At 42.0% G+C, this 72,089-nt stretch overlaps 1 protein-coding gene, 1 long non-coding RNA gene and 8 other non-coding genes across 11 annotated transcripts; 7 read left to right on the top strand and 3 right to left on the bottom strand.

The window, feature by feature from the left end:
• The first annotated feature begins 28,631 nt into the window (after positions 1 to 28,631).
• Positions 28,632 to 28,705, top strand: TRNAI-AAU. Its single transcript has one exon. It is a non-coding gene; the product is annotated as a tRNA-Ile (tRNA).
• A 62-nt stretch (positions 28,706 to 28,767) lies between these two features.
• On the bottom strand, positions 28,768 to 28,841 carry TRNAV-AAC. The gene has a single exon. It is a non-coding gene; the product is annotated as a tRNA-Val (tRNA).
• Positions 28,842 to 31,289: 2,448 nt separating this feature from the next.
• Positions 31,290 to 31,900, bottom strand: LOC125546360 (metallothionein-like protein 2C). Its single transcript, XM_048710605.1, has 2 exons — positions 31,665 to 31,900; positions 31,290 to 31,575 (listed from the first exon to the last, which is right to left on the bottom strand). Exons 1-2 carry the CDS (start codon positions 31,799 to 31,801, stop codon positions 31,476 to 31,478), a joined length of 237 nt encoding a protein of 78 aa, XP_048566562.1. The 5' UTR covers positions 31,802 to 31,900; the 3' UTR covers positions 31,290 to 31,475.
• A 5,466-nt stretch (positions 31,901 to 37,366) lies between these two features.
• Positions 37,367 to 37,440, top strand: TRNAI-AAU. Its single transcript has one exon. It is a non-coding gene; the product is annotated as a tRNA-Ile (tRNA).
• An 8,025-nt stretch (positions 37,441 to 45,465) lies between these two features.
• Positions 45,466 to 45,552, top strand: TRNAM-CAU. The gene is given in 2 exon segments: positions 45,466 to 45,503; positions 45,517 to 45,552. It is a non-coding gene; the product is annotated as a tRNA-Met (tRNA).
• Positions 45,553 to 46,791: 1,239 nt separating this feature from the next.
• Positions 46,792 to 46,865, top strand: TRNAI-AAU. The gene has a single exon. It is a non-coding gene; the product is annotated as a tRNA-Ile (tRNA).
• A 4,090-nt stretch (positions 46,866 to 50,955) lies between these two features.
• On the top strand, positions 50,956 to 52,758 carry LOC125549551. Of its 2 annotated transcripts, none has more exons than XR_007301386.1 (2): positions 50,956 to 51,161; positions 52,489 to 52,758. It is a non-coding gene; the product is annotated as an uncharacterized LOC125549551 (long non-coding RNA). The 2 variants fall into 2 exon arrangements; XR_007301385.1 differs by lacking the exon at positions 50,956 to 51,161 and adding an exon at positions 51,168 to 51,476.
• Positions 52,759 to 61,060: 8,302 nt separating this feature from the next.
• Positions 61,061 to 61,134, top strand: TRNAI-AAU. The gene has a single exon. It is a non-coding gene; the product is annotated as a tRNA-Ile (tRNA).
• Positions 61,135 to 61,204: 70 nt separating this feature from the next.
• Positions 61,205 to 61,278, bottom strand: TRNAV-AAC. Its single transcript has one exon. It is a non-coding gene; the product is annotated as a tRNA-Val (tRNA).
• A 2,323-nt stretch (positions 61,279 to 63,601) lies between these two features.
• On the top strand, positions 63,602 to 63,688 carry TRNAM-CAU. The gene is given in 2 exon segments: positions 63,602 to 63,639; positions 63,653 to 63,688. It is a non-coding gene; the product is annotated as a tRNA-Met (tRNA).
• Positions 63,689 to 72,089: the final 8,401 nt, after the last annotated feature.

Here is a 72,089-nt window from a genome sequence, read left to right as displayed (position 1 = left end):
AGAGAATTAGACGAAAGCAAAAAATATCAGCAGCAGTAGAGGCCATATAAATCCACCAAACAATGGCATCATTAACAAACAATATCCATGATGTGAAGCCACTGCTGATGTCTCAACAAGTTTACACATGAAAATAAATATTTACACTGGCAATAGTAAACAGCACTTGCCAAGTGAACCCAAAATGGCATGCAAAATAACTAAGAGCCATGGCCACTAACAGATTTATATAAGTGGAAATGGTTCTGTTAAGAGATATTGAGATAATAGTTAGGATGTATCAGTTATTGATCCTAACAACATGCATGGGATTACTTTGATTCAAGTGTGTAACTCTGAATTAGATCAACCAAATAGGTGCGGTTCAGTAGTAGTTGAGTTATGGAATGGAAATAACTGAGAAATCATAGGAGTGGCAGTAGAGAACTAAACCATTGATCGCGGAGCAGCTCCAACCGCTACCACCGTTGCTGCCCTCTCAAGCTCTATTGTGCACCATGCAACGACATGGATGTTACGGCGCAACCAGACCTGCATCACAAAAAGAGGAACAACATCAAGAAAAAGATTTAGGATCACTTGTGAGTAGCACTATTGAGGAAGGCGGCCTAGGCATGGAGCAAAGGAGTTGAAGAAAAAATGTGTTGTGTAACCATGTTGGCAAGTGCTAGCTCTGTTTGTGCCTCAAGACTGAGAGACAGTGAGCTAACACGTAGGCTTGGTACTAGTACTAGTAGGTGGAGAGCTAATAGTAGTAGTACTACTACTATAAATTGACTCACTAATAGATCTGCTTCATACACAAATTAATAATGATGTAATTTTCTTCTTAGATTCAGAGTAAACTTATTTTGGAATACATATTCACCAGGCTGCAGCACGAGACAGTAAGGACAAAAAAAGAAATGCCTAGGGAGAAAACTCTCAACAGAACATGTTGACATGTTACTACAGTAACATAAATCATAAATCATGTCTCCAAGACCTATGGGGAAAATCTCTGAATAAGATCTTGATAGAAGGCCACATACCACAGTGCAGCGGTTTGTCTCAACTTGGTACCCTGTTTTTTGTCTCTATTTGGTACCCTGTAGTGTACAAGATACAAAGGAAATTCAGTATTAAAATTCTGAGAGGAGGCACGCACACACAACACACCGGCTACTGAACCGGAGCCCTCGGTAGTAGTTGCCGCCACCTTGTCAGCACGCACAGACAACACACTATTAAGAGTTAGAGAAGGCAGTAGCCACACTAGGCCAATTATCCTGACAGTGTTGGACCCTTTTTTTATCAATATATGATAAATGAAATTGGGGAAACTGCCCAATCCCACTTTCCATTTTCCTTGTTAAAACTTTATTCTTAGTATTACTTTCTTTTTAAGAAAATGAAATCCGACCTCATCAATAGTATAAATTAGTTGATGAGAAATTGAGAAGATAAATATAGTACACAAGGATACAAAACCTGAACTTCATAATTCCGGCTCTACTAGCTCGCTCGGGTATACTGTCCTTGTCGAAAAAAAACCATGCAAATAAACAAACGAAATAGTTGTCGGCAGATAGCTTTCTTGAATAAATTGGGCCTAAAAGGACTAACACCGATCTCAGCAGAATCTAGAGGCAGCTAGCAAATATATGATGCAGAGTCAGAGACATGATTCTAGTAGGTTGTAAGAACATGAAATAAGTATAGAGCATTCGTACAATTAGCAAGTCCACCCATGAGCATATGAAATGGAATGTCCTGAGCGTACACAACATTAGTAGTGGATAGGTTTGCACTTATGGTGCGCAATGTCCCAACAGTTATATCTGTAAATATGTAACCCAGCCAAACAAGATAAGAAAGTCATACGCTTAAACTGACTGAGTTCTCATGTATCTCTAATTATTATATAGATACTACAAAGTAGACAAAGGACATTAGATAATTCTAAAATCAGGGGAAATTATCACAACAAATAGTACCATGGCCATCATAACATAACATAGTTTCTGCATCTGAAATACACATTACACTGAATCATTGGGTGAAAATTAGAGCATCCACCTGAGACACATGTAGCTCCATCTGTGCTTCATGAGTTCAGCTTAACTATAAAGAACCTATAAAGCCTCAATTATCTCCTACAGAACTTCTCATTTGAAGACATTTGTATTACCTCCTTTATTTATACAAGCTTGACACCAAATCTATAACTGCAAAGGAAAATATATTATGTTCTATGCTTGCAAGAACAGGAACTTGTTCAGATATGTATAGATGAAGACGCTAAGTCAGTCAAAGCACATCCTAACAAAAACACAAGATGGCGGGAGGAGAGGGAGATGGGGTTAGGGGTGCTCACCTGGGCAAGGGAGGCCTGCAGTGGTCCAAATGTGGCAGAGGAGATTGCCACAAGATGCACGACCGCGCCAGAGATGCGGCAGAGGAGGTCGGGGTCGCAGCCGTGCAGCCCAACACGTGCGAGCGAACCCAGCTAGGGGGTGCCATCCAGGAGCCAGAGGGGGCGCGGTCTGGGATAGAGCAGATCGTCAGAGAGACGCCGTCGACGGACGCGGCGCCATAGCCGAAACACTAGCCACGGACTCGGTGTCACGGGCGAGCGCCGAAGACCGGGAGAGGTGGATCTAGCCGGCCTGGAGGGCCACGGTCGCAGACCAGCTCGTGTGTGCGTTGTGAGATGGTGAACATCGCCGGAATCGACGGTAGTTGGCTGTGCCGTGAGGGGTCATACGGGAGAGAGAGAGAGAGATTGTTCGTGAGATCTGAGAGGGATGGATGGATTGGGGATGCGGCCGATCTGGTAGCTGCCGGATCCGCGAGGTGAGAGGGAAGGGAGGGCCGACGGCAAGCTGTGGGAGGAGGGGCAAGGAGGTGGTCGGTGGTTGCCATGTGTGGGGGCGATGGGGAATCAGGAGGGGGCTGCGGAGGAGGATGAGAGGATGAGGGTTAGGGTTAGTGTTTTATATGGGTAAAGGTTAGGAGGGCTTTAGTGGGCTTCGGCGGGCTTTCGGGGCTGTACCGTGCCATCCTTGATGGTTTTCTGAAATGTCATCGAAAATCCATTATAGATTAACAGGTTTCTTGTAGTGATATGTGGAATAGAATGGGGGTTGTGGAGAAGACAAAAAGGCAGAAGATAGTCTCACATCAACTAGGCGTATCAACGGGCTATGGAGATGCCCATTAATAGATATCAATGTGAGTGAGTAGGGATTGCCATGCAACGGATGCATGATACGTCTCCAACGTATCTATAATTTTTGATTGCTCCATGCTATCTTATCTACTGTTTTGGACATTATTGGCTTTATTATCCACTTTTATATTATTTTTGGGACTAACCTATTAACCGGAGGCCCAGCCCAGAATTGCTGTTTTTTGCCTGTTTTAGGGTTTCGAAGAAAAGGAATATCAAACGGAGTCCAAACGTGATTTTCTCATCGAATACAACTCATGACACTGGACCCTACGTCAAGCAAACTAATAGGAGGCCACGAGGTAGGGGGGCGCGCCTGCCCCCCAGGCACGCCCTCCACCCTCGTGGACCCCCTGTTACTCCACCGACGTACTTCTTCCTCCTATATATACCCACGTACCACCAAACGATCAGAAACGGAGCCAAAAACCCTAATTACACCGCCGTAACTTTCTGTATCCACGAGATCCCATCTTGGGGCCTGTTCCGGAGCTCCGCCGGAGGGGGCATCCGATCACGGAGGGATTCTACATCATCATCCAAGCCTCTCCGATGAAGTGTGAGTAGTTTACTTCAGACCTACGGGTCCATAGTTAGTAGCTAGATGGCTTCTTCTCTCTTTTTGGATCTCAATACAATGTTCTCCCCCTCTCTAGTGGAGATCTATTCGATGTAATCTTCTTTTTGCAGTGTGTTTGTTGAGACCGATGAATTGTGGGTTTATGATCTAGTTTATCTATGAATAATATTTGAATCTTCTCTGAATTCTTTTATGTATGATTGGTTATCTTTGCAAGTCTCTTCGAATTATCAGTTTGGTTTGGCCTACTAGATTGGTTTTTCTTGCCATGGGAGAAGTGCTTAGCTTTGGGTTCGATCTTATGGTGTCCTTTCCCAGTGACAGAAGGGGCGGCAAGGCACGTAATGTATTGTTGCCATCGAGGATAACAAGATGGGTTTTTTATCATATTGCATGAAGCTATCCCTCTACATCATGTCATCTTGCTTAAGGCGTTACTCTGTTTTTAACTTGATACTCTAGATGCATGCTGGATAGCGGTCGATGAGTGGAGTAATAGTAGTAGATGCAGGCAGGAGTCGGTCTACTTGCCTCGGACGTGATGCCTATATGCATGATCATACCTAGATATTCTCATAACTATGCTCAATTCTGTCAATTGCTCAACAGTAATTTGTTCACCCACCATAGAATACTTATGCTCTTGGGAGAAGCTACTAGTGAAACCTATGGCCCCCGGGTCTCTTTCTCATCATATCAATCTCCATCACTTTATTATTGCTTTTCTTTTACTTTTCCTTTTCCTTTTTTACTTTGCATCTCTATACCAAAAATACCAAAAATATTATTTATCATCTCTATCAGATCTCACTTTCGTAAGCGACCGTGATGGGATTGACAACCCCTAAGCGCATTGGTTGCGTTGAGCTATTGTTTTTGTGTAGGTACAAGGGACTCGAGCGTACCCTCCTACTGGATTGATACCTTGGTTCTCAAAAACTGAGGGAAATACTTACGCTACTTTGCTGCATCATCCTCTCCGCTTCGGGGAAATCCAACGCAGTGCTCAAGAGGTAGCAAGAAGAATTTCTGGCGCCGTTGCCGGGGAGTCTGCACAAAAGTCAACATACCAAGTACCCATCACAATCCCTATCTCCCGCATTACATTATTTGCCATTTGCCTCTCGTTTTCCTCTCCCCCAATTCACCCTTGCCATTTTATTCGCCCTCTCTCTCTCTATCCTCCCTCTCTTTCTCTATTTGCCTCTTTTTGCCCGTTAGCTTTTTGTTTGCCCGTGTGTTCGATTCCTTGTTTGTCGCGAAGGCTCAAGATAATACTAAATTGTGTGACTTCACCAATACCAACAATAATGATTTCCTTAGCACTATGATTGCTCCTCTTACCAATGCCGAATCTTGTGAAATTAATGCTGCTTTGCTGAATCTTGTCATGAAAGATCCGTTTTCTGGCCTTCCTACTGAAGATGCCGCTACCCATCTTAATAGCTTCGTTGATTTGTGTGATATGCGAAAGAAGAAAGATGTGGATAATGATATTGTTAAATTGAAGCTATTTCCTTTTTCGCTTAGAGATCGTGCTAAAGCTTGGTTTTCATCTTTGCCTAAAAATAGTATTGATTCATGGAACAAGTGCAAAGATGCTTTTATCTCTAAGTATTTTCCTCCCGCTAAGATCATCTCTCTTAGAAATGATATTATGAATTTTAAGCAACTTGATCATGAACATGTTGCACAAGCTTGGGAGAGAATGAAATTAATGATACGTAATTGCCCTACTCATGGTTTAAATTTGTGGATGATTATACAAAAAATTTATGCCAGATTGAATTTTGCTTCTAGAAATCTTTTAGATTCGGCCACGAGAGGACTTTTATGGAAATCACTTTAGGAGATGCTACTAAACTCCTAGATACTATTATGGTTAATTATTCTCAATGGTACACTGAAAGATCTACTAATAAAAAAGTGCATGTGATAGAAGAAATTAATGTTTTAACTGGAAAGATGGATGAACTTATGGAATTATTTGCTACTAAGAGTGTCTCTTCTGAACCTAATGATATGCCTTTGTCTACTTTGATTGAGAATAATAATGAATCTATGGATATGAATTTTGTGGATAGGAATAATTTTGGTAACAACGCGTATAGAGGGAATTTTAATCCCAGGCCTTATCCTAGTAATCCTTCTAATAATTATGGAAATTCCTACAACAACTCTTATGGAAATTATAATAAGATGCCCTCTGATTTTGAATCCAATATTAAAGAATTTATTACTTTGCAAAAGAATTTTAATGCTATGATTGAAGAAAATTGCTTAAAGTTGATGATTTGGCTAGGAACGTTGATAGAATTTCTCTTGAGGTTGATTCTTTGAAGCTTAGATCTATTCCCCCTAAGCATGATATCAATGAGTCTCTCAAAGCCATGATAATTTCCATTGATGAGTGCAAGGAAAGAACCGCTAGGACGCGTGCTATGAAAGATGCCTTTATTAAAGCGTCTTCTTCCAATTCCTATGAAAATCAAGATGAAGATCTAAAAGTTATTGATGTGTCTCCTATTAAATCTTTGTTTTGCAATATAAATCTTGATGAAACTGAATATGATCCACCTTTACCTAGAAGGCGTTCTAAAAATTCAGAGTATTTAGATCTTGATGATGAAACTGATAAAAGTGGGATTAAAAGAAATAAAACTCTAGATGTTGCTAAACCCACTATATTGGATTTCAGGGAATTTAATTATGAAAATTGCTCTTTAATAGATTGTATTTCCTTGTTGTAATCCATGCTAAATTCTCCTCATGCTTATAGTCAAAACAAAGCCTTTACCGAACATATCGTTGATGCCTTGATGCAATCTTATGAAGAAAAACTTGAGTTGAAAGTTTCTATCCCTAGAAAAGTTATGACGAGTGGGAACCTAGTATTTAAATTAAAATTAAAGATTATGAGTTTTATGCTTTGTGTGATTTGGGTGCTAGTGTCTCTACTATTCCCAAAACTTTGTGTGATTTGCTAGATTTCCGTGATTTTGATGATTGCTCTCTAAACTTGCATCTTGCGGACTCCACTATTAAGAAACCTATGGGAAGAATTAATGATGTTCTTATTGTTGCAAATAGTAATTATGTGCCCGTAGATTTTATCGTTCTTGATATATATTGCAATCGTTCTTGCCCTATTATTCTCGGTAGATCTATCCTTAGAACGGTTGGTGCAATTATTGATATGAAGGAAGGGAATATTAGACTTCAATTTACATTAAAAAAAGGGCATGGAACACTTCCCTAGAAAGAAAATCAAATTAACATATGAATCTATCATGAGAGCCACTTATGGATTGCCTACCAAAGATGGCAATACCTAGATCTATTATTGCTTGTTATGCCTAGCTAGGGGCGTTAAATGATAGCGCTTGTTGGGAGGCAACCCAATTTTATTTTTATTCCTTGATTTTTGCTCCTGTTTAGTAATAAATAATTTATCTAGCCTCTGTTTTGGTTGTTTTTTTTGTGTTTAATTAGTGTTTGTGCCAAGTAGAACCGTTGGGAAGACTTGGGGAAAGTCTTGTTGAACTTGCTGTAAAAAACAGAAACTTTAGCGCTCACGAGAACTGCTGTCATTTTTATTTGGAAAGTGATATTTAGTTAATTCTTTTTGAATATGATTAATAGACAAATTCCTCACGTCCAGAAATTTATTTTAGAATTTTTGGGGTTCCAGATTTTGCGCTAGCTACAGATTACTACAGACTGTTCTGTTTTTGACATATTCTGTTTTTCGTGTGTTGTTTGCTTATTTTGGTGAATCTATGGCTAGTAAAATAGTTTGTAATCCATATAGAAGTTGGAATAAAGTAGGTATAACACAAATATAAATAAAGAATGAGTTTATTACAGTATCTTGAAGTGGTCTTTTGTTTTGTTTCGCTAACGGAGCTCACAAGATTTTCTACTTTAAGTTTTGTGTTGTGAAGTTTTCAAGTTTTGGGTAAAGATTTGATGGATTATGGAACAAGGAGTGGAAAGAGCCTAATCTTGGGTATGCCCATGGCACCCCCAAGATAATCTAAGGTCACCTAAAAGCCAAAGCTTGGGGATACCCCAGAAGGCATCCCCTCTTTCGTCTACTTCTATCGGTAACTTTACTTGGAGCTATATTTTTATTCACCACATGATATGTGTTTTGCTTGGAGCGTCTTTTATGATTTGAGTCTTTGCTTTTAGTCTACCACAATCATCCTTGCTGTACACACCTTTTGAGAGAGCCATACATGATTTGGAATTTGATAGAATACTCTATGTGCTTCACTTATATCTTTTGAGCTCTATAATGTTGCTCTATGTGCTTCACTTATATCTTTTGAGCTTTATAGTTTTGCTCTAGTGCTTCACTTATATCTTTTAGATCATGGTGGTGGATTTGTTTTATAGAAACTATTGATCTCTCATGCTTCACTTAGATTATTTTGAGAGTCTTAATAGCATGGTAATTTGCTTAAAATCTTAATATGCTTGGTATGCAAGATTAATAATAAAACTTTCTTATGAGTGTGTTGAATACTAAGAAAAGTTTGATGCTTGATGATTGTTTTGAGATATGGGGGTAATAATATCAAAGTCATGCTAGTTGAGTAGTTGTGAAATTGAGAAATACTTGTGTTGAAGTTTGCAAGTCCCGTAGCATGCACGTATGGTAAACGTTATGCAACAAATTTGAAACATGAGGTGTTATTTGATTGTCTTCCTTATGAGTGGCGGTCGGGGACGAGCGATGGTCTTTTCCTACCAATCTATCCCTCTAGGAGCATGCGCGTAGTGCTGAGGTTTTTGATGACTTGTAGATTTTTGCAATAAGTATGTGAGTTCTTTATGACTAATGTTGAGTCCATGGATTATACGCACTCTCACCCTTCCATCCTTGCTAGCCTCTTCGGTACCATGCACTGCCCTTTCTCACATTGAGAGTTGGCGCAAACTTCGCCGGTGCATCCAAACCCCGTGATATGATACGCTCTTTCACACATAAACCTCCTTATATCTTCCTCAAAACAGCCACCATACCTACCTATCATGGCATTTCCATTGCCATTCCGAGATATATTGCCATGCAACTTTCCACCGTTCCATTTATTATGACACGCATCATCATTGTCATATTGATTTGCATGATCATGTAGTTGATATCGTATTTGTGGCAAAGCCACCATTCATAATTCTTTCATACATGTCACTCTTGATTCATTGCATATCCCGGTACACCGTCGGAGGCATTCATATAGAGTCATCTTTGTTCTAGTATCGAGTTGTAATCATTGAGTTGTAAACAAATAGAAGTGTGATGATCATCATTATTAGAGCATTGTCCCAAGTGAGGAATAAAAAAAAGAGAAAGGCCATAAAAAAGAGAAGGCCCAAAAAAAGAAAGGCCATAAAAGGCCCAAAAAATAAGAGAAAAAGAGAGAAGGGACAATTTTACTATCCTTTTACCACACCTGTGCTTCAAAGTAGCACCATGATCTTCACAGTAGAGAGTCTCTCATGTTATCACTTTCATATACTAGTGGGAATCTTTCATTATAGAACTTGGCTTGTATATTCCAACAATGGGCCTCATCAAGTGCCCTAGGTCTTCGTGAGCAAGCAAGTTGGATGCACACCCACTAGTTTCTTTTGTTGAGCTTTCATACATTTATAGCTCTAGTGCATCCGTTGCATGGCAATCCCTACTCCTTGCATTAACACCAATCGGTGGGCATCTCCATAGCCCATTGATTAGCCTCGTTAATGTGAGACTTTCTCCTTTTTTGTCTTCTCCACATAACCCCCTTCATTATATTCTATTCCACCCATAGTGCTATGTCCATGGCTCGCGCTCATGTATTGCGTGAAAGTTTATAGGTTTGAGATTACTAAAGTATGAAACAATTGCTTGGCTTGTCATCGGGGTTGTGCATGATGAGAGCATTCTTGTGTGACGAAAATGAAACATGACTAAACTATATGATTTTGTAGGGATGAACTTTCTTTGGCCATGTTATTTTGAGAAGACATAATTGCTTAGTTAGTATGCATGAAGTATTATCATTTTTATGTCAATATGAACTTTTGTCCTGAATCTTTCGGATCTGAATATTCATAAGACAATTAAGAAGAATTATATTAAAATTATGCAAAGTAGCACTCCGCATCAAAATTTTTCTTTTTATCATTATCTACTTGAGGACGAGCAGGAATTAAGCTTGGGGATGCTTGATACGTCTCCAACGTATCTATAACTTTTGATTGCTCCATGCTATATTATCTACTGTTTTGGACGATATTGGGCTTTATTTTCCACTTTTATATTATTTTTGGGACTAACCTATTAACCGGAGGCCCAGCCCAGAATTGTTGTTTTTTTTTGCCTATTTCAGTGTTTCGGAGAAACAGAATATCAAACGGAGTCCAAACGTAATGAAATCTTCAGAAACATGATTTTCTCATTAGATAAGATCCAGGAGACTTGGACCCCCCGTCAAGAAAGAAACGAGGTGGTCACGAGGGTGGGGGGCGCCCCTCCTAGGGCGCACCCCCTGCCTCGTGGGCCCCTCAAAGCTCCACCGGCGTACTTCTTCCTCCTATATATACCTACGTACCCCCAAACAATCGGGGATGGAGCCAAAAACCGAATTCCACCGCCGCAACTTTCTGTATCCATGAGATCCCATCTTGGGGCCTGTTCCAGAGCTCCGCCGGAAGGGGAACCGATCACGGGGGGCTTCTACATCATCATCCAACTCTCTCCGATGAAGTGTGAGTAGTTTACTTCAGACCTACGGGTCCATAGTTAGTAGCTATATGGCTTCTTCTCTCTTTTTGGATCTCAATACAATGTTCTCCCCCTCTCTTGTGGAGATCTATTCGATGTAATCTTCTTTTTGCGGTGTGTTTGTTGAGACCGATGAATTGTGGGTTTATGATCCAGTTTATCTATGAATAATATTTGAATCTTCTCTGAATTCTTTTATGTATGATTGGTTATCTTTGCAAGTCTCTTCGAATTATCAGTTTGGTTTGGCCTACTAGATTGGTTTTTCTTGCCACGTGAGAAGTGCTTAGCTTTGGGTTCGATCTTGCGTGTCCTTTCCCAGTGATAGAAGGGGCAGCAAGGCACGTATTGTATTGTTGCCATCGAGGATAACAAGATGGTTTTTTTTATCATATTGCATGAAACTATCCCTCTACATCATGTCATCTTGCTTAAGGCGTTACTCTGTTTTTAACTTGATACTCTAGATGCATGCTGGATAGCGGTCGATGAGTGGAGTAATAGTAGTAGATGCAGGCAGGAGTCAGTCTACTTGTCTCGGACGTGATGCCTATATACATGATCATACCTAGATATTCTCATAACTATGCTCAATTCTGTCAATTGCTCAACACTAATTTGTTCACCCACCGTAAAATACTTATGCTCTTGAGAGAAGCCACTAGTGAAACCTATGGCCCCCGGGTCTCTTTCTCATCATATCAATCTCCATCACTTTATTATTGCTTTGCTTTTACTTTGCCTTTTACTTTTTACTTTGCATCTCTATACCAAAAATACCAAAAATAGTATTTATCATCTCTATCAGATCTCACTTTCGTAAGTGGCCTGAAGGGATTGACAACCCCTAAGCGCGTTGGTTGCGTTGAGCTATTGTTTTTGTGTAGGTACAAGGGACTCAAGCGTAGCCTCCTACTGGATTGATACCTTGGTTCTCAAAAACTGAGGGAAATACTTACGCTACTTTGCTGCATCATCCTCTCCTCTTCGGGGAAGTCCAACGCAGTGCTCAAGAGGTAGCAGTTGCATGGAAATATATCTCGGAATGGTTATGGAAATGCCATAATAGGTAGGTATGGTGGCTATTTTGAGGAAGGTATATGGTGGGTGTATGATAGCGGCTAAAGGTGCGCAGTATTAGAGAGGCTAGCAAAGGTGGAAGTGTGAGAGTGCGTATAATCCATGGACTCAACATTAGTCATAAAGAACTCATATACTTATTGCAAAAATCTACAAGTTATCAAAGCAAAGTATTACGCGCATGCTCCTAGGGGGATAGATTGGTAGGAAAAGACCATCGCTCGTCCCCGACCGCCACTCATAAGGAAGACAATCAATAAATAAATCATGCTCCGACTTCATCACATAACGGTTCACCATACGTGCATGCTACGGGAATCACAAGCTTCAACACAAGTATTTCTCAAATTCACAACTACTCAACTAGCATGACTTTAATATCACCATCTCCATATCTCAAAACAATTATCAAGTATCAAACTTATCATAGTATTCAACACACTCTAAAAGATATAAGCGAAGTACTAGAGCAAAACTATATAATTCAAAAGATATAAGCGAAGCACATAGAGTATTCTAACAAATTCCAAATCATGTATGGCTCTATCAAAAGGTTTGTACAGCAAGGATGATTGTGGTAAACTAACAAGCAAATACTCAAATCATATAAGACGCTCCAATCAAAACACATATCATGTGGCGAATAAAAATATAGCTCCAAGTAAAGTTACCGATAGAAGTAGACGAAAGAGGGGATGCCTTCCGGGGCATCCCCAAGATTTGACTTTTAGGTGTCCTTAGATTATCTTTGGGGTGCCATGGGCATCTTCAAGATTAGGCTCTTTCCACTTCTTGTTCCATAATCCATCAAATCTTTACCCAAAACTTGAAAACTTCACAACACAAAACTTAAAGTAGAAAATCTCGTGAGCTCCGTTAGCGAAAGAGAATAAAAGATCACTTCAAGGTACTGTAATGAACTCATTATTTATTTATATGGGTGTTATACCTACTGTATTCCAACTTCTCTATGGTTTATAAACTATTTTACTAGCCATAGATTCATCAAAATAAGCAAACAACACACGAAAAACAGAATCTGTCAAAAACAGAACAGTCTGTAGTAATCTGTAGCTAGTGCAAGATCTGGAACCTCAAAAATTCTAAAATGAATTTCTGGACGTGAGGAATTTATATATTAAACATATGCAAAAATAATTAATTAAATAGCACTTTCCAAATAAAAATTACAGCAGTTCTCGTGAGCGCTAAAGTTTCTGTTTTTTACAGCAAGTTCAACAAGACTTTCCCCAAGTCTTCCCAACGGTTCTACTTGGCACAAACACTAATTAAACACAAAAAACACAACCAAAACATAGTATAGACAATTTATTTATTACTAAACAGGACCAAAAAGCAAGGAATAAAAATAAAATTGGGTTGCCTCCCAACAAGCGCTATCGTTTAACGCCCCTAGCTAGGCATAACAAGCAAAGATAGATCTAGGTATTGCCATCTTTGGTAGGCAATTCATAAGTGTCTCTCATAATAGATTCATAAGGTAATTTAATTTTATTTCTAGGAAAGTGTTCCATGCCTTTCCTTAATGGAAATTGGAATCTAATATTTCCTTCCTTCATATCAATAATTGCACCAATCGTTCTAAGGAAAGGTCTACCAAGAATAATAGGACATGAAGGATTGCAATCTATGTCAAGAACAATAAAATCTATGGGCACATAATTTCTATTTGCAACAATAAGAACATAATTAATTCTTCCCATAGGTTTCTTAATAGTGGAATCCGCAAGGTGCAAGTTTAGAGAGCAATCATCAAAATCACGGAAACCTAACAAATCACACAAAGTCTTTGGAATCATGGAAACACTAGCACCCAAATCACATAAAGCATAGCATTCATGATATTTAATTTTAATTTTAATAGTTGGTTCCCACTCATCATAAAGTTTTCTAGGGATAGAAACTTCCAATTCAAGTTTTTCTTCATAAGATTGCATCAAGGCATCAACAATATGTTTAGTAAACGCTTTATTTTGACTATAAGCGTGAGGACAATTTAGCATGGATTGCAACAAGGAAATACAATCAATCAAAGAGAAATTTTCATAATTAAATTCCTTGAAATCCATAATAGTGGGTTTAGCAACATCTAGGGTTTTAATTTCTTCAATCCACTTTTATCAAATTTAGCATCAAGATCACAAGATTCAGAATTCTTGGAACGCCTTCTAGGTAAAGGTGGGTCATATTCAGTCCCATCATTATCAAGATTCATATTGCAAAACAAAGATTTAATAGGGGACACATCAATAACTATTAGATCTTCATCATTATTTTCATAGGAATTAGAAGAACACGCTTTTATAAAGGCATCTTTCTTAGCACGCATCCTAGCGGTTCTTTCTTTGCACTCATCAATGGAAATTCTCATGGATTTGAGAGACTCATTGATATCATGCTTAGGTGGAATAGATCTAAGTTTCAAAGAATCAACATCAAGAGCAATTCTATCAACGTTCCTAGCCAAATCATCAATCTTAAGCAATTTTTCTTCAATCATATATAGCATTAAAATTCTTTTGTGAAGTAATAAATTCTTTAATATTAGAATCAAAATCAGAGGGCATCTTATTATAATTTCCATAAGAATTGTTGTAGGAATTACCATAATTATTAGAGGGATTACTAGGGTAAGGCCTAGGATTGAAATTTCCACTATACGCGTTATTACCAAAAAAATTCCTACCAACAAAATTCACATCCATAGATTCATTATTATTCTCAATCAAAGTAGACAAATGCATATCATTAGGATCAGAAGAAACACTCTAATTAGCAAACAATTTCATAAGTTCATCCATCTTTCCACTCAAAACATTAATTTCTTCTATCACATGCACCTTTTTATTAGCAGATCTTTCAGTATGCCATTGAGAATAATTAACCATAATATTATCTAGGAGTTTAGTAGCTTCTACTAAAGTGATTTCCATAAAAGTGCCCCCCGCGGCCGAATCTAAAAGATTTCTAGAAGAAAAATTCAATCCGGCATAAAATTTTTGTATAATCATCCACAAATTTAAACCATGAGTAGGGCAATTACGTATCATTAATTTCATTCTCTCCCAAGCTTGTGCAACATGTTCATGATCAAGTTGCTTAAAGTTCATAATATCGTTTCTAAGAGAGATGATCTTAGCGGGAGGAAAATACTTAGTGATAAAAGCATCTTTGCACTTGTTCCATGAATCAATACTATTTTTAGGCAAAGACGAAAACCAAGCTTTAGCACGATCTCTAAGCGAAAAAGGAAATAGCTTCAATTTAACAATATCATTATCCACATCTTTCTTCTGTTGCATGTCACACAAATCAACGAAGCTATTTAGATGGGTAGCGGCATCTTCACTAGGAAGGCCGGAAAACGGATCTTTCGTGACAAGATTCAGCAAAGCAGTATTAATATCACAAGATTCAGCATCGGTAAGAGGAGCAATCGGAGTGCTAATAAAATCATTGTTGTTGGTATTGGTGAAGTCACACAATTTAGTATTATCTTGATCCATCGTGACAAGCAAGCAAACTAACACACAAGCAAACAAAAAGCAAGCGGACAAAAAGAGGCAAATAGAGAAAGAGAGGGAGGATAGAGAGAGAGAGGGCAAATAAAATGGCAAGGGTGAATTGGGGGGAGAGGAAAACGAGAGGCAAATGGCAAATAATGTAATGCGGGAGATAAGGGTATGTGATGGGTACTTGGTATGTTGACTTTTGCGTAGACCTCCCCGGCAACAGCGCCAGAAATCCTTCTTGCTACCTCTTTTAGCACTGCGTTGGTTTTCCCCGAAGAGGAAGGGATGATGCAGCAAAGTAGCATAAGTATTTCCCTCAGTTTTTGAGAACCAAGGTATCAATCCAGTAGGAGGCTACGTGTGAGTCCCTTGCACCTGCACAAATCAAATAAATCCTCGCAACCAACGCAAATAGGGGTTGTCAATCCCTATAGGGCCACTTACGACAGTGAGATCTGATAGATGTGATAAGATAATATTTTTGGTATTTTTATGATAAAGATGCAAAGTAAAATAAAGGCAAAGTAAATAACTAAGTAAATAACTAAGTAGTAGGAGATTGATATGATAAAGATAGACCCGGGGGCCATAGGTTTCACTAGTGGCTTCTCTCGAGAGCATAAGTATTCTACGGTGGGTGAACAAATTACTGTTAAGCAATTGACAGAATTGAGCATAGTTATGAGAATATCTAGGTATGATCATGTATATAGGCATCACGTCCGAGACAAGTAGACCGACTCCTGCCTGCATCTACTACTATTACTCCACTCATCGACCGCTATCCAGCACGCATCTAGAGTATTAAGTTAAAAATAGAGTAACGCCTTAAGCAAGATGACATGATGTAGAGGGATAGACTCATGCAATATGAAGAAAACCCCATCTTGTTATCCTCGATGGCAACAATACAATACATGCCTTGCTTCCCCTACTGTCACTAGGAAAGGACACTGCAAGATTGAACCCAAAGCTAAGCACTTCTCCCATTGCAAAAAAGATCAATCTGGTAGGGCAAACCAAACTGATAATTCGAAGAGACTTGCAAAGATAACCAATCATACATAAAAGAATTCAAAGAAGATTCAAATATTATTCATAGATAGACTTGATCATAAACCCACAATTCATCGGCCTCAACAAACACCACAAAAAGAAGATTACATCGAATAGATCTCCACAAGAGAGGGGGAGAACATTGTATTGAGATCCAAAAAGAGAGAAGAAGCCATCTAGATACTAACTATGGACCCGTAGGTCTGAGGTAAACTACTCACACTTCATCGGAGAGGCTATGGTGTTGATGTAGAAGCCCTCCGTGATCGATGCCCCCTCCGGTGGAGCTCCGGAATAGGCCCCCAGATGGGATCTCCTGGATACAAAAAGTTACGGCGGTGGAATAAGGGTTTTGGCTCCGTCTCTGATCATTTGGGGGTACGTGGGTATATATAGGAGGAAGAAGTACGTCGGTGGAGCAACAAGGGCCCCACGAGGGTGGAGGGCGCGCCGGGGGGGGGGGGGGGGGGGGGGGGGGGGGGGTAGGCGCGCCCCTACCTCGTGGCCTCCTGTTACGTTTCTTGACGTAGGGTCCAAGTGTCATGAGTTGTATTCGATGAGAAAATCACGTTTGGACTCCGTTTGATATTCCTTTTCTTCGAAACCCTAAAACAGGCAAAAAACAGCAATTCTGGGCTGGGCCTCCGGTTAATAGGTTAGTCCCAAAAATAATATAAAAGTGGATAATAAAGCCAATAATGTCCAAAACAGTAGATAAGATAGCATGGAGCAATCAAAAATTATAGATACGTTGGAGACGTATCATGCATCCGTTGCATGGCAATCCCTACTCACTCACATTGATATCTATTAATGGGCATCTCCATAGCCCGTTGATACGCCTAGTTGATGTGAGACTATCTTCTGCCTTTTTGTCTTCTCCACAACCACCATTCTATTCCACATATCACTACAAGAAACCTGTTAATCTATAATGGATTTTCGATGACATTTCAGAAAACCATCAAGGATGGCACGGTACAGCCCCGAAAGCCCGCCGAAGCCCACTAAAGCCCTCCTAACCTTTACCCATATAAAACACTAACCCTAACCCTCATCCTCTCATCCTCCTCCGCAGCCCCCTCCTGATTCCCCATCGCCCCCACACATGGCAACCACCGACCACCTCCTTGCCCCTCCTCCCACAGCTTGCCGTCGGCCCTCCCTTCCCTCTCACCTCGCGGATCCGGCAGCTACCAGATCGGCCGCATCCCCAATCCATCCATCCCTCTCAGATCTCACGAACAATCTCTCTCTCTCTCTCCCGTATGACCCCTCACGGCACAGCCAACTACCGTCGATTCCGGCGATGTTCACCATCTCACAACGCACACACGAGCTGGTCTGCGACCGTGGCCCTCCAGGCCGGCTAGATCCACCTCTCCCGGTCTTCGGCGCTCGCCCGTGACACCGAGTCCGTGGCTAGTGTTTCGGCTATGGCGCCGCGTCCGTCGACGGCGTCTCTCTGACGATCTGCTCTATCCCAGACCGCGCCCCCTCTGGCTCCTGGATGGCACCCCCTAGCTGGGTTCGCTCGCACGTGTTGGGCTGCACGGCTGCGACCCCGACCTCCTCTGCCGCATCTCTGGCGCGGTCGTGCATCTTGTGGCAATCTCCTCTGCCACATTTGGACCACTGCAGGCCTCCCTTGCCCAGGTGAGCACCCCTAACCCCATCTCCCTCTCCTCCCGCCATCTTGTGTTTTTGTTAGGATGTGCTTTGACTGACTTAGCGTCTTCATCTATACATATCTGAACAAGTTCCTGTTCTTGCAAGCATAGAACATAATATATTTTCCTTTGCAGTTATAGATTTGGTGTCAAGCTTGTATAAATAAAGGAGGTAATACAAATGTCTTCAAATGAGAAGTTCTGTAGGAGATAATTGAGGCTTTATAGGTTCTTTATAGTTAAGCTGAACTCATGAAGCACAGATGGAGCTACATGTGTCTCAGGTGGATGCTCTAATTTTCACCCAATGATTCAGTGTAATGTGTATTTCAGATGCAGAAACTATGTTATGTTATGATGGCCATGGTACTATTTGTTGTGATAATTTCCCCTGATTTTAGAATTATCTAATGTCCTTTGTCTACTTTGTAGTATCTATATAATAATTAGAGATACATGAGAACTCAGTCAGTTTAAGCGTATGACTTTCTTATCTTGTTTGGCTGGGTTACATATTTACAGATATAACTGTTGGGACATTGCGCACCATAAGTGCAAACCTATCCACTACTAATGTTGTGTACGCTCAGGACATTCCATTTCATATGCTCATGGGTGGACTTGCTAATTGTACGAATGCTCTATACTTATTTCATGTTCTTACAACCTACTAGAATCATGTCTCTGACTCTGCATCATATATTTGCTAGCTGCCTCTAGATTCTGCTGAGATCGGTGTTAGTCCTTTTAGGCCCAATTTATTCAAGAAAGCTATCTGCCGACAACTATTTCGTTTGTTTATTTGCATGGTTTTTTTTCGACAAGGACAGTATACCCGAGCGAGCTAGTAGAGCCGGAATTATGAAGTTCAGGTTTTGTATCCTTGTGTACTATATTTATCTTCTCAATTTCTCATCAACTAATTTATACTATTGATGAGGTCGGATTTCATTTTCTTAAAAAGAAAGTAATACTAAGAATAAAGTTTTAACAAGGAAAATGGAAAGTGGGATTGGGCAGTTTCCCCAATTTCATTTATCATATATTGATAAAAAAAGGGTCCAACACTGTCAGGATAATTGGCCTAGTGTGGCTACTGCCTTCTCTAACTCTTAATAGTGTGTTGTCTGTGCGTGCTGACAAGGTGGCGGCAACTACTACCGAGGGCTCCGGTTCAGTAGCCGGTGTGTTGTGTGTGCGTGCCTCCTCTCAGAATTTTAATACTGAATTTCCTTTGTATCTTGTACACTACAGGGTACCAAATAGAGACAAAAAACAGGGTACCAAGTTGAGACAAACCGCTGCACTGTGGTATGTGGCCTTCTATCAAGATCTTATTCAGAGATTTTCCCCATAGGTCTTGGAGACATGATTTATGATTTATGTTACTGTAGTAACATGTCAACATGTTCTGTTGAGAGTTTTCTCCCTAGGCATTTCTTTTTTTGTCCTTACTGTCTCGTGCTGCAGCCTGGTGAATATGTATTCCAAAATAAGTTTACTCTGAATCTAAGAAGAAAATTACATCATTATTAATTTGTGTATGAAGCAGATCTATTAGTGAGTCAATTTATAGTAGTAGTACTACTACTATTAGCTCTCCACCTACTAGTACTAGTACCAAGCCTACGTGTTAGCTCACTGTCTCTCAGTCTTGAGGCACAAACAGAGCTAGCACTTGCCAACATGGTTACACAACACATTTTTTCTTCAACTCCTTTGCTCCATGCCTAGGCCGCCTTCCTCAATAGTGCTACTCACAAGTGATCCTAAATCTTTTTCTTGATGTTGTTCCTCTTTTTGTGATGCAGGTCTGGTTGCGCCGTAACATCCATGTCGTTGCATGGTGCACAATAGAGCTTGAGAGGGCAGCAACGGTGGTAGCGGTTGGAGCTGCTCCGCGATCAATGGTTTAGTTCTCTACTGCCACTCCTATGATTTCTCAGTTATTTCCATTCCATAACTCAACTACTACTGAACCGCACCTATTTGGTTGATCTAATTCAGAGTTACACACTTGAATCAAAGTAATCCCATGCATGTTGTTAGGATCAATAACTGATACATCCTAACTATTATCTCAATATCTCTTAACAGAACCATTTCCACTTATATAAATCTGTTAGTGGCCATGGCTCTTAGTTATTTTGCATGCCATTTTGGGTTCACTTGGCAAGTGCTGTTTACTATTGCCAGTGTAAATATTTATTTTCATGTGTAAACTTGTTGAGACATCAGCAGTGGCTTCACATCATGGATATTGTTTGTTAATGATGCCATTGTTTGGTGGATTTATATGGCCTCTACTGCTGCTGATATTTTTTGCTTTCGTCTAATTCTCTTATTTCTATTATTTATTCATATCTACTGAAAGTGCGTTATATCGACTAGAGGGGGGGTGAATAGGCGATTTTTATGAAAGTCTTCAGAACATAGAAGTTTTGAAGACAAACGATAAAATTAAACCTATTACCATGCAACGGAAGGTAGACTACACTAGGAAAACCATAGTCAAGTATTCAATGAAGTGAAAGCACAAAGACTAATAGTAGCTAGGTAGTAAGGATCAGGTAGGAAGATATTGTGAAGCCAAACAGAACACGCAGTCACTTAGTGAAGACAAATGATAGTGCAAACATACAATGACTTCACAAGGAATAACAGTAAGTAAAGTGAAGTGAAGATGAAACCAGTGACTCGTTGAAGACAATGATTTGTTGAACCAGTTCCAGTTGCTGTGACAACTGTACGTCTGGTTGGAGCGGCTAGGTATTTAAACCTTAGGACACACAGTCCCGGACACCCAGTCCTGAACACGCAGCTCAGGACACCCAGTCCTCACCGTATTCTCCTTGAGCTAAGGTCACATAGACCTCGCCCAATCACTCTGGTAAGTCTTCAAGGTAGACTCCCAAACCTTCACAGACTTTGTTCACCGGCAATCCACAATGTCTCTTGGATGCTCAGAACGCGACGCCTAACCGGCTGGAGGATGCATAGTCCTCAAGTGTAATAAGTCTTCAGATCACACAGACAAGAAGACTTAAGTGATGCCCAATTCTCTCTGGCTCTGGTGGTTAGGGCTTTATCCTCGCAAGGAATTCTCTCTCAAAGGCTTCGAGGTGGGTTGCTCTCAAACGACAAAAGCCATACTTTCAATCTGAGCAGCCAACCGTTTATGGTTCTAGGGGGTGGGCTATTTATAGCCACTTGGCAACCCGACCTGATTTGTCCGAAATGACCCTGGGTTACTAAGGAACTAACACGTGTTCCAACGGTCAGATTTCAAACTCACACGGCAACTTTACTTGGGCTACAAGCAAAGCTGACTTGTCCGACTCTGGACAAGATTCGCTCTCATAGTCTTCACTCAAAGACATAGGTTTTTGGTTTAGGCATCACTTCAGTCATTCTGAATGGTTCTCTTGGACCCCACTTAACAGTACGGTGGTTCCTATGACTCAACACAAAAGAAAAAGAACTACGAAAGATCTAAGTCTTCGAGCTCCATAGGCTTCATATAGTATCTTCTCTTGTCATAGTCTTCAATGTGAATATCTTCATATACCACCTTTGACTTCAATGTCTTCATACGTTTTTAGGGGTCATCTCTGGTAGTAAAACCGAATCAATTAGGGACTTCTACCTGTGTTATCCTGCAATTCTCACAAACACATTAGTCCCTCAACTAGGTTTGTCGTCAATACTCCAAAACCAACTAGGGGTGGCACTAGATGCACTTACATCTACAAATGTCTAATGTTGTTGTAAATATGGTAGGTATGATTGGGTAGCGGGCTACTTGGTGTCCATCACAATCTGCCATGACATATAGTTGCCAGCAGGAGGGCCGACGACAAAATGAATAACAAACTTAGTAGTTTATATGTGTTGTTGATGTAAATTGGATTTGTACTCCTTCCTAACATTTGTGTGATATATTTTGTCAATATATGATGTATATTATCATTTCATGGAGGATTTTATAAACTGCTAGTTGTACAAATACCTATGTATGGCTGCATGTTGAATGATTTGTGTAACGTGTATGACACTTTGGAAATACTATCTTGGGCCAAAATTGCCATTATCATTTATGTGACATGTTATGCTAAAAGCGTTTTGGGTCAAATTGGGCTGAAAGAAATGGACCAGATCATATTTAAATTGATCCTAAATCCATGACAATTTCTGTGACGAAAAGTAGCATCCACGTTGGCAGCCACATCATTCCACTTGTTCAACTGAGAATCCTACATGGCACATTGGTCCATGATGGTATGTTCCTTTACTAAGGATCGGGCCTAGTTTGGGCTTGGACAGGCCTAAGGTAAATCCATGACAGTCAAGGACCGTCAAGGAAGGTACAATGTCAAATTATGACGCGATATACATGACGGATTTCAAGTCCATGAGGCACGCATGACAGTTTTTGACTGATTTGTGACAGATCAGATCCGTCATGTATTAACAGATTTCTTGTAGTGTATAGTGCTATGTCCATGGCTCACGCTCATGTATTGCGTGAAGATTGAAAAAGTTTGAGAACACCAAAAGTATGAAACAATTGCTTGGCTTGTCATCGGGGTTGTGCATGATTTGAATATTTTGTGTGATGAAGATGGAGCATAGCCAGACTATATGATTTTGTAGGGATAACTTTCTTTGGCCATGTTATTTGAGAAGACATAATTGCTTAGTTAGTATGCTTGAAGTATTATTATTTTTATGTCAATATTAAACTTTTTTCTTGAATCTTTCGGATCTGAATATTCATACCACAATTAATAAAATTACATTGAAATTATGCCAAGTAGCATTCCACATCAAAAATTCTGTTTTTATCATTTACCTACTCGAGGAAGAACATGAATTAAGCTTGGGGATGCTTGATACGTCTCCAACGTATCTATAATTTTTGATTGTTCCATGCTATATTATATTTTGTTTTGGACATTATTGGGCTTTATTATACAATTTTATATTATTTTTGGGACTAACCTATTAACCGGAGGCCCAGCCCAGAATTGCTGTTTTTTTTGCCTATTTCAGAGTTTCGCAGAAAAAGAATATCAAACGGAGTCCAAACGGAATGAAACCATCGGGAACGTGATTTTCGGAACGAACGTGATACAGAGGACTTGGACCCTACGTCAAGAAAGCAACTAGGAAGGCACGAGGTAAGGGGCGCGCCCTCCACCCTCGTGGGCTTACATTGCTGCACCGACGTACTTCTTCCTCCTATATATACCCACGTACCCCCAAACTACCAGATACGGAGAAAAAACCCTAATTCCACCGCCACAACCTTCTATACCCGCGAGATCCCATCTTGGGGCCTTTTTTGGAGCTCCGCCGGAGGGGGCATCGATCACGGAGGGCTTCTACATCAACACCATAGCCTCTCCGATGATGTGTGAGTAGTTTATTTCAGACCTTCGCGTCCATAGTTATTAGCTAGATGGCTTCTTATCTCTTTTTGGATCTCAATACAATGTTCTCCCCCTCTCTTGTGGAGATCTATTCGAGGTAATCTTCTTTTGCGGTGTGTTTGTTGAGACCGATGAATTGTGGGTTTATGATCAAGTTTATCTATGAACAATATTTGAATCTTCTTTGAATTCTTTTATGTATGATTGGTTATCTTTGCAAGTCTCTTCGAATTATCAGTTTGCTTTGGCCTACTAGATTGATTTTTCTTGCAATGGGAGAAGTGCTTAGCTTTGGGTTCAATCTTGCGGTGTCCTTTCCAAGTGACAGTAGGGGCAGCAAGGCATGTATTGCATTGTTGTCATCGAGGATAACAAGATGGGGTTTATATCATATTGCATGAGTTTATCCCTCTACATCATGTCATCTTGCTTAAAGCGTTACTCTGTTCTTTTGAACTTAATACTCTGGATGCATGCTGGATAGCGGTCGATGTGTGGAGTAATAGTAGTAGATGCAGGCATGAGTCGGTCTACTTGTCTCGGACGTGATGCCTATATACATGATCATACCTAGATATTCTCATAACTATGCTCAATTCTGTCAATTGCTCAACAGTAATTTGTTTACCCACCGTAATACTTACGCTCTCGAGAGAAGCCACTAGTGAAACATATGGCCCCCGGGTCTATTTTCCATCATATTAATCTTCCATCAACAAGCTATTTCTTTTGCCATTTTTATTTTGCTTTATTTACTTTACATCTTTATCATAAAAATACCAAAAATATTATCTTATCATATCTATTAGATCTCACTTTATCATATCTATCATATCTATCATATCTCACTTTATCATAAAAGTGACCGTGAAGGGATTGACAACCCCTTTATTGCGTTGGTTGTGAGGACTTTATTTGTTTGTGTAGGTGCGAGGGACTCGCGCGTGGCCTCCTACTGGATTGATACCTTGATTCTAAAAAACTGAGGAAAATACTTACACTACTTTGCTGCATCACCCTGTCCTCTTTAAGGAAAAACCAACGCAGTGCTCAAGAGGTAGCAGCGGACCATATGATTGACTTGTTTATTAAGTGGGGATATTTTAAATATCACCAGTATTTTGTGTAGGGCCTCCGGCGCTCCATGTCAGCGGTATTGATCACATTTATGCTATAATTTTTTGTATTTATGCAGTAACTACATAATTAACATATCCTCACTAAAAATAATAGATCATATTCTATAGTGATGCAGGCCGGGTTTTGATTGGCTAGGAGCTTCTTGTGCTTGTTTCTTATTGCCTTGAGGAACAATGGCGAATGGCGATTGCTATTTAGAGGCAATCGAATAGGAGGAAGGAGGGATGAAATCACACACACACACACACACACACACACACACAAACACACACACACACACATTGGCAAAAGGATGGATACGAGCAACCAAGGGATCACCGTTTATGGAAGTGGAATAAGGATAGGGCCGCCTCCTCCATCATTTGATTTCTCTCCGTCTCTAGCTAGTTACCATTTTACAATAAGTAACTAAAGCCAATATTCATTTGTTGTTGGAATTGATTTATACTCTGCAATTACAATTACATCTATCTCACGCGAGGAAGGATCTTGGTGATTTGTTCGGCTTAAATATTTGTTGGCTAGCTGTTGGAAATAATGATATTAATTGGTTAAATCTGAATATGCATTAAGTTAAGTTTGAACTAAAAAACCTTTAAAAAAACTAAGTAACTCCATTCTGTACATCAGTCGATAACCCTCAACCTTTTACGAGGCAAAAATGTATTACTCTCAGCCTGAGGTCAATGAAAGTCTCGGTACCTCTTGGGTTAGAAGGTCTAGCAACTTTCTTTTTTTCTGGTTTAGTATTACATCCTGGATTTTGGAAACATTTTCATCTCTATTATAGGTATTTCAATAACTATCGCACGTCCACTATTTTTGAACAATTTGGGCTACTCATGTTTGTGAGTTTTCAAAAACACAAGAACAGGAAAAATTAAAGTAAGTATTTGATGTCCTGGGGCGTTGAATAGGATGAGAGTTCAAAATATAGGAATGTGTAATGTATAGATGTTGATTTGTTGCACCCAATAAATATACAAGAATATTTTAAGCATTAGGTACGAGCACGAAGTTTCCGTCAAACCAATGAATTTTTTCACACAAGATTTGATTCAACAGATTTTTTTTTCTTCGAATTCATGCAAAGTAGGCCACACGAATCATTTTTGTGGTCACCATACTTATACGATCAAATAAGTCCCATATAATTTATTTATTTCTACCAAATAGAACCCTCCAATTTTTTTATATGATTTCTTTGAATGAAATACATCATAACTGTTTAGAAGTCCGAACATTGTTTTCCTTGCATATATTATTCAATCATTTGGTATTAATAAATTCCACCCGGTCTTGGGCTCATTAGCCTTGCTGGATTTCTTTTTATTTATTTATCATGCTTTGAAAAATCACAAAAACAATCCTAATATACATGCTTGAGTATTATGTATTCTTGTAGAAATTTATGATTTTTCATGCCATGTGCTATTAAATGAAACATAAATATGTGAACAAAATAATAGAATGCACGTAAGGATTTTAACACAGATCTCAATTCAACTAGTGTTTTGTTAATTTGCAGATGAAAGCAATGGGAAAGGGTGATAGGCAAACTGAGTTGGTGGTCCAATTTCTCGTCGCCCCCTGCGGAAAGCTCCATCTATGGCTATGCAGTTCTTGAATTAAACTATTTTTCTTACACAATTGTCCTCATATGATGACTTTGTGCAGTATAGTGGGGATAAATATCTCAGAAATTTCACGTGTTGTCTTGGGTGATTCTCATTGGCTGATATATTTCCATCCATGTATACCTAGAGAAGGGAGGAATATCCTCAAAATATATTTTTGTTTTGTCACGAGATATACGCCCTTACTCAAAAGAGTTTGGCTATGTGCAACATATGATGCAGTGACTGGGAATGGTTATTTTTGCCTCGGGCTCTTAGATGCAACTGTAGACATGACATGTCGATTTGAATCGAGATGCATGTTGAGAGGATTATTATTCGCACGCTTTGCATGATGATTTGCATACACATCACATCACATAAAGTTAGGCTTCGTTCGGAGTCACTCCGCTCCGTTACTCTGCCGTGAAGCGGAGCCGCATACCGTAAAAATACGGAGAGCGGCAAACAGGGCGCTCCGCGCGCTCCGCTCTCTGATGACGGAGCGGTGGATTTTTGAACACAGCCTTAGAACACATAGACAAAAAAGGTTGCAACAAAGACAAATACTTACAAGCATGGACCACGAAATAAGAAACTAGACAAGGACAAAGATTTTTCGCTGCATTATGCAGATTGTTCCATTGAGCAAATATAATCTTCCCTGCTTTCTTCTTGTGATGATTTTTCTTTTAATTTATCCTCTTCTTAATCTTTTGTTCTAATCATCAGATCGATATGCAACTTTCATCTCCATGTATATGCACATGGGTTTAAACGCCGCATACCAAAGATTACTGCGGTGATGATTGATTAATGGAGATGACCGAGGAACCCAACGGTAAGCCATTGACCAATATTTCATATGGCGCCTTGAACTCCCGACGTTATATTTCCAGCAAAGTATAGAGAAGGAAGGGATACTACAAAAAAATATAGTTATTTTTCCACGTAACGGAAAAAAAAATTTGGCTGCATGCATTCTGTGACGCAGAAGTCGAGAGTGATTCTTTTCTCTTGGAACGCTTAAATCAATGCACTATCAAATTTTATTTTTTTAGAAAAGGAGGATGACCCTGATCTCTGTATCTGGGAGATGCATACGGCCATTTTATTGATTATTCTTGAGGACCTTACAAAATAGTACAACAATATGTCTGAATCCGCCATCTTGGCAACATCTGCCGCCACTTCAATCCATATAATGAAGGGGTGCAAGCTGGGCCAAATACCCAGACATCTCATCTAAGCCTAACATCTAAAGCCGGAGGCCCCGATCGAGACACATACCGGGTCCGGGTCACAAACCGATGCGACGCACTCACATGTGTCGTCGCTGCCATCTTCCACTGGTCCATCTTCATAGCAGATTGAGGTGCCAACCTTGGCAGGTACCTCCGCCATTGACGCCACCATGACGCCAAACGACGACCTCCACATACGCGAGTCCATCTCCAAGCAACGGACGCAAATCCATACTAGGATAGGGCCGCACCACCGCCATCGCCCACCACCCACAAGCGCCACCCAGCCCCAAGGTTTCCAAAGAGGCGCCTTCAAAAAGGGAACGGCGCCGTGAGCGCCGTCGCCGCCCAACAAAGTTAGGGCTTTCGCCCGGGAGACCTAGGGGAAGGGGAAGTGAGGGAATCAGTTCATACTGACGCCTCCAAGAAGGGGAACGGCGCCCTCAGGCGTCGCCATCGACGTGGCCGGCCAGGGCCGACCAGGGATTTCGCCCGAACTAGATCCCCGCCACCAGCAGCGCCTCCTGTACATAACCGGCGACCCAAGGAAGCGCGGTCCGACGAGGATGGCCCGCACGCCGAACAGGGGAGGAGGGGAGGCACGAGATCGCGTGCACCGCCCACCACAGAAATCGCCGCCGGCCGCTAACGACCACCGGATCCCACCGCCCGCTCAGCCGGGACGCTAGATCCACCGCTCGCACGACTGCTAGCCGGCCGTGCCTTGCCAATGAAGTCGCTGCTCCAGATCCGGAGTTCCCAACGCAGAGGCAGGGCAACCGAGCTTGCCCGCCACCATCGCCCCGGGCTTGCCTGGCGGCTGCCTCAGGCGGCGGCGAGGAAGGGAAGAGGAGGAGGGGCGGCTAGGGAGGAGGAGGGGTGGCTAGGGTTCTGCACTATCAAAATGACGGGTCTAAATATGCGCCTTGAGCGGGCATATACTTGTTCTTACTCGCCTGCTTCCATTGTATGGCTTTATCACTTCTTCTTTTTTTGCGGGGTATTACTGTATCACTATGAAGCTGTTGCAAGAAACAATGACAAAATGGCCCCGGCAGCCACGAATACATACAAACGTGGATAGTGACATGGCAATCTAGATAGCCACGAACCAAGATTGTTGCTGCATTTTGCAGATCGCTCTAACGAGCAAAGATGTTTTTTTTATTGTGATTATAGCATCAGCTTAATGGTCAAAAAAGGGCTCAAGTGATCTTACTCTTTTCCTCTCACCAAAAGTCTTATTCTGTTTTTCGAAGTATAGAAGAGAACTCTTTCCAAACAAGGAGAAGGCCTATTAGCTCAGTTGGTTAGAGCGTCGTGCTAATAACGCGAAGGTCACAGGTTCGAGACCTGTATGGGCCAAAATATCATTTTTCTTTTTCTAACACTATGGAAAGTGCGGAAAAAAAACAAAATTATTAGGACGGCTTCGCCCGGGTTCGAACCAGAGACCTTCAGTGTGTTAGACTGACGTGATAACCAACCACACCACGAAACCATTGATGACAGATCTGTCCAACACTTTTAGAATAACACACTAAAAAAACTGTAGAAGCTGGAAATTTTTACAACATATATATGCTTAAGTCACTGATCCACAAGAAAAGAATTCATCATGTGAACGCATGCAGAGCTTGATTGCAGGCCAACGATTATCATAATATAGTTGGCTCAACCCTAGTGTTACTGAACTGTTCTTGCAAAGAAACTCTTCCCATTTTCAGATACCAACAGAGTTTTCCGTTAAATGAACTAGAGTATGCTACTTGGGCTCATGGAAATGCACCATCTGTACAGCTAGGCATGTAAATAATAGGCCCAAGGCCGTTCGTGTGTGTACTAAAAATTAATGGGCCAAGGCAAAAAATAAAGTAAAAATGCTACTGAGCTGATTTCCATGCAACTAGAGTAGTAAATCTAAAATAAAATGCAACTAGAGTAGTATCAATCACATAGAGAACTAAGATGCATACAGCCACACACCAACAATCCGACAGAAAATAATATATGAAAACAACACAATGACAACAGTAAAGTGAAATAATAATATGTAGCATTGATCGGTTGTTTAAAATATATTGCTAATATGTTTTTTGGCAGTGGAAAAAAAGGGGAAATGTCTTGCTAATATTGTCGTGCCAGCGAAGTGCAATATTATCGTGTCGGAACCTGTGTAAAGCGAATAATTCTTGAAAAACTAACCAGCTGGTGCGCAAAGTGGCGCTCATGATTTATTTCCATCTTTTTTGGCGAAAGGATTCATTTTAGTCTTTGTTTGCTTTCCCCCAAAGGGAATATTTTTTAAAATCTTTTGTCGAGACGAGGTCCACAAGTTAACTAATTCGAAGCTAGAAACTTGATCTTCTCGTATGATTAAGTACTAGCAAACATGCCCTGCGTTGCAACGGGAGAAAACAACTCTTGCACACCCTTTATCCACTGAGCATCGCTAAAGACATCACCTAATGCCCATAACATAATAAACATGACTAATGCCTCATCCTCAGGTCCACATCCTCCATTTCAATATAACATTAGACACATGCTTCCGCTTGTCGTCTTTGCCGTCCTCGTCGCCGGTGGTCGCGGTACCAGTTGTCACTAACCAAGGTTGGCCAGGTCCAATAGCTGGATTGTTTAGTCGCTTTCGTGCCCGGCGAAGATCAAGAACGTTAAACAAAGTTTTTTTAATCATCTGGCTAATATAATACTCCCTCCTTTCCTAAATTTTTGTCTTTCTAGAGATTTCAACAGGTGACTACATCCGGAACAAAATAAGTGAAACTATGCTCTAAAATATGACTATATACATCCGTATGAGATATATAGTCCATTTGACATCTCTAAAAAGACAAATATTAGGAACAAAGGGAGTAGGAAAAAGCACTGCACATACTATATGTATGTGTCATCATATAAATTGAGTAGTTTGTATCAGATAGACCATGAAACCTTAGTTGGACTCCTCATGCATTTTGACGGGAGTCACTGGGCTGAGTGAAACTGGTCGTACGTGAAGACGCGACAGAGAAAAAGATTCCTTCCATGTCCCTAGTTTAATAAATTGAACTAAAACAATCCATCAGGTGCGCATATTTAAAATATTCGCCAAGTTTTATTAATAGGTATAGATTAAAGCAATTTAGCTACAGTACCTCCCATTTTTTTTTAAAAACATGTTTTAAAAAATATTTGCCTTTACAAATTTAAAGTTCAAAACATATTTGTGTTTTTAAAATGTTTGCTAATTTCAAAAATAATCACATCAGTACCTCCTTGTTTTAAAAAATAATTAGGTTTCAAAAAATAAAATAGAAATAGAAATATTGTTTTTCTTTTAAGAAGGTTTGAGTTTCAGTTTTTTATTAACAACTTTGCAAATTTTTCGCGTTCCAAAAGATATTTACATTTAAAAATATCTTTTCCTCTCACTATCTCGCGTGACTGCTACCTAAATTCCTTGCAGCGCAGTATTTATTCTTGGATATGTTTTTGCTGGGGCGGGCTGTTGGTATGCTAATAGGCCGGCCCATTACGGATCTGTGCGTGCTGTGCTTTTTTTTTCGGACAGAAAGGAATCGGGAGAAACCGCTGGGACGTACGAAAATTATTTTGGTCCCACCGTAAACGAAAAAAACTGGAGAAACAATCCTCCCTTTAATATTAGGTAAAGATAAAGATATGGTAAAGCGGCATCCTTTTTTATTTTTCGAGCATCAGCATGCATGGTAAGATGCATCCACTGATATTTTCCGTTCAGGTACGTCTTCAACATTTATTAGATATTCATTTTCTTGGGCAAAACTCACAACATCTTAATCTTCTGCTTATGATCATTTCAAATTTTCTCAACGCTCTCAGCTCTTAAACAGTGTTTTTTGAGCCATGAAGAAGAAGAAAAAGAAAAAGAAGGTGATGATATATGCATAGCACAGACACACACGTATAGTTAAACCAGGGAGATTTTATTTAGGGGGGCCTGTTTACAACAAGCATGGCATGGCACCTGACTGCTGATGCAGGTCAGGTGCATAGATAAGGCCCTCGATCAGGTAGCGGTTACATGGTATGGTAGTAGTAGATCGATATGATCGATGCTGCACGCACGGTGCATGCATGATCGATGATCGATCTAGCAGCTGCAGCAGGAGCAGCCGCAGCTGGTGCCGCACTTGCACTGGGTGCAGCCGCAGCCGCCGTTCTCGGCCGCCATCTCCATGCCGCCGGAGCTCCTGCACGTACCCCACCCTTACCAAGATCAACATACAGTCATATTGTTACGATCGAGTGCATGATATATGAGGAAGGAGAAGGGACGTACGCCTTGTGGGTGGCGGTGGCGGAGACGAGGAGGGTGGCGCCGGCGGCCTCGGCCTCCGGGTACATGTTGCAGCCGCCGCAGCCGTTGCCGCACTTGCAGGCGGTGCCGCAGCCGCAGTTTCCTCCGCAGCAAGACATCCTCGGTTCGGTTGGAGCTTCGGAGATGGAGAGGCTTTGATTGGCTATGAGCTTCTTGTGTGCTTCTTGCTGGCTTGAGGAATAATGGAGGGGCGTGGAGGCCTATTTATAGGCAGGAGGAAGGAGGAGAAGAGATGCTGCACGCACGTATAGGTACAGGCACTTTGGCAAAGGATGGAGGCGAGCAACCGAGGGACCACCGCCTAGGGAAGAGGAATAAGGATAGGGCCGTCTCATCACCCAATTTGATTCTCTCTGTCCATATCTCTACTACACTACCTTGCTTCTTTCTTTCTTTCTTTCTTTATTTCTTTCTTTCTTTCTTTCTTTCTTTCTTACAAGGAACTATAACCAAAAGTCACCTGTGGGAATCTAGCTATACCTATTTTAATGTAATTTTATTTGTTCATGTTGTCGGTGGAAATATCAACCTCAGCCGATAACCGATGATGCCTATATGCTTCAAGATTTAGGCATTATTGCAGGAACAATCTTATCTCTTGAATGTTACTAGTATGTGAGTCAAATTTGAACCAAATTCCAAAACTTGAGGAAGAAAATACTGTTTCTAAAAGAAAAAAAAATACCAAGGGGCGCAAAGGGTGTGGTATAGTATCTCCAGCAGACCGTCCAAAATACTGTCATATGTACTACTCCCTCCGTCGAAAATACTTGTCCAAGAAATGAATGTATCTAGATGTATTTTAGTTCTAGATACATCCATTTGTATACGTTCCTACGACAAGTATTTCCAGACGGAGGGAGTATCTCCGTATGGTTTATCATGTAAAAAGATTCCACTTCTTAGTCATTTCCATCTCCATCGGAGCATCCAAATTCTCTCTTATATTTTTGATAATATCATAGAACTACCAATTCTTTTCTTGTTCGCGGGGGATATAACTACCAATTCGACTATGACTTCTAACCCAACTAAAAAAACTATGATTTCTAACAGCTATAACCACAACAGTTTTTGGTTTCACGGAAGCAGAAGCATATTGAGTTGGCGCCCGCAATCTGTTGCTCTACCATTCATCATGCTCCGAAAACTATCATTCAATTCCATGAGGCAGCTCGCAGCAAGAAAATCCAATAGAAACAACACCTAGAAGCAAGTACAGTGGCAACAAATATAGCAGCAAGCATCATATCTCTTCCCTTCATCAACTTCTCATCTTGACGGCCCCCCATTTATTCTCCTCACCGCACCGATGCCTCCAAAGGTCCCTCCTGATGCCCATTTCTCCTCACTGAGCCCACCATTTCCTTGTCGGCGCACCCTTTCTCTTCTCTCCCACAGCCGGAGCCAACTCATTATCATTGGGTTCAAGTGAACCCAATGAAATTTGCTATATCCCTTATAACATCACAGTAGCGTAAGACTAAGCAAAGAACCGAACCCATTGTTTAGCAGAGCTGAACCTAATGGTCTATATTTCTGGCTTGAGAATACAGTTTTTGAATCTTCCATAAAAACATGCACATGCCCATGCATGTCCCATTCGTTACGTGTATCTACATAAAAAAGAAAGCAAATCACATAGAGGTGAGAAGGAACCGAGTGGGTGCTGGCAATATGTCCTTGTCACCCGCCGGTGGAACGCTTGAACTAGCTACAACTATGCACTTGTTGACTTGTTTGTTATAGAAGTGAACTATATAATCGACTAGTTTCTTACGTGGAAATACACTAAATATCACTGATATTTTCTGTAGGGCCTCCGGTGCTCCACGTCAGTGGTACCGATGATCACATTATGAGACCCTTTTCCATATTCATGCAGTAATTACATAATTAACATGTCCTCGCTTAAAACGACAAATAAAATTCAGTAGTGATGCAGATCAGGCTTTCATTGGTTAGGAGCTTCTTGTGGTTCTTGGTTGATGGTTTGAGGAACAATGGTGAGGCAGAGAGGGCAAGCGAGCAGGAGGAAGGAGAGATGAGATGAGAGATGCTTTACGTACACACATACTTTGGCAAAAGGATGGACGCGGGCGACCGATGGATCGCCGTATAGGGAAGAGGAATAAGGATAGGGTCCTCCCATCATTTGATTCTCTTTGTCTCTATCTAGCTTCTTTCTTACAATAAGGAACTAGAGCCAATATCCATTTGTTGTTGGAATTGATTCATACTTTGTAATTATTATTATTTGTGCTAATCTGTAATTACAATTTGTGTTATTACAGGAGAGGAAGGATCTTGACGATGTTGGAAATAATGGTATTAACTGGTGATTTTTTAGTAAGCATTGAGTTAATTTTGAACTAACAATTTTTAAAATCTTCATAAAAAAGTAACTATATTCCATACATTGGTTGATGACCCTTGCCTTTTTGATATTACTGAGGCAAAAAAGGTTTTCCTCTTAGCCTAAGGTCGCCAAAAGTCTCAGTGCCCCTTGGTCTAGAATAGTCTGGCGGCTTTTTTTTTTCTTTTTCGGTATTACATGAGGAAGAGGAATTTTACAACCATTTTCATCTCTATTCCATTGTTATTTCAATAACTGTCACACTTCCACTATTTTTGAATAATCGTGGCCTCTTTCGTTTGCGGATTTTCAAAAGCACATAAACAAGCAATATCAACGTAGGAACTTTATGTCATGATGTATTAAATCCTATGAGAATTCAAAATATAGAACATATAATATAGCTATAGAAATGTTGTGTTGTTGATCCGTGAGAAAATTACAAGAATCTCCTTAAGCAATAGGTGCAAGCAAAGTTGTCACTGAACCAAGGAACCACAAGGTTTGATTCAACAGAAATTATCTTCCAAATTCATGGAAAGGAGGCCATATGAATATTTTATGGTTCCATACCTACAATATCAAGGAAGTCCCATAGAAAAGATTTCTGACAAATAAAACCCTCTGAAATTTCTATATGATTCCTTCGAACCAAAAGCATCATAACCGATAAATTATTCAAGGCTTGGGTATTGATAAATGCCACAATATCTCAGGCTCATTAGCCTCGCTGTTTTATTTGTATTTTCATGCTTTTGAAAAAAAAACCCGCAAAACCAATCAAAATGTACATGACTGTATTTATGTACGCTTGTAGAGATTTATGATTTTTCATGCCATGTGCAGTCAAATAGAAATAAATATGTTAATATTTTTTTCTTTCAGAAAGGAGGATTTACCCCCGGACTCTGCATCAGATGATACACATAATTATATTATTAATTATTGAAACGATGCTAAGCAAAGGTAAGCACTAAGGCCGATCAAATCGACGAACAAAAAAAAGTAAAAAAAAGGTCATCCAGATAGGACACACCTCGCGGCAGCATCTCCAAATTCTACCACAAAACCTAAAGGTTGTATAGTAGCAGACAAAGCGCACTATTGAACACACATTAAATATTTCTAACACAGATCACAGATCAACTCACTTTTTGTTAGTTTGCGGATGAAAGCAAAGCAAAAAAAGGTAAGAAGGAAACTGAGTGGGTGGTGCCAATTCTTGCCCCCAGTGGAAAGCTCCATTTAGGGCTATGCAATTCTTGACTTGATTATTTTGCTTGCACAGTTGGCCGCATATGATGACTTTGTGCACGTACTGGGGATAAAAATCTCTGATATTTCACATGTCTCCTTGAGTGCTGCACGTCGGCCGTTATTTCCCATCCAGGTATATATCTAGAGAAGGAATATTGAGGGGCGTCATGAAAACATAGTTTTTTTTTCACAGGAGCACAAAAATTGATTTTGGAGCTTGGCCTCCATGAAGCCTTTTTTGGGAAAATTCAAAAACCAGTTTTTGATGTTTCGAACAATCAAGAAGAAACACATGTATATAGGGATATACATAGACATGACGGGTCGATAGAGATGTTCCTTGAGCACTATTCGCCCGCCTGCATATATGGCTTTATTATCTTGTAGCTGTTGCAGGATGATTCGCGCGCACATCACATCACAAGAAGTCAGAAACAATGACAGAAAAAGATACCAACAGCGACGATTACTTACAAGCATGGACAACGAGATGGGAACTAGCAAGATCTATTGTCGCATTTTGCAGATTGCTTCAACGAGCAAAGATGACTTCTTCTCTTAGCTCGAACCCCTTGATGGTTTTTCTTTCTTTTGATTCATTCTCTTATTACCTTTTTCTTCTAATCATTCACCCAGGCTCGCCGATATAACATTTATTGTGGCGGAGCTTAGTTAGGGCCAAAGGGGTATGACTCCACAGCGAAATTTATTCTTTAGACTATTTCAAGTCTATTATCGAACACTATTTAGGCCAAAACTGGCATAATACACTAGGTTAACCCCTTCATCTCTGGCCAAAGCTCATTCATCTTAGTCATCTAGCACCCTCTCAAATTTGGAGGGCTGGCACTGCACATGTATTGATCGATCATGTTACACTAGAGGTTGTAAAGAAAGAGTGGACAGGAAAGTACTACACCCAGGAGCAAATGCACCTGGTGCGAACAGTAAAATCAAAAAATAGAAAAAATATTCAAAAAATTCTGATTTTTTTGTGACATACTTTCACAAATGTTTGTTGTGCATGCAAAGTTTCATCGCGAAATCACATTGGTGGAAGGCGTGCCAAAAAAACAAAATCAGAGCTCCAAAATGCTTTTGTAAGTAACATTTTCAGAGCATCGGTTTTGTTTTTTTACCACGCCTTCCACCAATGTGATTTTGCAATGAAATTTTGCATGCACAACAAATATTTGTGAAACTATGCCACAATTTTTTTTAGAATTTTAGAATTATTTTGGAATTTATCTGTTCACACCAGGAGCATTTGCTCCTGGGTGTAGAAACTCCACGTCCGAGTGGACAACATTAAAACAGAAAGAGCGGCCTATTAGCTCAGCTGGTTCCACTAGCGGTTTTAATTTATCCTCTTCTTAAACTTTTGTTCTAATCATCAGATCGATATACAACTTTTAGCCCCGTGCATATGTACATGGCTTTTAAACGCCGCAAACCAAAGATTGATGCGATAATGATTGATTACTTGAGATGACTGAACGAACCCAACGGTGAGCCGGTGACTGATATTTCATGTGGTGTCTTGAACGCCAACGTTATATTTCCATCAAAGTATAGAGAAGGAAGGGATACTGCGAAAACATAGTTCTTTTTTCCATATAATGAAAAACAAATTTTGGCTGCATGGATCCTATGACGCAGAAGTTGAGAGTGATTTTTTTTCTCTTGGAATGCTTAAATCGATGCATTATCGAAATAATGGGTCTGAATATGCGCCTTGAGCAGGCATATATACTTGCTGTTACTCACCCGCTTGCATATGTATGACTTTATCACTATGAAGCTCTTGCAAGATGATTTGTGTGCCCATCACATCACAGTAACAATGACAAGACGGCCCCAATAACCACGAATACGCGCAAACATTGATAGTGACATGGAAATTTAGATAGCCACGGACCAAGATTTGTTGCTGCATCTTGTGATTCATAATATCAGCTTGCTCTTTTCTTCTCACCACAGGGTTCTGAACAGGTGCTGCACGGGCCTATTAATGTAATATATACAAGGAAGAACACTTCACCACTAAAGAGGCCTATTAGCTCAGTTGGTTAGAGCGTCGTGCTAATAACGCGAAGGTCACAGGTTCGAGACCTGTATGGGCCATTCTCTTTTTCTTTTTCTTTTTCTTTTTTTTACACAGTAGAAAATGTGAAAACCCTTGTTAACAAGGCCCGTACCCCGGGCCAAGATGTGAGAGCCGAGGATATGTCTCGCCCGTACCTAATTCGGACAGCCCATTAGCGCAGTCGATTGCCGCTTGTTTATCGCTGTGGGTTCGCTCGTTCCTCTCCAGTTTTCTGTGTTTTTTTCTTTACCATTTTATTTTGTGTTTTTACTGGTTTCTTTGGTTTTTCTATTCCCTTTTGCTAGCCTTTGTTTTCTATTTATGTATTCACTGGTTACCTTTAGATTTTTCTTTGTTTGCATTACTTCTGTTTTTTACTTTCTTTATTTCTAGGTTTTCTTTGTATTCTTTGGTTTTCTTTGCTCTTTTACTTCTTTGTCTGTTTTTTTTATTTTTTCAACACATATCTACTTCTCAGTACACAATTTACATTTTCAGCGCACATGTGAAATATAGTTTTTTATACTTTGGACATTTTTCAAAGACATGATATACATTTTTTTAAACAAATTTCAGAATAATTTTTGAAAACAAGATAAGTTTTTTTCAAAATAGACGTCATAGTTTTAAAATTAAAATAAACATTATTTTAAACTACATGGACACCTTTAACACAGTATATATATTCCTAAAAATTTCATGGACATTTTTCAACAACGGTGAATATTTTCTTGAAATGCCATGAACATTTTTGTAATGCAAATAAACATTTTTTGGCCTATGGGAACCTTTTTACATTGTACAATATTTTTTTTAAAATTTCAAGGACTTTCTGGTTGAATCATTGGATTTTTTCTTAAAATGCCACATATATTTTTTAATGCTATTAAACATTTTTTTTGTTATGCAAACACTTTGTTTACATTGCATATACTTTTTCTGAAATTGTTTCAAACACATTTTGAAACTCATGAACCATTTTTTAAATGTATGAAATATTTGTTTTTGATTTACACAAATAATTTTGTTCACATTGTATAAACATTTCATAGATGTTAGGTATGTTTTTTTAAACGCGTGACATTTTGTAAATGTCACAAGCACTTTTCGTACACATGATTAACATTTTGTGTACATATTTATCTCTTGAAATGCATGATTAACATTTTTCAATTTTTTATGTAAATTATATTTATATATGTATACATATATTTTAATAATATTTCAAAATATAAAAATATTAAAAATAAAGCTAAAATGTGAAGATAAAATGAAAAAAACATCAATGATGTGAAAGTGGCGTCAGCCTGACACGCCCACCTTCTTACTGGGCCAGACCAACAACAGCACCGTGCATGCAACCTTGCACTAGGTTAAGAAAGCACTTTTTCAGATGGCTCCCAGAAGGCACCGGGGCCTGATGGCTTCCCAGCACAATTTTTCCGGAAGCACTGGGATATTTGTGGGGATGCGGTCACAAAGGTAGTACTGAGTATCGTTGAAGGGTTGGAGAGTGCACAAGAGATAAATAACACAATCCTAGTTTTGATCCCAAAGGTAAAAAAATCCAATGCTACTCTCTCAATTTCGCCCTATAAGTTTATGCAACGTTCTTTACAAGATTAGCTCTAAGGTTGTAGCAAACCGTCTGAAGGTTGTGATACCTGATATAATATCTGAGAAACAGTCTGCCTTTGTTCCTGGTCGTTTGATTACTGACAACATTATTGCTGCCTATGAGTGTCTGCATTTTATGAAGAGAAACAAGGCCCAGAAGCATAGACACTGTGCGCTAAAGCTTGACATGATGAAAGCCTATGATAGAGTGGAGTGGAATTATCTGAAGGCAATAATGTTAAAGTTGGGATTCACACAGAGATGGGTGGACATTGTGATGGGGATGGTTACTTCGGTTTCATTCTCAATGCTTTTCAATGGGCAGAAACTTGATGCTTTTAATCCAACACGGGGTATCCGTCAGGGGGATCCTATTTCACCGTACCTCTTTTTGCTGGCAGCAGAGGGCCTTTCGTGCCTTTTGAAATCTAGAGTTCAGTCATCCAGTCTGGCAGGAATACAACTGGCTTCATCGGCTCCACCGGTTAACCATTTGTTGTTTGCAGATGACAGCCTGCTGTTTTTTAAAGCAAATAGTGAGGGGGCTGAAGAGGTGTCTCTTCTTTTGGAAACCTATGCTAGAGCTTCAGGGCAGAGAATTAATAAAGACAAATCTTCTATCTTTTTCAGTAAAGGTTGCCCAGAAGAGGTAAGATATGCTATTAAAATTATTTTGAATGTCCCTAATGAACAACTGAAGGAGAAATACCTTGGTATGTCATCTGATGTGGGAAGTTCAAAAATGGGGTGTTTAAATATCTCAAGGATCGTTTGTGGAGCAAAATACAGGGATGGATGGAGATATTATTGTCAGCAGCTGGCAAAGAGGTCCTCATTAAATCAGTAGCCCAAGCTATCCCGGTGTATTCTATGTCCTGTTTAAAACTTCCAAGAGGATTATGCAAGAGTTTAACTTCCATGATTAATGTGTTCTGGTGGGGCAGTAAGAGAGGACAACGCAAGCCGTATTGGGTTTCATGGGACACTATGAGTATGCCCAAGTATATGGGGGGCTTAGGGTTCAAAGATTTTGAAATTTTTAACCTTGCACTCCTTGCTAGGCAGGCCTGGAGAGTTCTTCAAAACCCAGAATCCTTGAGCGCTAGAATCCTTAAGGCTGTATACTATCCGGGTGGTGATTTTGGACAGCCGAACTTGGTAATCATCCCTCTCAGATTTGGCGGTCAGTGATGGAAGGGCGAGATACCTTAAAGCTGGGTCTTATTCGCAGGGTGGGTACTGGAACTACGACGGATATTTGGAACATGAACTGGATTCCACAGACAGAAAATATGAGACCCATTGTTTCGTTGATTGCTCAACCTCCACAACTAGTGTCCGAGCTAATGGACCATGGAAATGCTAGATGGAATGCCGAGCCGATCCAGCAGGTGTTCTTACCATATGATGCAGATGCGATCTTGCAAATTCCAGTCTGTACAAGAAACGTAGACAATTTCTGGTCATGGGGTTTTGAGAAGAACGGGATTTTTTCTGTTCGCTCTGCATATAAGATGGTAGTGGAGATAAAAAAAGAGGAGGGAAAACTGGCTAGAAGAACGGCCAGGTACGTCTAATATGACCGATATGAGTAAATCTTGGACCTCCCTCTGGAATGTTATGATACCTGCAAAGATTAAAATGTTTCTATGGAGGTTAGCCAAGAATTCTATCCCCACCGAAGATGTGCAGAAAAATAGAAATATGTCGCATAAGGAGGAGTGCTATGTCTGCGGTGCTCGGGACTCATGGCGTCACAGCCTGCTCGAGTGTACGATGGCGCGCTGCGTGTGGGTGCTAGTGGATCATGACTTGTTGGAGCACATGATAGCAACAAGTGAACCATCAGCTAAAAATTGGTTGTTCGCTATGCTGAAGGTTCTCAAACATGATGAGTTTGTTCGTATGGCAGTCACTTTATGGGCAATATGGTATGCAAGAAGAAAACTGATTCATGAGTCAATTACTCAGAACCCATATGACACACATGCTTTTGTTCGGAAGTTTATCACAGAATTTGATCAGTTAAATATTGGGCAAGAAGGATGTGTGATAACAGTGCAACAAGATAGCCATGTTAGAGGAAAATGGATTGCACCAATTGAGGGATATGTTAAAATTAATGTGGATGCGGGTGTGTCCGTTCATCACAACATGGGAGCAGCGGCTGCAGTCTGCCGAAATCGAGACGGAGCATATCTTGGGTCATCTTTGTTAGCTATACGTGGTCTTGTCAACCCAGCTATACTGGAAGCTCTTGCTTGCAGGGAAGCACTTGCTTTGGCTCAAGATCTAGGAATGCAGTATATTCAAGTAGCTTCAGACTGTCAGCAATGCATCAGCCACATCCATCAAGGTGTAGGAGGAGAGGATGGAGGAGTTATAAAAGAAATTTTAGAGAGTCTTCAAGGTTTTTCTTCGTGTATTTTTTGTTTCGAACCTCGAGCTTCCAATGTTGACGCTCATAGGCTTGCTAGGTTTGGTGTTTCTCTACCTCAAGGGAGGCATCTATGGCTGGGTCTTCCTCATGACCCGGGTGCTATATCTGTAAACGTAACTGATTAATAAAGCCTAGCTTGTTTTGCTCAAAAAAAAACTAGGAGTCTCTGCGGGCGATCCCAAATGTAAGGTCCTCTCAAGCTAAACAACACAGATTTGACTCGTTTCCTTGTTAACACCTTGAAGCTGTGATATATAATTTGTTGATCAAGCGGGTCAAGGTCAAAACCTTGATGGTGCTCTAGGGCACCGGTCCATTAGGCCCCAACTGAGAATCTATCAACTTCGTTGTCCATTAATCTGTCACAACCAAGGTGATGACACAATAAGGTTTGAAGATTGAGAAGTACGACAACATGAAGAAGGGACCCGCCCGAAGTGGTGTGGCCCTGTTGTGCACTCTAGACGGGCCGACATGAAAAATAACCTAGTTGTTTTCTTAAAAGATGAATCTGGAACCTATAGATGTACTCCCTCCGTAAACTAATATAAAAGTGTTTAGATCACTAAAGTAGTGATCTAAACGCTCTTATATTAGTTTACAGAGGGAGTAGAAATTATCACATAAGGCTTCTTGTCGAACACCTCTGACCTCTTACTCCATTATCCTTCTCCGTATGAACTCACTTTACCCTGCAATGGAATCCTAGAAACTATGTCAAATCCTATGTGATTGTTAGTGTGTTGCCTCCATATATCACAAGAACGTTACATAATCCCAAGAAAACTCAATCTAGTAGCTCACCAGCTGGCTCATAGAGCATCCAGATGTACTACTCAGCTAATTCCCTTGTTTTCATCTATCAAGAACATGCAGAGGTGTTCTAACTACCCTCTTAAGTATTTTTTTAAATATCCATCTTTGTATTATCCTTCTAATACTTAGAATCCATTCGTACAAATTTTTTTACACATGACAGTGTTTTTGTCGAGTGCATGAATGCAATAGCTGATGCCCATCGCCATAGAGCTGCAGATGAGGATGTGGATGGCTCGTGCACCGCACAATTCCTAGCTAGCTTTGCGCCAACCCAGCCAGGGTCGTAGCCAGGTTTGACCAACTCCCCCTGCTACCTTCGTGCTAGTGACACAAAGTTGAAAAATCTTCACTATGGCTATAAGTCATCGAGGAGAATTGCTGCCATGCCCTGGGCCAAGGCCCTATTGCTCGGGGCCTAGCTATGCATTGAACCCTACCCATGGAGCTAGTAGGGCATTGAGTCATCCATCCCTACTTCTACAGCTATGATCCAGTAATGACATAAGTCATGATTAAAGTACTCGTCACGGGGGGACGCGGAGGGTGGGGGGGGGGGGGGGGGGGGGGGGGGGGGGGGGGGGGGGGGGGGTTATCATCTTTGTTCATGCGGAAGAAGATACTCTCTCTGTCTTAGAATGTAAGAACATTTTTGACACTATGCTAGTGTTAAAAACGTTTTTATATTTTAGGACGGAGGGAGTAGCTTTCATGCCATTATGTCTAGTATACAGATGCAGTAGCTGAACCACGTTGTCATCGAGCTGTAGAGACACACCCGGATTGCGCCTAGCACCCATTTATTTCATCTAAGCTTTGCGCCAACCAAGCCCATGGGCACATTGGACATCCATCTGTACTTCTACAACCCATCAAATTTTTTATTTTGTAGGAGAACTTTTGACAAACCAGTCACAATAGCCAAATTTCTAGAGGAAAGAGGCAGGGTCATGCAGTAAGCTATCATATGTCCAAGGTGCATCGATGGTAGAGATCCTAGCCTTGTGAGATACTCCCTTCATCCTTGAAAGAGTGTAGTTTCAACTTTGTTGGAGGGTCAAACCATCTCAAAGTTTGACCAAGTTTACGCAAAAATATATCAATATTTATGAAACCAAAAGGCATATGATGAAAATATTTTTATCATGAATCTAATGCTACTAATTTGATGGCATAAATGTTGATGTATTATTGTATAAATACGGTCAAACATAAAAAAAATTGACTTTTTAATAAAGTTGGAAGTATATTTTTTCAAGAACGGAGGTAGTAGAATAGAACTGGCACGCTACTAGGGGTGTAACCCAATCGTCATGCAATCAGATTGCTTGTAGTTCATTGTGGTCATGCAGACGGGAGGAGATATGTCTTTAACAGCGATTATTCACAACTGCATAATTTTATCAATGGAGTTTGTAGAGATATCTTATGAAAACTGGATGCCAACCCAGTTGTTCACGAGCTAGCTAAAACGTAATTCTTTTGTTGGACAAAACTTCTTTTAAAAAATTACCCCACCCATATAATACAACATCCGTATTTGTTACATTTGCCGCAAAGGTCGAAACACTATTAATAAGAACACCATCTATTAACAACACTAAACTTCGCAATCTCATGTGCCACCATATTAGCCTTCTTGTTAATCTCAGAGATTTTCAAATTCATCATAATGGAGACACTCAACACTTCTTTTTTTAGATCAATAAGGTTTGTCAAGTCCATATTATCATGTACAAGAAAGTAAGCCAAAAAAGAACAGTCAATTTCCAAAGTTATGGGCTTGTGAAGAGTGATACCGATATAAAGACCGGAGAGGGTCGCTCTAAGTTCCGCATCCTTGATGCTAAAGCACTCACCAATATAATCCCAAAAGGAAATGTTAACTTCTCTAGTATGATCTCTTCGGATGGTAAATTTCACAACTCCCTCAACGCCGTACAGAACACCCTGTAAATTCCACACCTCCCTCAACGCCATACGGAACACATTAGCCTTAGGGGCAGCCTGCCAAAACAAATATTCTAATTTCCCGAGGAACGTTAGCCTTTCAAATAATATTCCAGAGCCTCCTCTCTCCATTTACGGCCACCCTGGAATTCCCCAAATCAATCTCCTTGTCCTTGAGATTGAGGGCAACCTATACCTACTCTTCACCGAAAACAAGCCGTTTTTCTCATGGTGCTAGCCTACTAGACGATGAGATCTCCCTCACCCAAATTCAGAACACACAGAGTAAAGTAGATGCGTGATCATAGATTCTTATCCCATCTCCTTATGCCACTCATGAATAAATCAACCAACCATTAGATCTTGGTTTTGGTTTTCTTATCAGTAAATTTCAAGCCAGATTCCCTAGAAAGCCAATTATCCCTCCAAATATTTATACTAGCACCATCGACCACTCTTCATATGATACCCTTTTTCAGCAGCTCAAGCCCATGCGTAATACCTTGCCAAGTAAGCGATGTCATTTGAGGGAAGACCGTATCAATAAGATGCCCATGAGGATAATATTTAGCTTTCATCACCTTGACACACAAAAGAGTCCAGAAATAACAATAATCGCCAAGCTTGCTTCGCCAAAAGCACTTGATTGAATAGTATAAGATCACGAAAGCCCATACCCCCTTCACCTCTTGGTCTCGTCATCTTGTCACACGCGAGCCAATGAGTTCTTCTTCTATTCTCCTCATCACCCCATAAAAAATTCCCGATGATTTGGGATAACTTACCACAAAGAGAAGCTGGGAATTTAAAAATACCCATGGCATCAACTGTAAATGCAGTAAAAAGAACACTACAAGTAACAGAAATTACGTCCATGTTCACAACAATATTTCATGTAACTAGGGCGATGACCCCTCAAGTGAGATTATTTATTTGCTTGTAAACGATGTAATGACTTTTTTAAGCAATACGGCTAGCCGAATGACATTGGCCAAGAAAAAACATTAAACATGGCCATAGGTTTTTTTAAGAAAACATAGAATATCCTTTTCCTTAATCAATATTCAAAGCGGATCACAAGTTTTTCATGTAAGCTACCGGCCTCGAGCTGCTTGGCATGCGATTGCTATTGGCCGTCGGATTAATTTGATATGATAAATAGTTATCTTCGGACAGATGAGACAAAACTCATTAGCTCAGGCAACGATTAATGACGCTTTTGCTTTGAAGGGAAGACAAGGGGGCGGTGGCGCAGTTGGCTAGCGCGTAGGTCTCATAGCTAAAGCGAGTGATCCTGAGGTCGAGAGTTCGAGCCTCTCTCGCCCCATTTCTTTGTTTCTCCTATTTTCGACTAGAAAAAACTGTAAAATACTCAGAGAACAGACGCACACAAACACCTGCAATGTGTGCGCAGCAAGAGTTTCTCCACTTGTTAATTCCACAGCTCACATGATTGAATCTCCCCGTCTTGCTTGTTTAATAACTAACATAAGACGCTGACAACAATGGGGAACAATGGATGGATGAACGAACATAATATGACGATCTTTCTTTTCCTTGCAAATAATCCCTTTCTTTTCATAAAACACATGGTAACAGGATCGCACCATGACACATCCATATGAATATATTATCGAACATCAACGCAAGGGAGAAAAATTGTCACAACTCTCAATTGTACGTGGCATGCTAGCCGGTTTGTCACGAGTATCCATCTTTCGACGGAGGGATAAAAATGAAATTGAAAAGGAATTTTGTGTATTTGTTTTCCTCCTGTATAATAATAATAGTTGCTTTATTATTATACAACTGTTGCATCATGATCTGTGCACACATCACATCACATAAAGTTGGAAACGGTGACTAATAAGATTCCAACACCCCTCAATTCCTTGCCTGGTGCTCCAATATGCGGACAACACGCTTAGCATTTGCCATGGACCTCACCGCTGCTACTCACCTTAGATCCATCATTTTTCACAAGTCGTGTTCATTCCCATGCACTCCAATTCTTCCGTGGCTTCTGCCATGGCAGCGGTTCTTGGACGCCCCATCTCTTCCTTGTCTCAACCATACCTGGGTCCTCTGCTTTCCACCTTGAAACTCCCTATCTCAGCCTACGCCCCTTCGTCCACTCCTTGGACCGCTACCTCTCCAGCTTGCGGGCTCTTCTCCTCTCCTCCGGTAGGAGGCTAGTTCCCTGTAACCTGGTGGTAAATAATCTTCCAACCTACTTTATGTGTTCCTACCACCTTCCCTGTGGTGTTATTGAGCTGATCAACCATCGACGTCGTGCCTTTTTTTGGACCAACAAAGATACTTGCACAGGTGATCGCTGTCTAATTGATTAGGATAAAGTGTGTGTAGATGTGCAGCCATCCGCGATCTACGGTGGCAGAATCTGTGCTTGCTCCACAACTTCGTCCACAACCCCCCCCCCCCCCCCCCCCCCCCCCCCCCCCCCCCCCCCAAACACCCATGTGGAAACGATGGTTCCTTCACAAATCGCAACATCCAGGGAGACTGCTCCTCAGCTCCTCAGCACCCTCTTTCCAAACAAGGAGAAGGCCTATTAGCTCAGTTGGTTAGAGCGTCGTGCTAATAACGCGAAGGTCACAGGTTCGAGACCTGTATGGGCCACCAGTCTTTTACTTTTATTTTTTTTACACTATGCAAAATGCGAAAAAAAAACAAAATATAAATGGCTTCGAACCGGAGACCTTCAGTGTGTTAGACTGACGTGATAACCAACTACACCACGAAACCATTGTGTTTATTTTGTTTCATCTAATTTATATATATTAATAAATAATGTTCAGCATTCTTCCAAGACATACAGTATACATCATGTGCTGTTCATCCACTATTTTTACAAGACAAGTATCCTTTAAGTACGGATTTTTCATGGAAAAAAGTCTGCATTGTATTCCAAGATTTATGGAGATGAGCCTGCAATAAATTATATATATAAATCAAGAAAGGACCAATGAAACATGTACATGGGCAAGTGGAGAAGAAACAAAAACAAATATGTCCAACATGATGACTGGGGAAATCCCCACTGGGCACAACCTGTCTCGAACCTAGCATCAATGTTGAAAACAGCTAACCGACACCTCCGATTGAAATGGAGGAGGAAGAGTCCCCTGGTGCCATCGAAGATGCTGAAGCACATGCATCAATGATGACCATGGACTAGGGGTGAACCCAAAAAAGGGTTCGCAACATTAGATATCAAGCTCACATCAATACATTCTCTGCCGGAGGACCTCCGGAAAGGGGGTTAAAGGAAGAAATGGCAGCTTGACCGGGACGAGACCAACAACAAAAGACGGGTCTCCTGGTAGTGCACAAGAAAATCAAGAGAGAATAAACCAACACCACGAGTCTGGTAAATAGAACATGTATTGTCCCCAAACCATTCCGCTTGGACCTCCTAAATATCGAAGTCGAGCAATACAAGGTGGTCGTTTGAGAATATAAAGGGGAAACACACAATCCGGCCACCCATATTTCAAACCAACACATAGAGATTTAGCAAAAGCAGAAGAGAGGCCATGATTCGCCAGCATGGCGTCCAATGGTTCAAATCGACATTAAAGGAAGCAAACGCTACTAAAAACTACATTATCATTAAGAAATGCTTAAACCCCGCTAAGATCTAGTAACAACTATTGAATAATGGGCATCACTCACTTCTCTTTTCCTTTATTCATATCTATGAGTTTATATTAATCTAGTTTTCAGGGAATTTTATACTACCCTAGTTTGGATGGAAAGTGGAAACTGACTCGTGGCTTGGGATGAAAACAAAGTGGAAATGGATGGAACTTGGTGTTGCCACGTGTGTTTTCATATTTGCTTCGAAAATTGGAAATGAATATAGAAACCCTGCAAACGAATACTACCGGAAATGAAACCGCAGCGAATACGACAAGGACACGGAGACGAAATCGAGTATTTGCCGGAACCAAAGACCCCTTGAACCGTAGAAAAAACACAATGGAACCAACAAAGTACAATTGAACTTCCGCAACACAAAAACTTGAAAGGTATCAAAATATTAAGATACATGTTGGGTATATAATATGATATTCATTTGTGCATAAATATTTAATTGGCAACACAAAAACTTGAAAGCCATCAAACAACCAAACACTAGAGCGCAAATCACAATAGTGCTCATACGGTCATACTACTAACATATTGTTCTATAATAGAAGATAGATCACACACCACTGTTTATATAGCTGACGACTTCAATAGTAGTATATACTAGTAATATAGTAGACACTTCAACTCAGAAAGAGAAGTGTCCATGATGCATTGATAGTAGTGAAGAAGTTAGGCCATATGGGCAATTCTGCATGATATGTGGAGGGCCTAATTATGTGTTTGTCAGGCTACAAAATAGCCATATGTTCATACTCAACACAGAAAGTGTCGTATTAATAGAAATGAAAAGTTCCATTTCCTCGCATGTTCCACTGTAAAACGTTGTTCCATTTCCATTTATGTTTCCGCATACAAAATTCCAGTTTTATTTCAGTTTTGAAAATTTCAGTTTTGTTTCTGTTTTTCCTCTCTGTTTTTAATTTTTCCCTAGAAAAACAAATCATCCCTACTCGTGGCATTATAGTAGTTTTTTTCCAGTGACGAACGGATGTTGGGCCTTTTATTCACAAGCCCAGCTGCACAGGTCTGTCGCATCTTGCCAAGCCCGAGTCAACCTTTTGTTTGAAGCCTAAAAAGAAAACCTTTTGTTTGTTCTTGCTGGTAGCCTCGTCAAAAAAGAGTTTTGTACTGCCTAAAAAAAGAGTTTTGTATATTGTGATCGACTTGATTCTGGCTCCTCATTTCTTTTGTAGCATGTTTTCCTTAGGTGATGCCTCGTGTGTCTCATACACAAAATCAGCCTTGCTACGGATATAACATAAACAACATTCAGTGTTGGTAACATTTGTGTTTTTTTGCGGAAATAATTCTTGTATTACTCAATCAATGTATAATCACGCTTAACATCGTCTAATACGACATCTGGTCCCGACCCAAGCCATACAACAGTTCGACCTTGAGTCCTCCCAAAGTTTGCCGAAACATGACTAGCTAGTGGAATTACAGCCACGACGGATGTGGGTAATACAAGAACTACGATTCGGACATGCTTCCTTTATCTCTCTAACAAGAAATGTCTATCTTGATCTGTTTGTGTCTCCACTCTTCAACATGTTCACAACCTCCAAATTGTCACTTTCAATGTCAATTGGTAGATTGCCCCATTGTAGGGCTAGCATGAGTCCCTCCCGGATAGCTAAAATCTCAGCCTCCAACACATCATTGCATGAAAAAAGGTGCCTACAGGAGCTGAAAACAATACCGTCGGAGTGGTCACGGAGTATCATACCTATACCATCAACCCCATCCAATATGGAGCCATCTGTATTTAGTTTAACACGTCTAGCAGAAGGAGGTGACCAAGGGACAGGAGTAGTAAATTTATTGTCACATGTGCGTATTACCAGTGGGTAGCAGAACTGAACCGGGGATTTTCCCTTAGTATGATCATCATTTGGGCAAGTCGCAACAGACTGTAAGGAGGATAGATAGCTCTATAGAAACCTGACAGGGACATCCACAGGGGGCCGGTCTTTGAGTGCACTATGGTGGTGTTTGGTTCAATGGCAAGGTTGGATTGGCTAAGGGTGCCCCTGTCCACCTAGTTATGGATAGCCATCTTTGCATGTTTGGTTGGAAGGTTAGATAGTGGTCGGGATAGCCAATTTTATGTTTGCTTGAAAGGATGATAGGTGGATGAATTGTTATGATTACCTCTCAGGTCAGAATACCCCCAATATATTCCCCTCAAAGAAAGAGAAAATACCCAAGTAGTATATGCAGATTTTTTCCGTTTACCTTCTATGATACAAAATCGAAACAATTCGGTCATGACTATCCTTTCTACTCGCCGGGCATTAGCACGGAGGCTAGCTTCCACTGTCCAAACAATTCATCGAAATCGCCAAACTCACTAATCAGATCTGGTGTGACCGTGTTGCCTATTCATCTGTTTGTCTCTTGTCTCGGTGCTAATCACCAAGATAGGTAAGCTGAAGCAGAGCGAGCGTGGGTGGCTGCCCTTGTCCGCCAATTTTTTGCGGCTCTCGATAGCCAAGTTTTGGAGCGAATATTCGTTATCCCTGGTTATCCTCAGCCATCTCATCCTCTCTTCCAAACGTGTGGCATCCTCAAAAAATCAGGTTATCCCTATCCCATCCAGGGATAGCCTGAGAACCAAAGGCCACCTATATCATTTCGAACATGATAGATTCTCCAGAAGAGCATAAGAAGTTGAACCCTTGTTGGTTCATCTAACTCACAAAGCAGTTGAATAAACCAATCTGGACCAGTGGGCTTGATAGATATAACATCATGTAAAGTCCATTTAGAAGACATTGTCCGTCATAGCGTTCTTGCATTTATGCACGGGAAAAAAATCTTCCTCACATGTGCTACATATAGAGCATAATGTCTTGGGTTCCAAAATTCGTTTGTTTTTGTTGCACCACGTACCAAGGGAATTATTTGCTAGGCACCAACCGAAGCTCAATACCTTTGGTGATGCACTGCATGACCATAGGGCCTTCCAACCGTCACGTCGGCCGTTTGGGTGGTGGCCTGAGGAGGTCACGCGCCCATTATGAAGATCATCCGTAGCCAAACGGTACACACTTCTCACACCGTATACACCAGATTTCTTGGGCCCATGCTATCAAGTCATCGCCAAGACGATGAGAGGGGCCAATTTTTTGGATGTCACAAATGTCGATTGGGAGAAAGAATTGCTGCAGTTTAGAGTTATCCCAATTTCCATTGTGGTCCATAAGCTCAGGAGGCCATTCAAATCTACAATGTCCTTTGGGCGATATGAGTCCACCAGTAAGATCTCTTACAATCCATCTATCACGCCAAATTCTAACATTTTGGCCATTTGTGATCATCCACACTATCCCTTTCTTTAGCAATTCAAGGCCATGACATATTGCCTGCCAAGTAGGAGACGGGTTACCCGTACAAACAGTATCTTCCAACCTCCCATTTAGATAATATTTTGCTTTCAGTAGTCGGGCACGGAGACTGTCGGGGCAAGGTAGGAGACACCACGCTTGGCGTTCTAACCAAGCTTGGTTTCTGAAGCCCAAACCACCTTGGCAACATTTTTGTTCTTCCATGATCTTTCTTCTCTCCTCCAAGGTAGTGGTCCATGAGCTTAGGAGGCCATTTCTGTTGCTTAATGCTTATCCTTTTTTTTTGAGGATGCTTAATGCTTATCTTGATGCAGCGAGGTGAGATGCATACATATGGTTTAAGTTATCCATAAATATTTTACTATTGCAGCCAGCTACCACTATCTTTTTCCCTTCCTGGTATATGGTTTAGTTTGCTGGAATATGGACCTGAACTAAACACGGTGGTCCTACTAGTACTATTTGTGCCCCCAAAGTACACTTTGATGGAGTGATGGATCTAGAGTACAACTGCTTTGATCCATTATAGAAGTAGCGAGGCTCCATGTATCGTCTTGTTTACTTCTTGATAGTTGAGAACCGTCGGATTTTCTTTTTCTTTTTGGCATCTTGAACTGAGCCTCTTTTCATTGTGTCCAGAAGTGACCAAAGGTACCAGACAGATGCAAGGAGGAAATCACTAATTTTGTTGTCTACACAGACCATGCATCTGGAATCTCTGCAGGAAGATGCATATGTAAAACTTGGGGGGGGGGGGGGGGGGGGGGGGGGGGTGGTTTGAATACTAATATATTTATGCCTGGCTACTTGAGTCTAGAACCAATTTGAGTAGTGATAACCAACCAACCTACTTGCTGCCGTCGAAGTTTGTATCAACATATATATGTCGTCATGTTTCTGTAACACGCCTTTACCTATTTCTACCATCTGGTTAACCAACTCGGATTCTTCTATTTTTTTCACAAACATAGTATAAAATTACGTCAATTACAACACATATAAGAGATATCCAAGTACAATAAACTTTGATTTAAGAAAATAACACAAGGGGGCAGTGGCGCAGTTGGCTAGCGCGTAGGTCTCATAGCTAAAGCGAGTGATCCTGAGGTCGAGAGTTCGAGCCTCTCTCGCCCCAATTTTTTCTTTTGCTCCTATATTTCCTGTAACCATTCTTTCTGGAACAAAATTATTCCACTTGCTGTTCCTAGCGTTGAATTTCAATTTTCTGCCCTGTGCAGCAGGTCGGGTCTGCACGAATTCCTTGCAAATTGAAGCTGGCAAGAACACCTGCACTCCCATCAGGCATGACTCAGGTCTTCAGAGCCAAAGCTGAAGCCACCAGACTGGCATGAAAGTATGAAACACAAACCAAGCAGCAACAGCTGCTCCAATTGTTAATTCCACAGCTCACATGATTGATTCGCCTCGCCCAGATTGTTTAATCAAGCACTCTCTGACAACAACAGGGAACAATTGATGGATGGATGGACAAATATCATCCATATGTACCTTTCTTTTCTCGCAAATCTTCCCTTCTTTTAGTTAAGCACCCCACTCTAGTTAAATCATCAGATAGGCAATAGTATTCATATAGCACACACCGCTGCTGCTGCTGCTGCTTCTTTCGCATGGAAAGATTTGTGTGTTTTTCTTCCGCAAAGGACATAATTAGTTCGAGGGGACAAGAGGATGCATGATAGAAAGGGTTAGAACATTCCAATCTTGGTACATACCCTTTTCTTCAGAACCAAACCAGGCACAACAACATACACTACATAATTCTTCAAAACACATACACACTTGGTAACAGGAACGCCGCATGACACATCCATTGTTGGAAATATGAGCAATTTATCGGATGATTTTATTAACAGAAATACTAGATAAAGCATGACTAATATAGTAGAGATAAAACAAGTCATGCGTTCTGACAGAGAGAAGGAAAATAGCTTCTGCATATATGAACCGTAGCTTATCATATCTATAGCAGACAGTAGAACTAGTTGCATATATGAGGTAGAACCTAACATATTTAGGGCAAGTACTAGTACGAGAAACTGTGGCAGGATATCTAACAGAAAGAAGAACACATACGGGACAACAACATCAGTAGCACTGGACTTGGGGTCGGTGTCCTCGCCAGCCATGTCGTCGAGGAGGTTGTCGACGTCGGGGAAGAAGTCGTTGGAGTCCGGGACGTCCGTGACGAAGGAGTCAGTCAGTAGTCGCGCAGAACGCTCCCCAAAAACCTTATCACCCTTCTCCCGTACAGGACTCAAAGAGGTGCGGTTCCGGAGGCGTACTGTCCCAATCTGCAGTGCACGCCGCAAGCCGGGATGCGGAAGACAGCAGCAGCTCAGAGATTGAAACCGGTGGCGAGAGGAAGGAGAAGTTCTGGTGCGTCTTTCTGAGAGGAGCGACCTCCCTTTTATAGGCGCAAGAGAAGGAGGCGAAGGGTGCAGCATTCGTATTCAATATCCCCAAAAACCTTATCACCCTTCTCGCGTACAGGACTCAAAGAGGTGCGGTTCCGGAGGCGTACTGTCCCGACCTGCGGTGCACGCCGCAAGCCGGGGTGAGGAAGACAGCAGCAGCTCAGAGATTGAAACCGGTGGCGAGAGGAAGGAGAAGTTTTGGTGCGTCTCTCTGAGAGGAGCGACCTCCCTTTTATAGGCGTAAGAGAAGGAGGCGAAGGGTGCAGCGTTCGTATTCAATATCCACTATAGCAAAAACTTTCCAGCTCCCGAGTGACCTTTCGTATACCCGTAGTGCCTCCACTATAGCAAAAACTTTCCAGCTCCCGAGTGACCTTTCGTATACCCGTAGTGCGTGGCAAAAATTTAGACATCGGCTCGGCTCATTCCCGCAACCCGCGGCGCGTCGTGACGAGGCGTGGCGTGGCGTGGCGAGGCGGGCGGCGAAGGAGGAGCGCGCGTGGATATCCCTCTTGTTCTCATACTCGTACAAGTGGGGAAAGAACCTCCCTTATAAGGAGGTTCAACTCCCACTAAACTAGCAATGTGGGACTAAACTTTAGTAGTATCCCTTGCCTTGCACAGATGGGCTAAGTGGGCCTCTAGGATTTATTAGGAATTTCTGAAATAGTTATTGGGCTGCCCAAAATGGACTAAATTCCAGCAATCCCCCACCAGATCCCAGAGACACACAGAAATTTTCCTTTGGTTCCAAAACACTGTTTTATATACCGGTATTGCAGTGGAGACTGTTAAGTTGAACTTCCACCTAGAACTCTATGCTACACTAGTAAGCAACTTGAACAGTGGACTGGGCCTTGAACTGCAAGTTTTCTGCTAATCTAGCTTCACATAAAGCCTTGACCGATACGTGGCTACCGTGGGTCTTCCCCGCGGATGGAGCTTATGCGTCATACTCCGAGACCTTTCATGAGTTTACTAGAGAGAACCCTACTCTCATAGATTGCGACGTTTAACAATCAGACTCATATAGGTGCGTTCTTCAAAAGATGTTCTGCAGGACAACATCTCTGCTTCAAAGAGCCACTTAGAACACATTACGATATACATCAATCTGCCATGCAGATTAGGAGAGTATTGCATCTTTATGGAGTGGTATTTTAACAGTAAGGGTACTCTCCTCCCAGTTGACCAACAGCTTGTCTTCCACATCTAATTCACGGGATCTCCGATCACAAAGAATAGGTTACCACTGTGAACAACTCATATTGTGGGTCTCATACCCATCTCCCTCGATGCATTATCTATCACATTACGTGATAGACCCTTGGTAAAAGGATCTGCCAGATTTTTAGACGTTTGGATATAATCCAACGCAATAACTCCGGAGTTTTTCATTTTCCTGACAGACTTTAACCTTCTCTGAACGTGTCTTGATGACTTCATGTTATCCTTTGAACTCCTCACTTTCGTGATCACAATTTGATTGTCGCAGTTCATAAGGACACCCGGTACATGTTTCTCAACAACCGACAAGTCATTCAAGAGCCGGCGAAGCCAATCTGCTTCAACCGTAGCTGTATCTAGTGCTGTGAGTTCTGCTTTCATTGCTGACCTCGTTAAGATGGTTTGCTTGCAAGACTTCCAAGAAACAGCGCCACCTCCATGAGTGAATACATAACCGCTCGTGGCCTTTATCTCATCAGCATCTGAGATCTAGTTTGAGTCACTATACCCTTCAAGCATCTTTGGGTGCCCGGTGTAGTGAATTCCATAATTTGCAGTGCCTTTCAAATAACGCAAAACTCTCTCTAGAGCTTTCCAATGCACATCTCCTGGTTTTGAGACAAACCGACTCAGTTTGCTAACAGCAAAAGAGATGTCAGGTCTTGTAGCACTTGCTAAGTACATAAGCGAGCCAATAATCTGAGAATATTTCAATTGATCTCTAGCAATTCTTCGATTCTTTCGAAGTAACACACTCGCATCATATGGTGTTGGAGAGGGCTTGCAGTCACTATAGCCAAAGCGACACAAGATCTTTTCCACATAGTGAGATTGAAAATGTAATCCCACCATCATCGTCTCTCAACAACTTGATGTTCAGAATGACATCAGCCACTCCTAAATCCTTCATCTCAAAACAACAAGATAGGAAATCCTTGACCTCCTTAATAACATTCAGATTTGTTCCGAAAATCAGTATGTCATCAACATACAAGCACAGGATAACTCCCTCGCCCCCACCATGGCGATAGTACACACATTTGTCAGCTTCGTTCACAACAAAGCCTGCAGCTGTTAAAGTTCTTTCAAACTTCTCATGCCACTGTTTGGGTGCTTGCTTAAGTCCGTACAAAGACTTCAGCAACTTGCATACTTTCCCTTCCTGACCATCTAGTACAAACCCATCTGGTTGTTCCATATAAATTTCCTCGTCCAACTCTCCATTTAGGAAAGCAGTCTTAACATCCATTTGATGAACGAGAAGACCATGCGAGGCAGCTAGTGAAAGTAGAACTCGAATAGTGGTCAGTCAAGCCACAGGTGAGTAAGTATCAAAGAAGTCTTCACCTTCCTTTTGGGTATAACCCTTAGCCACGAGCCGAGCCTTGTACTTTTCAATAGTACCATCAGGCCTAAGCTTCTTCTTGAATACCCATTTGCATCCTATAGGTTTGCACCCATAAGGACGATCAATTATCTCCCAAGTTTCATTTGCCAAGATGGAATCCATCTCGCTATGAACCGCTTCCTTCCAGTAGTCAGCATCTTCAAATGCATAGGCCTCTGAAATAGAACTGGGAGTGTCATCTATGAGGTACACAAGAAAATCATCACCAAAGGACTTTGCAGTCCTCTGTCTCTTGCTCCTAATAGGAACTTCATTGTTCTCCTCCACAGGACTTTCAAAGTGTTCCATCGAAATTGTAGGTTCGGTAATTGTAACTGGTTCCTGATTCGATGAACTAGGCATCTCCTGATTAGATGAGGTAGCCATATCCTTCATGGGAAAGATATCTTCAAAGAAAGTCGCATCATTCGACTCCATGATCGTACCGACATGCATGTCAGGTACCTCAGATTTTACAACTAAGAATCTATAGCCAATGCTATGAAAAGCATATCCCAGGAAAACACAATCCACAGTGTTTGGTCCAAGCTTCCGCTTCTTTGAAATTGGAGCATTGACTTTCGCCAAACAACCCCATGTTCGCAGATAAGAGAGTTTTAACCTTTTCTTCTCCCATTCCTCGAATGAAGTTATCTCTTTGTTCTTTGTGGGGACTCGGTTCAGGACATGACATGCTGTCAATATCGCCTCCCCCCACCATGCCTTGGAGAGACCCGATGTGTCTAACATGGCGTTAACCAAATCAGTTAGAGTACGGTTCTTTCTTTCGGCCACCCCATTTGACTGAGGTGAGTAGGGAGGCGTCCTCTCATGGATTATACCATGTTCCGCACAAAAAGCATCAAACTCATTGGAAAAATACTCTCCACCACGGTCAGACCTAAGCCTCTTGATTTTCCGATCAAGTTGGTTTTCCACTTCAGCTTTATAGATCTTGAAAAAATTCAAAGCCTCATCCTTAGATTTTAGAAGATACACACGGCAGTATCTAGTGGAGTCATCAATTAACGTCATGAAATATTTCTTTCCACCTTTTGTCAACACACCATTCATTTCACACAGATCTGAATGTATGAGCTCTAGTGGTGCAAGATTTCTTATTTCCGCAGTCGTGTGAGACTTACGAGGTTGCTTAGCTTGCACACACACTTGACACTTAGATCCCTTGACGGTGGTGAAACTAGGGATTAAGTTCAACTTCGCTAGTCACGACATGCAACCAAAGTTAACATGACAAAGACGTGAATGCCACACACTGGATTCACTATTGTTGCAAATATGATTAACAACTTTATTGCAAACGTCTGATAAGGATAAACGAAACAAGCCTCCCGACTCACAGCCTTTACCAACAAAGGTTCCATACTTGGATATTACAAATTTATTCGACTCAAAGACAAGCTTGTAGCCATCTCTACACAGAAGAGATCCGCTAACAAGATTTTTATTGACGGAGGGGACATAATGCACGTTCTTCAGCCACACGATCTTTCCCGAAGTAAACTTCAGATCGACCGTGCCAACACCACGAACAGAAGCACTTGAACCGTTGCCCATCAGCACGGTTGAAGTCCCCGTGGTCTGATAAGACGAAAACATGGAAATATCACCGCATACATGCACATTAGCACCCGTGTCAATAACCAGTCAGGAGAATGACATACTGAAAGAATAGTGGGAAATATACCATACCCAGCATCCTTCATGTCAGTGTCTCTAATGACAACATTAGCGGTCTTGCCGCCTTTCCCAGGATGACGCTTGTCATAGTGATTAGGGCAACTAGGAGCCCAATGATCAGGATCCCCACACACATGACAAGCACCTTTCTTCTTGCCATTCTTCTTCTTGAAATTCGTGTGTTGCACAGCCTTGTTCTTCCCATCAAACTTTGCTTTTCCATCAAACTTGCCCTTGTTCTTGAACTTGTGGGGCTAGAAGTTCTGCTTCTGTACCACATTGGCACTAGATCCTCCCTCAATACCTCGAGCACGTGTGTCCTTTGCTCTCGCCTTTTCTTCCACATCAAGAGTGCCAATGAGATCCGGGACGGAAAACTCCTGCCTCTTATGCTTCAGCAAGGTAGCAAAGTTCCTCCATGAAGGAGGAAGCTTAGTGATGATACCTCCGGCAACAAACTTGTCCGGTAGCATACAACTGAAGTGCTCAAATTCTCTAGCAAATGACTGTATCTCATGAGCTTGCTCAACCACGGAGCGCTCTTCAGTCATCCTGTAATCATAGAATTGCTCCATGATGTACAACTCAGTGCCAGCATCCGAGACCCCAAACTTGGCCTCGAGTGCATCCCACATATCTTTTTCATTATCAATTGACGCATAAGCATCAACTATGTTCTCACCAAGAACACTCAAGAGAGCAGCCTTAAACAGAGTATCCATTTTCTGAAAAGCTTGTGCCTGTTGAGCATCAGGCTCTCCTTCAGGTTTGCCGAGAGTGGCGTCATAGCAACTCATGGTTTGAAACCATAAGACTGCTCTCACGCGCCACATCTTATAGTGGATACCCTCAAACATAGGAGGTCTCATGGAAGCAGCAAAACCACTCGGGGTAAATTGCCTATAATAAGGTTTTTGGATTGTTGGAAATATGAGCAATTTACCAGATGATTTTATTAACAGAAATACTAGATAAAGCATGACTAATATAGTAGAGATAAAACAAGTCATGTGTTCTAACAGAGAGAAGGAAAATAGCTTCCGCATATATGAACTGTAGCTTATCATATCTATAGCAGACAGTAGAACTAGTTGCATATATGAGGTAGAACCTAACATATTTAGGGCAAGTACTAGTACGAGAAACTGTGGCAGGATATCTAACAGAAAGAAGAACACATACGGGACAGCAGCAGCAGTAGCACTGGACTTGGGGTCGGCGTCCTCGCCAGCCATGTCGTCGAGGAGGTTGTCGACGTCGGGGAAGAAATCGTCGTCGGGGAAGTAGTCGTTGGAGTCCGGGGCGTCCGTGACGAAGGAGTCAGTCAGTAGTCGCGCAGAACGCTCCCCAAAAACCTTATCACCCTTCTCCCATACAGGACTCAAAGAGGTGCGGTTCCGGAGGCCTACTGTCCCGACCTGCGGTGCATGCCGCAAGCCGGGATGAGGAAGACAGCAGCAGCTCAGAGATTGGAACCGGTGGCGAGAGGAACGAGAAGTTCTGGTGCGTCTCTCTGAGAGGAGCGACCTCCCTTTTATAGGCGTAAGAGAAGAAGGCGTGAGGCTGCGCCGGGAGCTGAAGGGAACGCAGGAGATGAAACGAACAGACAGCAGCCGAAGGGGGCAGCGTTCGTATTCAATATCCACTACAGCAAAAACTTTCCAGCTCCCGAGTGACCTTTCGTATACCCGTAGTGCGTGGCAAAAATTTAGACATCGGCTCATTCCCGCAACCCGCGGCGCAGCGCGTCATGCCGAGGCGGGCGGCGGAGGAGGAGCGCGCGTGGATATCCCTCTTGTTTTCATGCTCGTACAAGTGGGGAAAGAACCTCCCTTATAAGGAGGTCCAACTCCCACTAAACTAGCAATGTGTGACTAAACTTTAGTAGTATCCCTTGCCTTGCACAGATGGGCTAAGTGGGCCTCTAGAATTTATTAGGAATTTCTGAAATAGTTATTGGACTGCCTAAAATGGACTAAATTCCAGCATCCATAACATCAAAAATTGACGTGAGGGAGAAAAATTGTGACAACTCAGTTGTACACGGCATGCTAGCGCGTTCATCAACAGCATCCATCTTTCACCGAAGAAACAAAAAATGAAAACGAAAAAGAATCTTGCGTATTTTTTTTTCCTTTTGTATAGTAGCAGATGACTTTATTGTTATGTAGCTGTTGCATGATGATTTGCGCACACATCACATCACATAAAGTCGGAAACAGTGACAAAAAAGATTCCAACAAAGACAAATATTTGCATGCAAAGATAGCGAAATGGGAAACTAGACAAGGACGAAGATTTATTGGTGTATTGTGTGGATGGCTCCTATGAGCAAAGATGATTTTCCTACTTGCTCCTTGTGATGATTTTTCTTCTCATCATAAGATGGATATACGACTTTTATCCCCGTTTATACTCCCATGGCTTTAAACGTCGCAAACCCTGACAACGATCAATTAAGTGAGGTGGCCAGTATTTCATATGGCGTCTTGGTTGATCCATGCATGCCAGCCGTTATTTTCGTATCCAGGTATAGAGAAGGGAGGGATACCACGAAAAACATAGTTCTTCTTCCAAAAGATAGTGTCCTCGGTCCAAAAGAATTGAACAAAATTTGGCTATGTGCATCCTATGATACAGAAGTCGAGAGTGATTATTTTCTCTTGGAGGGCTTAGATCGGGTATATATAGTTGCCATTAATTACCCGCTTGCGCATATGCTTTTCATCACTATGTAGCTGTTGCAAGATGATTTGCATACCCATCCCATCACAGACACAATGACAAAAAGGCTCCAACAGCTACGAATACTTCCCAACGTCGACAGTCAAATGAGAATCTTGATAGCCAAGAATTTTGCTGATGGCTCCAACGAACAAAGATGGCTTTACCTCTGGTTCATATTATCAGTATAAGAAAGGCAAAAAAAAAAAAGAGCTCCGGTGATCTGCTTACTCTTTTCATCACATCACAAGGGAGATACCGTGCAAGCCATATTCAGTTTGAGCGTCCAGCAATACGCAGTGAATTATAATACGACAAAATATGAATTTCGCACCCGGCCTATTAGCTCAGCTGGTTAGAGCGTCGTGCTAATAACGCGAAGGTCACAGGTTCGAGACCTGTATGGGCCATTAATCTTTTTTTTCTTTCTTCTTTTTTTTACTCAATGGAAAATGCGAGCAAAAAGAAAACATAATTAGATGGCTTCGCCCGGGTTCAAACCGGAGACCTTCAGTGTGTTAGACTGACGTGATAACCAACTACACCACGAAACCAGTTGACGTCTTGATCGGTAAAGCTTATAAGATCGGTATAAGCGTCCAGCAATCTCCAAAGACATGCACAACATCATTCACTGTTGGTCCACTATTTTTACGAGACGGTTGTCCTTTAAATTTTGGGGGCAGCTATGCGTCCGCCGGCGGATCGTTTTAAAAGATCGGTTGGGTCGCCAGCCATCGGATCTGGTGCATGGAGTGGCCAACGGCACTCTCCATTATTGCAACACAAGCCTTGTTGTGGAAATATTTTGCAACCAGCATCGCCCTTCATTATTGCAACGCATGCCTTGTTGCACATTTTTTTTACACCCTTCATTATTGCAACACAAGCCTTATTGCGGAATTTTTTTGCAACCAAGATCTTGTTGCAGATTTTATTTTTTTGCAACTAGCAACATCCTCCATTATTGCAACACAAGCCTTGTTGCAGAATTTTTTCGCACCATAGATTTTGTTGCAGAATTCTTTTGCCATGTTATTGAAGAAGGAGCTTTTGCAACACACAGGATATTGCAGAAAAAATTGCAACAAAGATGATGTTTCAGAAACACCGCCGCCGTTGCTGACAACACCGTCGCTATTCGCACGGCCGGTGATGGTCAGGGGCGGCAAGGACGAGGTCTTGCATGCAGTCGCAGTTCCCTGAACCACGCACTAGCTGCAAAAAACAACATCATCTAGTAAGAGATTTGGGTGGGAGATTGAGAGAAGGCTTGAGAGAGACAAAACGCCATGGAAGAAAGGAAAAGGTTGAGTGATTGGTGTGGGTGAGATAAAGATGAAGGAAACTACTCCATACAGATAATGCTGGACGGGTCCCACGCAACACGCACATCGCACGGGAGAGGCGGCGGATGCTCGCGCTGGATCGGCCATCTGATCTGAATCGTTTTCCTTAAGTTTTCCATGGCAATAATTCACTGCATTATGTTCTAAGATTTATGGAGACAAACCTGCAATAAATTATAAATCGGTGCCAATGAAAGCAGAAAGCACATGGAAAAGACACACACACCCGTCCAACATGAATACATGATGCTTCAGAAATTCCCTTCTACCATGATGTATCTGGGATAGTAGTCATTAGTGAAAGAACAATAGTTATACAAACGAGTGAAGTGAAACCATCTCCAATAGTTCAACGATTCTTATCTTCAGACCATTCTGGGCGATTTATGAACATTATGGCGAATATGATTGCGACATTTATGGCTCCCACATAAATAAGAAGTTGTGCGACAGCTACAAAGTACAAATTAAATAATAAAATGGAATACGGATATATAAACAAGAATTAATCCCAATGAAAAGGCAGAATAAATAGGGTCGGTAACTAATACTACTTGTAAACCCCCTAGTAGAAGAAGAAATCCCCCAAATAGCATAAGAATCTGATATATTGGTCTAGATAAATCCACTATGGATAATACTAAATTAATAGTTTTAAATTTTTCATGAGCTAACTAAAACTAAAGGATTCAAGAGGAAAAACGGATCAAGATAAATTTTATGTGTATAAGCTGTATATAGTTAGAAATTATATTATATCACGAAAATCTAGTATGATTCGGACTAAGAAATAATTTCCAATAAGCAGTAGTTATTTTTAGTTTAATAAATAATAATTATTTTTTATAACAAAAAAGGCAAAATCAAAGTTTAGTAATCAGTAGTTGTTCTTGAATTCAAAGATTTTTCTTTGTTTATTTTACGTTCAGAAAAATTCCTAATTGTTTGAACTATGTAATCTCCCACTATGGAGAGGCGAGACTACGAACCAACTTTGTGTTTATCGATACGTACAGTACACCCATATATGGATTCTCATCACAACCTGCTATTATCTGTTTTTATATCGGATGGATTGGTTTGCTGGCCAATGAACCTGCATAAAAGAAGTGCAAGGGCTGGATCAGATGGTGGTCCATTTGTGCCCCCAAAGTACACTTTGATGGAATGATGGATCCTTGAGAAGTAGGCTCCATATTTTTGCATTTTTCTTTTCTTTTCTTGAGAACCATGGGGTCGTTGGAATCATTAACTGATTGGTTGATAGTTATTATCACTGTGTCGGCCATGAAATGAACAAGATGAGCTTGCTGCTGTTGCATGAGCTTTGCTGAAATCGAAATGTACAGACACCGTTTAGAATCTCTCGCGGTTGCATACGTAAAACTGGTGCTGGGAATGAACATGAGTAGAATCAGATCACTAACTGATGCCTCGCAGCTGGAGACTGGACCGTGACACCACACTATTTTACTGGCTTCAGAGATAACATTTATAACTAACTTTTGATAAAAAGAAATATCACAATGGGGCGGTGGCGCAGTTGGCTAGCGCGTAGGTCTCATAGCTAAAGCGAGTGATCCTGAGGTCGAGAGTTCGAGCCTCTCTCGCCCCATTTTTTATTTAATATTTTGCTGGCATTAAATTATTTCCCTTTTGGCTCCTAGTTAAAAATCTTTTGGTGGCTTAAAAAATAAGCCGCTTTCCCCAGCTTTTTTCATAAGCCGTCTCTCTTATACATTGAGAATTTTAAACTAGTTATGGGATAATTAAATTAGAAGCCTCGTCAAGTTGGCCCTATGTCTGACCTTGTTACGACTTTTGCTGTTGCTTAGCTCGTATGCAACCACGAAACTTCTTGCCAGCTTTTTTCTTTTTTCATTTTCCCGTACGATGGATTAGGCAGGCGGTACTGCAATCAAGAGATAACGGAACATCAAAACTAAAGATTAAAAAAAGATGATAAAGGAACAACACCTAGGAAGGATAAAACTTCAGGCCATGCTTCCACGGTTCTTGTACCAAATCCAGTCCTTGGTGCCCTCTTAAGTTCTTATGTTTTGCCGTCGAGTTAAATATATATATAACCCCCTAGACTTCCAGATTTCGACCATATCACCCCCTCAATTCAAAAACGGGTACTTAATCGCTTGAAATACCGGACAAAACACCCCCAAGGCACTTCTTAAGCGGTTTCTGACGGTGATGTTGGTAACGTGGCGCGAACCAAGACAGAGAACACGGCTAGACCGGCCACATCGAGCGCATCCGCTCAGCCTCCTGTTAAAGAACTCAACTATAAATAACTATTAAATAAATAGAAGTGGTGAAGTGCCCTAAGGAGGGAAGGGGGGGCATATGCCCCTTTTCATGTTGATTTTGTGTTCTGCAAATCAATTTTTTTGTAATTTATTTAATATGTAGATATATTGGACCCTTAATTAAGATGGGCCTTAGGCCGCCACACCTTTTGCCATAGACATTCAGATTTCGACCATATGACCCCCTCAATTCAAAAACCGGGTACTTAACCTCCCAAACTTTGAAATACTGGATAAAACACCCCCAAGACACTGCTTAAGCGGTTTCTGACGGTGGTTTTGTGACGTGGCGCGAACCAAGACAGAGAATATGGCTGCACCGGCCACATCGAGCGCACACGCTCAGCCTCCTGTTAAAGAACTTAACTATAAATAACTATTAAATAAATAGAACATGACAAAGTGCCCTAAGGAGGGGGGGATATGCCCCTGTTCGTGTTGATTTTTTGTTCTGCAAATCAAATATTTTGTAATTTATTTAACATGTAGATATATTGGACCCTTAATCAAGATGGGCCTTAGGCAGCTGCACCTTTTGCCATGGCCTAGGGGCAACCCTGGCGTCCGAATGGCGAGGACGGGCAGCGCGCGCTCTTATGGTCGATAGCGTTGGCCGGGAATAGACGGGGCATGTGTGGAAGCAGTGCGCTCAGCGCGGCCACCACCATGATGAGGAGTGGTTGGGAGAGACCCAATGCAAGCGGTCGGTGCAGTGACGTTTTCGGCCTTACCTCATGGCCACATTAGCGCAACGGTCGTCAAAACCACTTAGCAGGGTATCATGGGGTGTTTTATCCGGCATTTCAAATTTTGGGGCACTAAGTACCTGGTATTTGAGTTGAGGGGGGTGATGTGATCGAAATCTGGAAGTCTAGGGGGGCTATATACATTTAACTCTTTTGTCGCCCCACCTGCTACTCTGTTCCTGAACCACAAAGGTGTGAGAAGGACAAGGTAACACTTGTGTGTTCATCCCTCATGTGCCTAGGATCAAGTCGAAATCGCACATATATTCCCTCATGTGTGTTCATCCCTCTCTCAGTAAAGCACCCACTCCAGTCTAGTAACTAGAACACGTCACATGATAACACATACAACAAATGTTGTCGGTCGCTTGTTTCACATGCAAAGATTCTCCTATTTTTCAATCATAAATTTTATTAGAGAGGACAAGAGGATGAAGACTTTGCTTCACAGGCAGTTGTTCAGACTTGGCTTGTACGAGTTCCTGTGAACCTGTTGGCACGTGACTTGTAGTAGTAGCCTGCGCAAGTGGGCTGGCAACATCAGATGACTTCTTTGTTGGTGATGCTCCTTTGAGTACCGAGTTGTCATTTCCACGATGCAAACCCAAGATCTTGCTTTTATTGGTTGTGTCTGACAGTGACCTTGTTGAAGACATTGTTTTGGGAACGTAGTCTTTCTCCAGGGTGAAAACCTATGATATTTGATCAGGCGCCGACAAACGTTCGTGCATTGTTTCCTTCCTGGCTTCCTGGAGGCATTGCTTTTGAAGAACCTTCTTTGTAGTATGGGTGCTGTCTTTGGTGGTGGTTAGAGTACTGCTACTGTGGGTGATTGATCATCATGGCAGGGTATTTTTTTTTTTTCGTTTCTCAATCTTTTTTGGTTGTGTGCATGCTAGATGTCCTTTTTAGACATCTTGTTGATGCAGAGACTAGATGTAATTGGTATCTACTTAATATTAATATATTCCCCTTTTGAAAAATGATGGAAAGGGTTATGAGCATTTGATCTTGTTACATATGGGGGTATCCCTTTTCTCAAGAACCAAACCAGGTACAACAACATACAGTACACAATTCTTCAAAATGCATACGCACGTGTAAGACTTTGAACGCCACATAACACATCCGTACGTATATGCTCAAATATCTTTACTTCTAATGGAGCAGTTGGTAGTCTCCGCCGGTCAATTTTCGTCCCACTAGAGATGGTTTTTTTCGTCCTCGATCCCACCTCCCGCATCCCATCGATTCCCCCCTCCGCCCTCGAACCAGAAAAAAACGGTATGCTCCCACAATGTCCAGTGCTAAACCCTCCGGTTGATAAAAGAACTCGTTCTGAAAATAATCTACGAAAATAAACCTACAAAAATTAGCCAGACGCTCGCACCCAAATCCTTGTGCCCTCGATGCACTTGCCCACCGCCGCTCTCCTCTGCACCAACCCCAACCCCGCTGCCGCCTCAATCCCACCGCCGCCGGGTTCCTCCTCCTCTAGCGCCGCCGCTCTAGCCCCTCACCTTCTTAGCCTGGATCCGCGCGACAAGGTGTTGGGGCTATGGGAGAGAAGGCTCCATATCGCGCGACAAGGTGAGGGGCGCCCAGATCCGCAGCGGCACCACCACGCCCTCGTCCACCTGGCCCTCGAGGTCAGCCATGAAGGTCCGGCCCGACCAATGGATGGATGGGGATGAAACCCTAGCCCAAAACCCACCCATGGATGGATGGGGATGGGGTGACGACAACGGCGGCGACGGCCTTCTCTCGGTGCTTGCTGATGTGGTGGACATCGACGTTGGTGACGGGTTGCAGCACGTAGACATCAAAGGTACTGACGCCCTCCATCCTCCTGTTGGGGATCGTAGCAGAAATTTAAAATTTTCTACGCATCACCAAGATCAATCTATGGAGTAATCTAGCAACGAGGGGAAGGGGAGTGCATCTACATACCCTTGTAGATCGCTAAGCGGAAGCGTTGCAAGAACACGGATGAAGGAGTCGTACTCGCAGCGATTCAGATCGCGGTTGATTCCGATCTAAGCGCCGAACAACGGCGCCTCCGCGTTCAACACACGTGCAGCCTGGTGACGTCTCCCACGCCTTGATCCAGCAAGGGGAGAAGGAGTGGTTGGGGAAGACTCCATCCAGTAGCAGCACGACGGCGTGGTGGTGAAGGAGGAGCGTGGCAATCCTGCAGGGCTTCGCCAAGCACCGCGGGAGAGGAGGAGCACTTGGGAGAGGGGGAGGGCTGCGCCAGAACTTGGGTTGCGGCTGCCCTCCCACCCCCCACATATATATAGGGGCAAGGGAGAGGGGGGCCGCTCCCCTCAGATCCAATCTGAGGAGGGGGCGCCGGCCAGGGGGGTTGCCTTGCCCCCCAAGGCAAGTGGGGCGCCCCCCTTTAGGGTTCCCCCAAACCCTAGGCGCATGGGCCCTAGGGGGGAGGCGCCCAGCCCACTAAGGGGCTGGTCCCTCTCCACACACAGCCCATAGGGCCCTCCAGGGCAGGTGGACCCTCCCGGTGGACCCCCGGAACCCCTTCGGTGGTCCCGGTACAATACCGGTAACCCCCCGAATTGTTCTGGTGACCGTATGATGACTTCCCATATATAAATCTTTACCTTCGGACCATTTCGGAACTCCTCGTGACGTCCGGGATCTCATCCGGGACTCCAAACAACATTCGGTAACCACGTACATCTATTCCCTATAACCCTAGCGTCATCGAACCTTAAGTGTGTAGACCCTACGGGCTCGGGAGTCATGCAGACATGGCCGAGACAACTCTCCGGTCAATAACCAACAGCGGGATCTGGATACCCATGTTGGTTCCCACATGCTCCACGATGATCTCATCGGATGAACCACGATGTCAAGGATTCAATCAATCCCGTATACAATTCCCTTTGTCTATCGGTACGATACTTGCCCGAGATTCGATCGTCGGTATCCCGATACCTTGTTCAATCTCGTTACCGGCAAGTCTCTTTACTCGTTCCGTAACACATCATCCCGTGATCAACTCCTTGGTCACATTGTGCACATTATGATGATGTCCTACCGAGTGGGCCCAGAGATACCTCTCTGTTACACGGAGTGACAAATCCTAGTCTCGATTCGTGCCAACCCAACAGACACTTTCGGAGATACCAGTAGTGCACCTTTATAGCCACCCAGTTACGTTGTGACATTTGGCACACCCAAAGCACTCCTACGGTATCCGGGAGTTGCACAATCTCATGGTCTAAGGAAATGATACTTGACATTAGAAAAGCTTTAGCATACGAACTACACGATCTTGTGCTAGGCTTAGGATTGAGTCTTGTCCATCACATCATTCTCCTAATGATGTGATCCCGTTATCAACGACATCCAATGTCCATGGTCAGGAAGCGTAACCATCTATTGATCAACGAGCTAGTCAACTAGAGGCTTACTAGGGACATGGTGTTGTCTATGTATCCACACATGTATCTGAGTTTCCTATTAATACAATTCTAGCATGGATAATAAACGATTATCATGAACAATGAAATATAATTTATTATTGCCTCTAGGGCATATTTCCAACAGTCTCCCACTTGCACTAGAGTCAATAATCTAGTTCACATCGCCATGTGATTAACACTCGCAGGTCACATCGCCATGTGATCAACATCCAAAGAGTTTACTAGAGTCAATAATCTAGTTCACATCACTGTGTGATTAACACTCAATGAGTTCTGGGTTTGATCATGTTATGCTTGTGAGAGAGGTTGTAGTCAACGGGTCTGCCATATTCAGATCCCTATGTATTTCGCAAAACTTTATGTCAATATCGTAGATGCTGCTACCACGTTCCACTTGGAGCTATTCCAAATTGTTGCTCCATTATACATATCCAGTATCTCTACTCAGAGCTATCCGGATAGGTGTTAAGCTTGCATCGACGTAACTCTTTACGTCGAACTCTTCATCACCTCCATAATCGAGAAACATTTCCTTATTCCTCTAAGGATAATTTTGACTGCTATCTGGTGATCCACTCCTAGATCACCTTTGTACCCTCTTCCCAGACATGTGGCAAGGCACACATCCGGTGCGGTACTCAGCATGGCATACCGTATAGAGCCGAAGCATAGGGGACGACCTTCGTCCTTCCTCTTGCTTCTGCCGTGGTCAATCTTTGAGTCTTACTCAACTTCACACCTTACAACTCAGGTAATAACCCCTTCTTTGACTGATCTATTTTGAACTCCTTCAAAATCATGTCAAGGTGTGCGTTCTTTGAAAGTATCATCAGGCGTCTTGATCTATCTCTATAGATCTTGATGCCCAATATGTAAGCAGCTTTATCCAGGTCTTCCTTTGAAAAACACTCTTCAAACAACCGTTTATGCTTTCCAGAAATTCTACATTATTTCGGATCAACAATATGTCATCCACATATACTTATCAGAAATGTTGTAGTGCTCCCACTCATTTTCTTGTAAATACAAGTTTCTAGCAAACATTGTATAAACCTAAAAGCTTTGATCCCTCCATCAAAGCATATATTCTGACTTCGAGATGCTTGCTCTAGTCCATAGAAGGATCGCTGGAGCCAGCATACCTTTTAGCATCCTTAGGATCGACAAAACTTTGATTGTATCACATACAACTCTTTCTTACAAAAACTGGTAAGAAAACTTGTTTTTGACATCCATCTGTCAGATTTCATAATCGAAAAATACAGCCAATGCTAACATGACTTAAGCATCGCTATGGGTGAGAAATTCTCATCGTAGTCAACTCCTTGAACTTGTGAAAAGACTCTTTCCCACAAGTCGAGCTTCATAGATGGTAACATTACCGCCCACGTCCGTCTTCTTCTTAAAGATTGATTTATCTCAATGGCTTGCCGATCATCGGGCAAGTCCACCAAAGTCCATACTTTGTTCTGATACATGGATCCTATCTCGGATTTCATGGCTTCTAACCATTTGTCGGAATACGGGCCCACCATCGCTTCTCCATAGCTCGTAAGTTCATTATTGTCTAACAACATGATATCTAAGATACGATTACCGTATGAGGGAGTCCTGGATTAGGGGGTGTTCGGATGGCCGGACTATACCTTCAGCCGGACTCCTGGACTATGAAGATACAAGATTGAAGACTTCGTCCCGTGTCCGGATGGGACTTTCCTTGGCGTGGAAGGCAAGCTTGGCGATGCGGATATTCAAGATCTCCTACCATTGTAACCGACTTTGTGTAACCCTAACCCTCTTCGGTGTCTATATAAACCGGAGGGTTTTAGTCTGTAGGACAATTTCATCATACAACAATCATACCATAGGCTAGCTTCTAGGGTTTAGCCTCTCTGATCTCGTGGTAGATCTACTCTTGTACTACCCATATCATCAATATTAATCAAGCAGGACGTAGGGTTTTACCTCCATCAAGAGGGCCCGATCCTGGGTAAACATTTTGTCCCTCGTCTCCTGTTACCATCCGGCCTAGACGCACAGTTCGGGACCCCCTACCCGAGATCCGCTGGTTTTGACACCGACATTGGTGCTTTCATTGGGAGTTCCTCTGTGTCGTCGCTTTTAGGCCCGATGGCTCCTTCGATCATCAACAACGATGCAGTCTAGGGCGAGACTTTTCTCCCCGGACAGATCTTCGTCTTCGGCGGCTTCGCACTGCGGGCCAACTCGCTTGGCCACCTTGAGAAGATCGAAAGCTATGCCCCCGGCCATCAGGTCAGGTTTGGAAGCCTAAACTACACGGCTGACATCCGCGGGGACTTGATCTTCGACGGATTCGAGTCATAGCCAAGCACGCCGCATTGTCTCGATGGGCATGATATAGCTCTGCCGCCGAGCAACACTTTGGAGGCCGCACACGCACCGGTTCCGACCATTGATTCGGAGCCCACTGCGCCGATTGAGGATCAACGGTTAGACGCTGCCTTAGGGGCTGCGATCTCAGAGGCGATCGAGCCGAACTCCAGCCCCGCACTCCGCATAGTCCGTGACTCCGAAGAGTCGGATTCCTCTCCGAACTCCGTGCCCCCCGCGCCCCTGCCGATCGAATCCGATTGGGCGCCGATAATGGAGTTCACCGCCGCGGACATCTTTCAGCACTCGCCCTTCGGCGACATCCTAAATTCTCTAAAGTGTCTCTCTTTATCAGGAGAGCCCTGGCCGGACTACGATCAGCAAGGTTGGGATGCGGACGATGAAGAAATTCAAAACCCACCCACCACCCACTTCGTAGCCACTGTCGACAACTTAACCGACATGCTTGACTTCGACTCCGAAGACATCGACGCCATGGACGACGATGCAGGAGACGAACAAGAACCAGCACCTGTAGGGCGCTGGAAGGCCACCTCGTCATATGACATATATATGGTGGACACTCCAAAGGATGGCGAAGGCGATGGAACAGTGGGGGACGATACCTCTAAGAAATAGCCCAAGCGCCGCTGTCAGCGGCGCCGCTCTAAATCCCGCCAAAGCAAAAACGGTGATTCCAACACGGGAGATAATACTACTCTGGATAGCGCCGAAGAACACCCCCTCCAGCAAAATTCAGCACAGGAGGACAGAGAAGCCAGCCCTCACGAGAGAGCGGCGTCCCAAGAGGTTGAGGACGATAATTATACGCCCCCCCTCTGAAGACGAGGCAAGCCTCGACGACGACGAGTTCGTCGTGCCAGAGGATCTCGCCGAACAAGAGCGTTTTAAACGCAGGCTTATGGCCACGACAAGCAGCCTCAAGAAAAAGCAGCAACATCTTAGAGCTGATCAGGATTTGCTAGCTGACAGATGGACCGAAGTCCTTGCGGCCAAAGAGTATGAACTCGAACGCCCCTCCAAGAGTTACCCAAAGCGCAGACTGCTACCCCGACTAGAGGAGGAAGCACCTACATCACCAGCGCATGACATGGCCGACCGGCCACCTCGTGGCCGCGACAGAGAGG

The sequence above is a fragment of the Triticum urartu genome, chromosome 3 (genome assembly GCF_003073215.2).
Source record: "Triticum urartu cultivar G1812 chromosome 3, Tu2.1, whole genome shotgun sequence".
NCBI lineage: Eukaryota > Viridiplantae > Streptophyta > Magnoliopsida > Poales > Poaceae > Triticum > Triticum urartu.
The sequence above is the reverse complement of the archived record's forward strand: the minus strand, read 5'-3'. Positions and strand labels throughout refer to the sequence as shown.

Excerpts from the sequence above, each read along its gene's own strand:
- LOC125546360 (XM_048710605.1), bottom strand. The coding sequence starts at position 31,801 with ATGTCTTGCTGCGGAGGAAACTGCGGCTGCGGCACCGCCTGCAAGTGC. Across the intron at positions 31,576-31,664 it reads GCCACCGCCACCCACAAGGC|GAGCTCCGGCGGCATGGAGA; the intron begins GTACGTCCCTTC and ends GGGTACGTGCAG.